Here is a 72,089-nt window from a genome sequence, read left to right on the forward strand (position 1 = left end):
TCATAACTTGTAAAAGCATGACATATTTGTGTCATTGTTCTAAGGATAATGCCCATGAAATTTGTCATTCAGTCCCAATGCCAGATCATAAAGCAAATAATTTGAGTGAAAATTATTTTTTTGCTGAAACAGTGACTATGCTACAGCAAGCTTTGAAAGATAATTTATAAGAAAGCAGCAGGAAAAAAAATGGAGTACAACAATGCAAAAAAGTGATCTCTGTCAAATGCAGATGATGTGAATTAATAACAAGATTGTTTTTCTTTAACAACATATATTGTTGCAGTGCAAGATCTAGTTTTGCTGCATTACTTCTCAAGACAGAACTTCCCTTAAAATGTCTAAGCACGTTGTTGTAAAATTACTTATTAACAGTTTGTTAATTTTCTCTGAATATGCAATCATCCTTGTCTTCATGAGCAATGTGGCCTGTTGTACTTTTTTTGGTTCTGGAGGCCAGACATGGTGGTTTTGAACAGCATGCTCTAGCTTAGTCACTGCTGACAAAACAAAAAAAAAAGTTTCACAAATTCTTTATTCATGATATTTTCAAATCTTGAAATAATATTTACATATCAAAATATTTTCAATCTAGACTTTTAAAACTTAAAGTGGTAGACTTAAATATTAAAATTTATATTATTATTTAAAATTTATATATTATATATTTAAATTTATTTTATTATAATAATTTGAATTTAAGATCTTATTTCTTTTTCAGGATATGTTGTGGTAAATTGGATTTAACTCCATTTACCCAGAGGTGATGTCAGCATATTAAACTGATTTCACAGGTTCCTTTAACTTGCACTTGCCAGTTAAAGAGCAGGAAGCGTCCCGTTTCACTGTTTTTGCACACCTCCCTTCAAGCAGGGAGTTTGAGACTTATTGAAAGCTTCTGACAAACAGGCGTGAAGGAGGGCAGCTGGAAGGGCAGCCCTCTCAGGACCCCAGGCCCACTGGAAACACAGGTGGTATTAAACAGGAGCCTGCCAGCAAACAACCCAAATAACACCCACTACCCCCACCCCAACACCACAAAAACATTCCCCCAACACAGTCCACACCCTCTAACACCCACCCCCAGGCCCCTGGGGAAACTTGATCCTGACTGTTGAGACATGGAGATTGTATGCTGCCTCCGACAGCATAGAGGTTTTTTAATCTTTAACTAATACAAAAAACATTTGTAACACACTTTAAAATGTCCTCATGGGTTTCTTTGCATGGAAAGAAATCTTAATGTAAAAATCAAACCTTCTCCTCTCTTTGTGCATTCTGTTCACAAGAATTTCTTCTTCTTCTTCTGTTCAGTATTTAAAAATTCTTGTCATTTTTGGGTAGCTCTCTATCTTGCTGTCTTCATAGCATGATCTTCACTGTTTTTTTTTACTCCCAAAAGCTTTATGTTTTTCGATTAAGCATATGTAGAACAGGGTCTTCTGTCTGGCAAACTTGAGAAGTTATTCTGTGTAGTAAGTGCTATAAAAGCATATGCATATTTGGTCATGTAGGAAGTATGAGCATAGTATCTTAAAAGCTTTGTTGTTGCAATCTAATTTTTCATTTGATGTTGGACTGATAATCACAGCAATACTTATATAAATATACTTTACAGTAAAAAGACACAAGTTTAAATGTGTGTGTGTGTGTGTGTGTGTGTGTGTGTGTGTGTGTGTGTGTGTGTGTGTGTGTGTTTAAATTTACATTCTAGATAAGAGCTGATTTCAAAACAGGTGTTGACAATAAGAATACACATGCAGAAAAAATAGAGGCCAGACATACAGTAGGTTGAGATCAGAATCAAAACAAGCACATGTGGAAACATATACAAACAATACAGTACCAAGTGTGTAGCAAAGTGCACCAATTTTCTTGAATTAGAAAATTAGCTTGCATTAACTTGGATTAGCTTTCATATAAAATTGTAAAGAATATTATCAGCTATAAAAAGGTTTATAAATATAATTGGGAATTTCTAAGTTACCCCAAACTTGGTACTGTATATTAAGAACAAAAAAATTATGTCTCATCTCCCCCCTCACTTCTTAGTTCTCACCTTTACATCGCCACAAATATCTGTGATCAACAACTTGGATGTAATGTAGCTCGTATAAAAAGACCAATTTAGAAATAAAATATACACATATTAAAGAAAAGGGGAGATAAAAAGAAGGCTAACACAATGAAGGAAAAAGTACAAAAGAAAAGCAATGGCATGGGGGTGAAAACTTTAAAAAAAGATTTAAAAAAAAAGAGCATGGTTTTGGGGGTGTACAAGTGAGGGTAAAGACAAAGAAGAGGAAGTCAATTATGCGTTCTGAACCCTGGTCGATGTCATCCCCAGAGACTTGGCTACACACCTCAGGATCAGTAAATAATTGACAGATAATATTAATTGGCTGTGGATTAGTGAGCAAGCAGAGTATCAGCACATTAATATTTGATCAGAAGATGATAGGAACTCCTGGCAGGCACTGAGAGGGGCAGCTGGGCCTGATTTGTTTATTAGGGCCGTGCAAAAAAGGACAGTAGAAACAGACACTATGCCATATAGACTAATTACCCATGAAGACACGCACATGGAAACTCACACATGCATGGAGAGAGAGAGAGAGAGAGAGAGAGAGAGAGAGATATTTTGGTGTTAGGACTGTTAAGACATTTGTTACAGCAACTAACCTCCCACTGACAGCAAGGTGTAGACTGGATTATTCAGTATGCACCCTTGCAACCATTACGCCCCGCCCCCAATACTCACAACCTCCCCCTCACTTTTCCACCCACCAACCCCTGACCCATAATGGCAGTCACTGATTTTATTAAGCAGAAATCTCCAGCTAACACACACACACACACACACACACACACACACACACACACACACACACACACACACACACACACACACACACACACACACACACACACAAGCCACAGCAACATGCACACCCAGCTGCTGAACTACTGAAGGCTAATTAAAGTGTTGGATAGAGTGAACATGGTATGTGTGTGACAACACAATGAAAGACTGGAGATAGCAGGGAGGAGGAAAAAAGAGAATGGAAACATAAGCCCCAACCACAATAATGCCCAGCACACACACTAGTTCCATCTACCATATGCTGTCGGTTGTTTTCTTAAATCCCTTGGAAGAGCCTGTGATTCTAGACTGAACAGCCAAGGGTGCCTCCTCTATGTCTGATCCAATGCTCCCATGGGCTTTTCATGCCTGTTGTGTTACTCCGAAGTTGTCTCTTAAAATTATATCATCTTTTAAGTATGATGTCTGTATAATCACTCAGTTTGTGTTTTATGTGCTTTTTTAGACAGCAAAAATGTAAGTGCACACAATACATAATATACTCTGCATAACAGCTGAGTTCTATAATCAACCCATTATCCATTTAACATTCAGTAACTCCAGTAACTTTATACTTTACCCTATAGTTCTGCTGTGTATAGTGTGTACTAAAGATTCAGAAGAATATCCGAAGCAGATTATAAAATAATATTATTTAAATGCATATTTTACTGTATCTTATTTAAACCATATAAACAATTCACTATAATTAATTTGGTAGACTGCAGGCCACAGGTGGTTCTTGCTAATTGTGAACATGTGCAGTAGACCAAAACCCAATAACTCAGTGTTTACCTTTGAGTAATCAACCATGCTGATACCCTCAGGAAAGGTGTAGCTCTGCTTTTACAGTTTGTAGCAGTTAATACTTCAAGTATTACCAGAAGCAGAAGTCTTGCATTTATCAGGTATATGGATTTATGCATTTATGGATTATGGCTTGCAACCAATATATTTAGTCTGGATTTACCTTCTTGTAATGTAATCAGAAGATATTACTAATAGAGTTTCATCCTTGAACTAATGTAAGAGCTGGAATGCTAATTAAAGTTTATTGATACTTTCATTTTTTTTTTTTTTTTTTTTTTTTTTTTTACAAATATTATGCTTAATATGCAACACTTATTCAGTTCTCAGGAATGGCTTTTTGCTAAAATAAATATACTCACATACATTTTTGCTATTTATTTATTGTTTAGTCACTTGGTTGTTTACTCAATCAGAAGTTTATTTATCCCAAATTCTAAGATTGAAGCATAATCCAGTGACATGTGACATTTAGTTTTTCTTCTTCTTCTACTACTACTACTACTACTACTACTACTACTACTACTACTACTGCTACTACTGCTACTATTTTTTTTATTATTATCTAAGTTTAGTTTGATACAGATCATTCTAATTCTATGTATACCGGTGTGCTGGCCGACCAGCCTGGGATGTGCTTCTGGTGTGCTGGCCGACCAGCTTGGGATGGTGGTTTGCTGGTCCAGCATTAGGTGCTGGTTGCTGGTGTGCTGGCCGACCAGCCTGGGATGCTGGTGTGAGGGCCGAACACCCTGGGATGCTAGTGTGCTGCCCGTCCAGCCTGGGATGCTGGTGTGCTGGCCGACTAGCCTGGGATGCTGGTGTGCTGGTTTATTTTTGGAAAGTGCAGGAACTGCACATTTACCTTCGTGAACATAGTTGCTTTAAAGGTTGCATAGCAATATCTCTTCACATTACCGCATATACATATATATATATATATATATATATATATATATATATATATATATATATATATATATATATATATATATATATATATCTTTCAAAAACCATCATTCTGTATGATTTATATGCTGCTTCCCTCATGGAGCCCAGGAAGTCAACATTGGTTGGTATTACTATATTTAATTTGTGGAGACACTTTAAACCCTAACGAACAATTTTTCATTCATCAATTCATTTTCTACCGCTTATCCGAATTTCTCCGGTCACGGGTAGCCTGTGCCTATCTCAGGCGTCATCGGGCATCGAGGCAGGATGCACCCTGGACGGAGTGCCAACCCATCACAGGGCACACACACTCTCATTCACTCACACACTCAGGACAATTTTCCAGAGATGCCAATCAACCTACCATGCATGTCTTTGGACCGGGGGAGGAAACCGGAGTACGAGGAGGAAACCCCCGAGGCACGGGGAGAACATGCAAACTCCACACACAAAAGGTGGAGGCGGGAATCAAACCCCCAACCCTGGGGGTGTGAGGCGAACGGCCACCGTGCCTCCCACGAACAATTTTTAAATGTTTTTATTCTTTGTTATTCAAAGCTTTTTGAGCTTTGTTATTTCAGTTCTTTATTCAAAAGAGGGAGCAAAAGAAATAACACACATAATTAAATATATTCCAATATATTGTGTTTTAATCTTATATTAATGTGTTACATAGAAACATACACAAGCAAAAATAAAGGTTGTTCCCATAAAGCTCATTCCAGAAAGATCATACTGGTTAACCGGCTACACCAGTTATGCTTGATAACACCATGACTATGCTAGCCACCCATCTATACCAGCACTATACCAGCACTGACCAGCATTATACCAGCACTATACCAACATGAACCAGTAAAAACCAGCCTGGACCAGCATGAAATTTTTCAGGAGGGTAGAAGGTGCATGTGCAAAGGTCAAGTAGTTCAAGTACTGTGAGATATTTTTGTTAATCAAGTAAATCAATAAAATGTTCCAAAAACTGGTCATTTTTAGATTTACACAACTAGCCATTAAACAGATTTTTAGCCTTAATAATGTGACTGTCTTGATTCACCCCACTAACAACCATAGCAATAAGCACTTCCAGGTTGGTGGCAATCTTGGATTGAGCACTTCTGGGTGTACCACAATTTTATATGCCCCAGCACTATTTAGGGATAGTCTTTTCTGTTTGTCTTTGTACTGTTGTCATCCTGCCTTGTTTCTGTTTTTTTTCATTGCCCATTTTGACCACTGCCTGTTCCTGTTTCTCTGCCTCTGTCTCATCTTTGATGCCCCATTTGTCGATTGCTTGGACTACTGGAGTTACCATTAATGATCGTGAATTTGACTGCCTCAGATGGTTTGCCCACTCCGCTGGAGCCTGAATATTTGCCAGTAGTTCAGCTGAGAGACTGTTCCATTACCACTGTTGTTTGCCTCCTCAAAGCCTATTTTCACTGTATTATTTACCTGCCTGAACCCCTGTTAAACTTGCATTGTGTGTTGATTGGTTTACTACACAAGTGTTCATTAAAGACTGTTTAATTGTACCTCTGCCTTCCACCTCACATTTGGGTCCAAACCAGTTTAACTGTCAGAACCATCTGGACAGACATGGACCCAGAGGGCACCCAAAGTTTGCAGGCTCAACTAAACTCGTTGACCCAAACCAGCCTGCAAAATTGATCAGAGACCACACAAGACCTGATTCATCAGCTCAGCTAGATCTCTCTCTGTATGAGATGGTGCAGGGGAATCGTCTAGTTATTGAGTACATGGTTTAGATCATGCTTATCTGTTATGTTGATGACACAAAGTGTTGGCCCCCTTCCTGATTTTTTTTTTTGCACGTTTGTCACACTTTAATGTTTCAGATCATCAAACAAATTAAATATTAGTCAGAGATGACACAAATTAACACAACATGCAGTTCTTAAATGAAGGTTTTTATTAAGGGAAAGTTTTTTTGCGATAACATGAGTCGGTTTCAGCGACGTGGAGGAATTTCAGCGCTGTGGAGGAATTTTGGTCCACTCATACTTGCAGAATTGTAATTCAGCCACATTGGAGGGTTCTCAAGCATGAACTGCCTTTTAAGGTCATGCTATAGCATCTAAATAGGATTCAGTTCAGGACTTTGACTAGGCCACTTCAAAATCTTCATTTTGTTTTTCTTCAGTCATTCAGAGGTGGACTTGTTGGTGTGTTTTGGATCATTGTTCTGCTGCAGAACCCGTTTGCTTCAGCTTGAGGTTATAAATAGATGGCTGCACATTGACCTTCTGGATTTTTTTGGTAGACAGCAGAATTCATGGTTCCATTTATCACAGCAAGTCTTCCAGGTCCTGAAGCAGCAAAACAGTACTAGACCATCACACTACCACCACCATATTTTACTGTTGGTATGATGTTCTTTTTCTGACATGTGGTGTTACTTTTATGCCAGATGTAAGGGAACCCACACTTCAATCAAAAGGTGCAGGCTATTTGGTAGTACCTCTAGTACAAAAGGCTACAGCAGGGGGGCAGAGCTTTTAATTACAGAGCCCCACAGTTATGGAACAGCCTTCCAATTAGTGTTTGAGACTCAGACACAGTCAGAGTGTTTAAGTCCAGGCTAAAAACAAATTTGATTAGTTTAGCTTTTTATGAACAGCTTTTCTTAAAGGAACTGGTCGGGAGGGTTTGTGGAATAGAGTGTAGAGTGTTTGGTCAACTGGGATGTCTGGATGCTGTCGGCTTACCACCCTTGCAAGTTGCTTAGGTTTGCAGAATGTTGAGTGGTGGGACGCTTTACATACCAACAAACCCTCATGTCTGTGTCACCTCTGGCTCTAACCTTACAGTTATGCTGTTATTGCTAATCTTGCTGGAGTTTGTGTCTGCATTTTTGCACATAATTTACATTGTCCATCTCCTGATTACAACCATACCTATCAATTGTCTTACTCTCTCTCTCTCTCTCTCTCTCTCTCTCTCTCTCTCTCTCTCTCTCTCTCTCTCTCTCTCTCTCTCGGGCTCTCTCTCTGTCGAGCAAAAACTATGAACCAGAGTTCATAGTGTTCCGAGTTCCTAGATTGATCATCTCTTCTTACGGAGCTACTTCGTCAATCCTGACATTCGGTTGGAGTCTCGTCGCCCGGTGGTCACCCTGCCAGGGATTGATTTGCATGGTCAGCCCGTGACTCATGGGACTGTTGTGGATGGAACCACCTGGAGACTGTCATGCCTTGAGCCAATGTTGTGTCAGTCAACTGTATGGTCTGGTCTTTATCAGCAAACATTTGAAGTCTTGGGTCCATGGTGAATGCAGAATTTGCACTGACCTATTAGTTCCTCAGGATGTCTCGGTTGCACTATTATAAACCATTGTAGAAATGACATTATTTACATTTACACAATTTCCTTTCCAATGAGGAAATTGTGTAAATGTAAATTTATTTATTTTATTTTTTTTCTTCTTATTATTACAATAATATTTCTTTTGTTTCTATACTTCTGTAAAGCTGCTTTGAGACAATATAAATTGTTAAATGCACTATACAATTAAATTGAATTTGAAATTTTCATTTCAATCTTCCCAGCTAAAGGAAGTGCTCATCACTGAAAGGGAAGCTAGAAGGTTTGCCTCTTGCACAGTATCATCTTGGAAAGAGGTCCACATTTCACTTCAAATTTTAAAAAAGGTGTTCTGCCAGCTCATGGGTGTAGCTATCAGCCTTCCAGCTTCCAAATACAGAAAAATGGTCAAAAAAGTGGCTGAACCAGGAACTTTAGATGGGACTACATCCTTTGTGCCAAATAGCCTATGAACCCACTGAAACCTAACAGAGCATGCTCCACTCCCAGTCAAACAAGGCAAAGGTTATGTAAATCTTTCATTAAAAAATCTTCTAATTTTTTTGCTAGCTATTATAGCTAAAAATTATACCGAATAGACTGACAGACAATAAATAAACAGACAATCCACACATACAGATAGAAGACAAAGAAGCTGGGGATTCTGTGATGACCAGCCCTTTTTTTCATTTTGCTGAGGTGTGCCACTATGTCAATAGAATGCACATGCCAGTCAGTAAATTATTACGTGTATTTGTTTGCTGAAACATAACTAATCTGAATTCTGAATTTATATACCAAATACACATGATAAAATTCAAAGTCACCAAAATGCCCATAACACAATTTTCCACTCTAAGCAGACATTGGCTGGATAAAGCACAACACCCGTTTCAGGTTTTGACAGATCACAAAAATCATGAATACACAAAAAGGACCAAAAGATTGACGAGCACTATTTATCACTCACTTTTACTTTACTGTGACCTACTGACCTAGATCTAAAAAGAAGCTGATGTGCTGTCCCGCAACCACAACCCAGAACAATTCTCAGCCAACCCAGAACCCATTCTGTCCCCCCAATCATGCCAGGCCCAACAGGGGGAAGAATTGTCTCCTGGGTGCCCCCCGCCATTTCAGTCTGTACCTACTTCCCTCCGCCAGCGAGTCATTAAAGTGCATATATCACTGAGCTCTGGACACCCCAGCATTCAGAGAACCACAACTCCTCAGGATTCCCTGTTGGTGGCCCTCCCACCAGAGGGCAGTACACAGACAGTGCCTAGAGGCCAGCCACAGGCAATGCCCACACCCACCATAACAACCAGTTTACAGAGTGATATTCAAATTCTTTCAGTACAGGGGCACAGCAGTGACACAGCAGTGGCAGCTTGGTGGACCTGGGATTTGAACTCATGACCTTCTGGTCAGTAGTCCAACACATTAACCACTAAGCTACCACATCCCTCAAAACAAGAAGTTCAAATGGTTTGGCTGTTAACTAGGAATCTATGCCTGAAACCACCGTGTTGCGAGTTAAATCCCCGTTATAACGACACTATATAGGCAATTGCGACATACTGCCACCACACATAGAAATAGAGGATACAGCAACCTACAACCATCCTGGACTCGCGGAGGAGGGGGTAAAATTACACTATTTGATTGGAAGTATGCCGACCTAAAGAAAGATTATGGGTAAACACACAGGACAACCATAACCCGAGGCTCATTACCAAGCACATACTGACCAACCAGGCCCTGGTGGGGGTTCTGTTACAGCCTTGTCAACCAACACTCCTTCAATCAGAGGGAGTACTGACACCCGCAAGCCAGCACTTACTTCCAGTTAGTTGGAGATTTAAGCTATGTTTTTACAACGTAGCCTCATAAAGTATCATCAACCTTCTCTGCAATTACCAAGCCAATTGTTTGTATGACATGTGCGTGTTTATTTTGCTCTTTCATTGCCCTTTTTGGATTTGTTTGCTCAACTGACTGTTTTTCCTGTTTACAAACTGTGTGGCTGTATTCTGACCATGCCTTTGCCTGCCGTAGTGGATTACTGTTGTTTCGCTCTTTGTTTCAATAAACTGCAACTCTGCATATGGATTCTACTGACGCATCCTTACATTATTATTAGTAGTAATAATATTACTACTACTACTAATAATAATAATAAAAACATTCCTAATCTAACATTATTATTATTATTATTATTATTATTATTATTATTATTATTATTATTATTATTATTAGTAGTAGTAGTAGTAGTAGTAGTAGTAGTATATATATATAAAGATTTAAGACTCAAAGATTTAAGACTGTTTCTATGTACACGAAAGACCTATTTCTCTTAAATATTGTTCACAAATCAGTATGAATTTGTGTTAGTGAGCACTTCTTCTTTACCGAGATAATCCATCCACCTCACAGGTGTGGCATATCAAGATGCTGATTAGACAGCATGTTTATTACACAGGTATGCCATAGGCTGGCCAAAATAAAAGGCCACTTTAAAATGTGCAGTTTTTATCACACAGCACAATGCGAGTTATGAGGGAGCGTACAATTGCCAGCTGTTGCAATTATCGGTTTGCATAACCAAAGAAATTCTGCACAAACTTTGTCATCACTCACATTTGATGGCGTCTCGCACTTTGGAGAGGTGTTCTCTTCATGGATGAATTCCGGTTTTCACTGTACAGGGCAGATGGCAGACAGTGTCTGAGTGGTTTGCTGATGTCAACGTTGTGTGGCCCATGGTGGCGGTGGCATTATGATATGGGCAGGCTTATGTTATGGACAATGAACACAGGTGCGTTTTATTGATGGCATTTTGAATGCACAGAGACACCGTGATGAGATCCTGAGGCGCTGTGCCATTCAGCCACAACCATCACCTCATGTTGCAGCATGATAATACATGGCCCACGTTGCAAGGATCTGTACACAATTCCTGGAAGCTGGAAAACATCCCAGTTCTTGCATGGCCAGCACACTCACCGGACATGTCACACATTGAGCATGTTTGGGATGCTCTGGATCAGCGTATACCAGCGTATTCCAGTTTCTGCCAAAATCCAGCAACTTCGCACAGCCATTGAAGAGGAGTGGACCAACATTCCACAGGCCACAATCAACAACCTGATCAACTCTATGCGAAGGAGATGTGTTGCACTGCATGAGGCAAATGGTGGTCACACCTCCGGACCCTCCAAAAGTAACACTGCACATTTTAGAGTGGCCTTTTATTGTGACCAGCCTAAGGCACACTTGTACAATAATCACGCTGTCTAATCAGCATCTTGATATGCCACACCAGTGAGGTGGATGGATTATCTCGGCAAAAGAGAAGTGCTCACTAATACAGATTTTTGTGAACAATATTTGAGAGAAATAGGCCTTTTGTGTACATAAAAGTCTTTTCATAGCTCATGAAAAAAGGGGGTAAAAACAAAAGTGTTGCGTTTAGAATTTTGTTCAGTTTACATATATGTATGGAAATCTATATGGTTATTTAACATCTGCCCTGTGTAAACCACCTCACAGTGAAATTCTGGATGAAAATGTCCAATTATGCTTGAGGGGGAACAGACACCTTGGGTGTTTATTCACTCATTCATTCATTCATTCATTCATTTATTCATTCATTTCCATGCACATGGAATCCACAAGCATGCAAATATTTTATTTATCATGCCCTGTGTTATGAATAATTCCTATTGCAATAAAAATGATGTAAGAATTAAAAAGGCCTAATGAATATTATCAAATTATTTATATTATCCTATAAATATGCACACAACTAAAATAATACTTATTAACATTAATAAAATATAATTTATAAAGCAAAGGAAGTCCAGCAGAAGGTTCCCGCACTCTCATTGGCATTTGATTCATAGGCAGGGAGTTAACCCAGCCACTGAAGGGGTCATTCTTAGTGCTGTTTCCATTCCCAAATAAATTAGGAAGATTGCATCATGAAGAGCATCCAGTGTAAAAACTGTGCCAAATAAAATACATGCAGACCAGATGTTATGCTGTGGTGACCCTGAACAGGGAGCAGCCAAAAGAACAGCAACATTTATTAAGCACCGTATAGCGGAACTAATGTTCATTCTAGAAAAAATGGTTCCTTGGTAATGGTAATCTTTTTATTATTGTAGGTTCTTATTTCCCATTTAATATTTTCCTAAAAGTGTAATATGTCCCAATTAAGGGCCATTAAATATAAATTACCAGACCTAAGCTTGTCAATTGCTATCTGATAATGAACCTTATAAGCATCCTTTGAAAAATAATATCAGATCACTATAATAAAATGAAAAAAGCATCTGGTCCTCCAGACAGGTTTGGAGACAAAACAATAATTAGCCCACATTCTCACTGACTAAGTATATTTGTCAACAGGATGCAGGTCCTACTACAGCTCTTTTTAACAGTGTGAGAAATCTGCAATCACAAAGAAAAATATATAGCTTTGTATAAAATTCCTGGAAGAAGCTGATCTCTTTAAATTCGCTGCTCAATTTCATGCAATTCTCATAAGAGGCTTCCAAGCTAAATCTAAATCTGCATACCAAGGCTCAAGATCTACAATAGGCAGTTTGGGATTCATAGCATATTCAAGGATTTACAGTCTCAAGCATTGTAATGCAAAAGCAATAAAGAAATAAATTGCAATAACATTTATTTATATTTAAATGCAGTGCTTCACACATGCAGTTCACACTAAATCCTGTGACAGTTCCTGTTTAAATAAATTTTTCCTAATAAGTTTCAATAATTATTTTATTTATTTGTTTATTTATTTATTTGTTTGTTTGTTTTTATATGAATGAATGAATGAATGAATGAATGAATGAATGAATGAATGAATGAATGAATGAATTTATTTTTTTTATTTTTTTACTAGAAACCTTCTTTCCATTTATGTAACTATAATAAGTAGTATAAAAAAGCCACTGAATTTTGACTGCACCTGAAAGGAAAATAAGTATGCAACTGAGCAAAGAATAAAGATGAGTTAAATAGTTAAGTGGTAGAGACATTCTTTGAGCACTTTCAAAATGCCACTATAAGTGGCCATTAATCTTCTAGCACTTTGCAGAAGTGAGGGGACAGATTGCACTGGGAGCTAAATTTTAACAATGATAGTGATTAGTACAGTAAACCCAAGCCTTGAAATTAATCTAAAAATACTAAAATTCCCCTATAATTTAAATTGAAATAAAAGCTGGTTATGAGACCATTTTGGGCAACATGTTATGTCTGAAGAAAATTATTAATGCAACATGTAATCTATATTAATGTTATTTCCTAAATTTAAAGAGAGGTTTGAAATCAAAATAGAGGGAGGGAAGGAGTAGGTGTATGTTGGAAAAGCAGAACTAAACATAAGGATGACTCAAGGATGACATACAAAATGAGTAAAAATCATGGACTTTTACATGTTCATTAAATTCAAGATGTAATAATGTAATAATGTTTTTTTCAATATAACACACACATTAAAATACATTCTGCAGTATGGAGGCAGTGTAAATAAATATTTTTACAGACTTTATAACTTTTTTAGTCTATTATAACTGATTCCCAGGCAATTAAATAGACACACATTTCCCTAAAAAATAAATAATAAAAAAAATTTTTCACTGTAAAAATATTCCATGTTTCTGCATGCTGGAATTGTTAGCATGTCTCACCAAAACCTTAAAAAATGAATGTAATAAAACTAACAGATTTTTATGAAGATTGCAAAAAGAAATATGTCGAGAGATTTTAGATATATTTTGGCAGTAACCAACATTAAATAATACTTAGTAAAACCAAAATATCCCCTCCTCACCACCAGAGGGAGAAATTTCTGAGAGATTTCTGGTTCAAGGGTTACTTCCTGGTTCTAGTCTATTTATACCATGCTAATGCTAACAGCTATGCCTAATGCCGCTGCTCACCATGGATTGGGCTGCCGCTGTCTGGGATAGTGATAACTAGGAACACGCATCTTACTCCTACTTCTATTTCTCCCAACTGATATGAGAAATCCTCGAGGGGGGAATGAACGTGTCTGATCAGTTGTGACTCTGTCATGCTCAGACTCTGTGGCTAAGTATGCTGTCATGTTTCGTATGCTAGTGGCACAAAGCGTGTAAAATGTTACAGCACTGAGGGCAGGCTTTCGGGAGGGGCTCAACTCGGCATTACAGTCTAGATTCCTTCGACATGTGCCAGTGCATCAAGGCCTATGCAGTTAAGAAAGAACCAGTTTTCGCCCGAGGAATGCCAGCAATGCTTAAGACTATAGCTATGTTTTTACTGCACTTAAGCCAGTCACCTTTGGGCCATCTGTTTTGAGAAACCTGGAGTAAGAAACTGCTAGGGTGAGCCTGAACCTCTGTACCTACAGCCTACTATTATCTGCACAGTTGCAAGGTCCTAATGGATTTACACTCTCTCAGCCCTCATGGACTTGGATTCTGCTGTCAACCTACCACAGCACCAGCTGGATGACCAAGCTGAAAAACGTGAATTTCATAAGCACTCTTTTTTATTTTTAGGATGCATCATCACCCAGCAAGGGGTGAAAATGTACAGAAGCAAGGTCCTAGCTGTAATGAAATGGCCCATACCTGCAAGCATCAAAGAACTGCAAAGATTCCTGGGTTTTGTGAATTTTTACAGATGCTTTATCTGTAAGTGTCTTCGAGGAGTTGAGGCAGAAGTTCACCACAGCCACCATTTTGCAACACCCTAGACCCCAACTTTCCTATTGTCATGGAAGTAGACGCTTTCAACTGTGGCATAGTCGGCATGCTCTCACAAAGGCATGGTGCTTCAGGCGTTTTTCACCTGTGCCTACTTCTTGAGAAAATTTTCACTGTAAATCTAGACCACAGGGGAAAGCAATTACAATGTGAGGAAATGTGAACTCTTATCTATGAAAGGCATTAGAATATTGGAGGCATTGTTGGTGGGGGCCAAACACCCATTCCAGTTCTACAAAAACATGGGATACATTCAAAACAGCAACAGACTCCACCCCTGTCAAGCCTGGCACACCCTTTTCTTTACCCAACTGTTTACCTTGACTTGCTGCCCTGGCACCAAGAACCGTAAAGCAGATACACTTTTCTGCCACCTGCCACCCTCTATCACCATTGTGCTCATCCAGTGGGATATAATAGAGGAAATCCAACATGGCCAGGCCAATGTACCCATGACCAGGGAGTGCCTGCCTACTAAACTGTATGTCCCCCAGGGTCATCCAGTCGGTGCAGACAGCACCAAACTCGGGGCATCCCGTGACTCACGGCACCACCAAGCTGGTCCAAAACTCGGACCCCATTCACTACACATATCAGAGACTATGTCAAAGCGTGTGCCATCATGTGACCAAGTCAGAGAGTCCCGCCAGCTACCCTATGTTCTGTTTGAACCCCTTAACATGCCTGCTGTACCTGGTCTCAAATTGCGAAAGGTAATGGTAGACAAATGGTTCACCCAATGCTGAGAAACGTGAGAAAGTGCCCACGTACACCTCCAGTCAGCATTCCAACGGAGGGAACTGCAATGAGGACCCTGAACCACACCCCATGCCACCACTGGAGGTCAACGAGGCTCTAGCATAGGAGCTCTCACATTATTCTGGATTCCAGAGTTGACATGCTGGGTGAAGCCTGATGACATCTTAGACTATCTCACAGAGGAATTTCACAGAACCCACCCTGATTGATATGCACCCAGACCCTGGGGAGACCGTAAAGTTTAGGAACACCGGGAGGTGTTCCTAGGAAGGGTAGGTTCTGTAACAATTTCAGCCACAATTCCCCCTCCTCACAACCAGAGGGAGCCATCACTAGAATATTGAGTTTTCCTGCTGTGAGGATGGTCTTTTTGAATGTGTTTGCCACTGGAATTTTGTAATTGGTTTGTAATTGTCTTCTATTTATTGCATTCCCAAAATGTTTTCCTAACTTCACCCTACCAAACTCACTATCTTACTCTTTACTTATCTCCACTCCTTTAGCCTGTGACCTGGGCAAGAAGCCACTCCAGCCTCAGCCATCCCAGCCTCAGCAATCATATGTGATCTTGTGAGCTGGAGGATGAGGTATGTCATGGTATGAAGACTACAAATTGAGACGCCAGTTTCACACCTTTGATCTGACAGGAACCAGGTACAGTCCAAGTAGTTATGTATAACTGGGCATGCAAGGCCTGCATGGACTTTCCACAAAACACAAGAACTCACATTAATTTCACAAAATACAACAAAACAAAAAAAAAATACAGATTTTATAAATAGTAAAACCTGTAGGTCATTTACCATTTACAATACAAATGTTATTATAGTAGAAACATGTGTGTGTGTGTGTGTGTGTGTGTGTGTGTGTGTGTGTGTGTGTGTGTGTGTGTGTGTGTGTGTACTTCATCCACTTCAGTGTGTGGTGTCTTCCTGTCCCAGAGTGCCAGTCACTAGGCAACTTCTGTACACTGGGAACTGCTGCTATTGGTGTTCCTGAACTGTGTGAACAGCAATGACAAAGAAAGAGAGAGAGAAAGAGATCCTTGAAGTTTTGGGCCTTTCATATATAGAATGGATTAATGAGTGGATTGTCGAATTGTGCTCCTAAAGAATGTCTCTTGCTTTTTAGTTAACTGGTAAATTTATTGTTACCTACCACATACAAACATAATACAAATTATTATAGAAGTAAAGCAAGTCCATAGCACTATTTCACAACCACTGCTAATACCTTATCCATTTGTATATTATATTATAAACTAATATGACCTCCACTTCATGGCTGTATAGCTTAGCCCTAATTTGTAAAAGAGCACCTGTCCTGATTGAGCCACTGATTGTCAGTCACTATTCTGTGCTCTGGTTGCTTGTCTCTTCTTATTTCCTTCGTATTCCACTATGATCCTTAAGTATCTTAGATTAAATTGCCTGGCACTGAGCTTGGTTTCAGGGGTGACTGGTTTGGATTGCTGAATTTTTTATTTATTTATTTTGCCATGGAGTTTATGAAAATCATACTAAACATTAACAGATTGCAAGTTGCTGTGCCTGGTGTAGTCAGTTTTAAATGCCAATTTCTAGTAAACAAATGGGATATCTGTCCTTATCATTCAATTTGCAAATTGTCCTTTTATGGAAGATTTATTTTGATAGCATAGTAATTTAAATGTATGTGAATGAAAATAAGATATGCCAAACCATATGACTGGAATCCTATGTATAATCTCAAGACATTTTAAAACTGTAAGCAAAATTAGCCTGATGCATGGTTTCCAACATGCAATTTGGTATTTCTATTAGAGCTTTACAGCAAAGAAGTACTTTGAAAGGGAACCACTTACCATTCAGAGTGATGCAGAATATCCAAAGATGCTGCTTACTTTCAGTGTACTGTACTCTACTCTCTAAAACAGGAAGGCTCCTCCTGCAATGGACTCCAACAACCACTGGGATCCTACATCTTTTATCTTTTGGATAAACAAAATGAATCACACTGATGTCTGAGTTCTAAAGCATGACTAAGTTGATTGAGTGATTCAGAGTTTCAAATGGAGGTGTTTGAGGCTTTTACTCATAACCACAAATTGGCTTAATGTAGACAAACTCAGGCCAACACCCCCACTTATGCTTATTAGATTTATAAATTAATTTGAGCTAATATATGTCTGTCACTAGTGCCAGAACTGATAATGAAAAAGGTCTACAAGAACTGGTCATGAAGAAAAGTTTAGATAAAATGAACTCATTACTGTATCACAGTTCAACAGAATTCACACTAGGCACAGTTTATGAAATGTTATGAATGGTGAATAATGGATGGGTGAGATCCATCTTATAAATTCAGTAGTACAAAGTCAAAATCTTTTATCCTCTAATCATTCGTGTTTTCCATGAATTTTTTTTGTAAAAGTAGTTAAGTGCCGTCTCCATTAGTCCGAATTCTCTGAAAGCAAAAACCAAAAGATTTGCCAAGATGAGCTCCTGCTTAGATTATCCCAGCAATTCTTGCCATAGGCCTCCTTGGGTTTTTATTTTAAAGTGGCCAAGATGGGAGTGGCTTCTGCATGGTGGTTGTAAATGTATGTTTCTGTAGCCTGTCTGTGTGTCTCTCTAGACTTTCTCCTGCAACTTTCAAAATCCTGTCTGTCGTCTTATTTTGGTCTTTAGTTCTTTGCTTTTTTGCAATTTAACATGAACGTCTATGCTTCAAACCAGTGGTGTAGTCTAGTTTTTTGTAGTGAGTATACTGTGATTTTTTTCCCCCTCCCAGCCTCATACGCACCCATCCTAGAGCGACACCCCATAGGCACCACCACACTCACTAATGCATAAAATATGCATCTACATGTAATTTAGAGCATTATTAAAGACTGCTTATGTGTTATTAACATTCCAATTTATTATAAGCAACAAAAGACAGTCAGCTGATAAAACCTGTGCTCCAGGTCCCATATTCATATAACATTTAAGGCTAAATGTAGCTCTTAAATGTATAGTTCACCCAAAAATGAAAATTGTGTTATTTCCTCACCCTCAATTTGTTCCAAAACTGTACGAGTTTCTTTCTTCTGTTTAACGCAAAAGATGATATTTTGAAAAATAACACAATTTTCATTTTTGGGTGAACTATACCTTTAAGAGCTACATTTAGCCTTAAATGTTATGAAGCTACATTTAGCCTTAAATAAATATGGGACCTGGAGCACAGGTTTTATCAGCTGTCAATTTTCAATGTACATTTAAGAGTGAACAATAAACATTTGTTCAGTTCTGTCACCAACACTCTTTCATTGCAGAATATTATGAACTGAATGAACTGGTAGTTTACAAAGCTTTCCAAATACATTTGTACTCGGGCTGTGGGTGAAATGTCACCCGAAGCTGCTGTAGCTTTATGCGCAGGCTTCCGAAAACACTCAAAGAGTGTAGTTTGAGTCTGCTTTCGTTTCATATCTTCTTTTACATTAGTTAGTTAATTTCAAATTTGCGCCAAAAAACACCGCCAAGCAACTCATTTTCCTCCTTGGTAGGTGATATCAGATCAGGTCACAGGCCACAGAAGCCACAATGGTCCAAAAACGTTAGTGATTCGCAATCGCAACCACAGTCTGTGTTCGCAACACAGACGGGGTGAATTTATGAATGAAAGTTCTGTCACAAAACGATATTGTTACATATCCTCACACTTTTTAAGTGGGTATACGGAAATCCTTGGCCTTTCCTAGTGGGTATACGGCGTATACCTGCGTATCACATAGACTACACCACTGCTTCAAACCTACTGTTTGGAATGCTGATTGTATATTACTTATATTAACTTGTTCATGTCATTATTTTTACAGGCTGTATTTACAATATTCTTTGAGCCATCTTTGTGGTTATAGCACAAAGAAACAAATTGTGTACTCCATATATGATATTCAAATTGCTAAACCCTCCACTGTGCCAACAAAAATGCTCTGAGGATGTGTTCAATGGTTTCAACAGATAAATTATGTGCTCTCTCCCTCCCATACAAACAAAAACATACCCCATTTTGTGCATCTAGTCAGAGATCATCTCATTTATACTGAGTCATTTGACTGAGGCCGATACGATTCTACCCCAATTTTCCCAATGACCACAATACACACACGCACAAACATACACAGTCCTACTGAGGCCTACACCCAGGTTGTTAACCACTTCCTTTGAATGATTACTGCTCACAAAGTTCAGTGTCCTTAAAGTCTAGTCAGTCTGGGAAAAGTCACACTAATTAATCGGTGAGTTTAATTCAAATGAGTAGGTAATGAAAACAGGACTAGAAAGAATAGAAAAACCTGTGTTGAAAAAAATCAATCAGGCCACCAGACCACTTTGAAATGCATGACTCTTTTCATCAGCTTCTTTTCCACATACGAAAAAAATAAAATATTTCAAGTACAAAGCCTCGTACACATTTGTAAATTGTTTCTTCTTTTCTGAATAAGTACATCAGGCAAACCCCATATAAAGTGAAAAACAATGAAAGGGCTTTGAATAAAAGTACACACAAAAGGTACAGTATGAGGCAGGAGAGCCAAAGTGGGAACAGAAACTCTCTCCTGATTTTTCACACAAGTCTAACCTGATTTCAAATCAGGCCTGTTAATATGGATATGGTCTTTTTCACTCTCTCTCTTTTAAAAAATTATTGATATTTTTCTAAATGTATACGATGCATATTATTCTTTAATATTATTTATTTATTTATTTATTTATTTATTTATAATCTTACTGTTTTAATTATGCCCAAGTATAAAAAAAGTATAGACAGACAGCATTTGCTGCACAGTTTAATGGGCTTCTGAAGGAGAGTTGAGGATTAGGGGGTGTGTGTGTGTGTGTGTGCGCGTGTGCGCGTGCGTGCGTGTGTGTGCGTGAGTGCGTGCATGTGTGTTTGTGCACATGTGTGTGCGTGTCTGTGTGTGCTCGTCTGTGTGTGTGTGTGCACTGCACAACAGCCAGAGCTCTCTGAGGGGAACACTGGCATAATTATAAAAAGGAACAAAGCACTGTAGATTAAAAAAAAACACATGAAAGGAAAAGAAAACATTTATAGCAATCAAGAAGCCCACAAACATTCTGCTGGACACACACACACGCCACATCTCAAGGTCAGGACATAATTATATGACTACAATCTCTATGTAACAAAAGCTTAAAGCAGAAGGTAAATCTTTAGACAATCAGTTAAAATTACAGCCATATTTTATTAAAACACTCATTGGTCATAAAGTAGTGACTAATCTTGAGCAGTAATGATACAGTAAGGCTTGTAAGTATGGAAACTCAAGGAGGACATGATAAAGTATCAGGGCAAGAATTGAGATGTGAAAAACAGGGTCTGGGCATGAGATTGTTACTAAGACACAGTCCTGCAATATGGTTCAAGTAACAAATACAGGAACTATTTAACTAGGTACTTTTCACACAAGTAGATATTGTGCTTTTGACTGTCTTTCTGAAAATCAAAATGTTAAAAAATGATAAATGTATCCCCCTTTAAATTATTCTTCTGCAGCCCTTGCAGACACTCACTCACTCACTCACTCACTCACTCACTTATATGGATCTTTCTCTATACAATACATACTGTATAAGGATGTTGAATGGATTTAGATAGATAGACAGACAGACAGGCAGACAGAATTATTTTTGAGTTTTTATTAGGATACAAATAATATGAATAATAAAGTGCAATATTTATTTTTACAATATTTATATTTACAATATTTTATTAATAATGAAATACTGATTATTATTTGTTATTCACTATTACTTGTTTTCTCATTCTGTGTCTTTCCCTATTTCTGTCTCATACATGAATGCAGCTGTCTACATTTTTAATCACAACATGGCATCTGTCAGTCAGCCTCATGTAACCACATAGCATAAAGAAAACTCAATCAGCCATGGGAGCCTCTCTTTGTCTACCAATTCTCCAACTTTCATGCTCCTTATTTGTTAGGTCAGAGGTTAAATTGCCGCCCCTCCCTCAACTTCTCCCTCTCTATCCCATCCCCCTTTCTGCAGTGAAAAGTTTTATCTGTAGAGATCCCATATTTACATGGATTAAACTTCTTTCATGCTAAAGAATGGAATCTGGTACATAGTCAAAGCCTGAGGACCAGCCTACACTGGTAGCATGGCCATGTTATTCACTGCCAGACAATGACCATATTGTGAGGATTTGAAGGTGTTAGTGGTGGTTGGGCTGTGTTCTCCTTTTCGCCCCAGTCCCAGCTCAGAAAGACCCCCATTCCACAGCCTTTTCGTCTGTGGCAAAGGCTTGTGCTTGTGCCACTCGGTTTAGAGAGCTAAGCCCCAATCACTCCAGTGACAAGAGCCAACAAAAGCCTGCCCACTGTGAATTAGATGAAGATGTCAAAAGCCTTTGGGCTTTTTTAAGGGTTGGGGACATAGATGGTGGTAAAAGTATAAACCAACAAAAGCAAAGAAGTGTTTTTTTTTCCCTATGGAGGAATTGCACTAAATTTACATACCCCATCAAGTTTACTTTTACCAAACAAGAAGTCTTAGAATAATGAATAATGTCACCTTAGAATACAGATCACTGGCTTTGCAAATAAAATATTTACAGTGAGTCTGTTGATCTTAATTGGGCTTTCTGTTAAAAGGACCACAACAACAACAACAACAACAACAACAATAATTATATTATTATAGACAGCATCTTTGTCTATAAATCAATATTTTTCATTATAGGAATTATTTCTAATGTGGCCCCACTCTACTCCAAATCCATTTATTACAATGACAATATGAATAACATTAACAATTTTGCACAAAACAACAAACCACATTTTTAAAATACTGTGCACATTGAATAAATTTTTATTAATTTAAAAATTAATTAACATGGATCACATGATTTCATAAACATCCATTTAGTAAACCCTAAACCAAGATTTTCAGTTATCATCATGCTTTTAGTCATATATTTGTGGCCAAGTGCAGCTAGGATATTATCTGAGATGTAAATATGTTAATTTGCATTACTACCCAACCTCCAAGCCAAGGACCTATAAGAAGAGGTCATACCGTCTATGTAGTTCAGAGTAAGATCTGGAGAGAACTCATTGGTTTATTTTTTTCTGGACTTTTTTTTAATAGAAAATGGTGCTGTGTGTGTGTGTGTGTGTGTGTGTGTGTGTGTGTGTGTGTGTGTGTGTGTGTGTGTGTCTGTGTGTGTGTACATCAATGATCATAAATAGAATCACTCTACATTGATTATCCCATAAATTCTATAACAGGAATTACTTCATAATTGTGTATATTAGGCTATGAATTAGGCTCCATTAACTAGGTATAAATTAGATGCTATAAATTCATTAACATGAGAGAGTATAACAAAAACATGCTAACCTATAAGAACATGATACAGTAGTTTTTGTATTGGATACTGGCCAAAAAAACAGCATATTGGACAGGAAGCGGTTTTGGTTAGTGTTTACTTTCCACTGCTGCTTTCCCTCGCAGGCTGGACCAATAGTGGAAAATAGGAAGTATTTAAATCCCAAAGCCTTGCTGTCCACTGAAAGGCCACTATATAAAGGATACCAGAGAAGAGATTGTGGCCCATTCAAATGTTAATATGCATGCCAATGCAATGACTCTGATTAACTCCATGTGAGTTAATAGTTGCCCTGCTAACAAAGATTTATCCTCTCATTCAAGCTGTCTGCACATTTAGGAGGAGAAAAGCAAGGATGGAGAAGTTGTCCTGAGCCTATACAGTACAGATCCTTCAAGATTTAATACAATCTCTGTCTCAGTGGACTAATCCAACCTGCAGATGTAGCAAAGGGGACTATTGCTCTTACAAAGACAAATAGAGAGGATAGAACAAAATAAATAAACACAGCTTACAAAATCTTCATCTTTTTTCCTGTGTGTGTGTGTGTGTGTGTGTGTGTGTGTGTGTGTGTGTGTGTGTGTGTGTGTGTGTGTGTGTGTGTGTGTACGAATCACGAAAGCAAGTGTTCTTATCAGGTGTCACTAAAGGAATATGTTCAATTTATAAATAAAATTAAATAAAATGTAAGGATAATAATCTATGGTCCTAGCAGCCATATTGTCATTTATACCACTGTCTATAATTAACCATATTTTAGAGATTCTACCAGTGAAAAAATGTATAATAAAAAAGTTGCTTTGAGGCAACAATGAAGTGACTATGTTGGGTTGGTTTTCCTATAAAGATGAATCATAATGAATTAACACCTTAAAGAAGGAAATAATTTACGCATGAGTTGGTTTTTCTATAATGTTTGACAATAGTAACAATCGCTAAACAGCCCTGAAGAAATTGAAGAAAATGAATCATAGATTTAAACAGTAGAAATAGAGGGAGATTTTACATTTAAGGTAGACACTACAAAACAGCACAGAGAACAATTTTCATTGTGTTTTGAAAAAGTATAATTATAGAGATGACAGCCACCTTACTTTATGCACATAAAACGTCTCTGAACAGTTTGACGTTAGGGTGATAGATCACACGTTTGCAATACAATTGTTTAGAAAAAGCGGCCTCTGTCTTTGTGAGGTAGAACTGCACACAAGCTCGTGTTTTGATAATAAATAAGAGCTCAGATAACTTGTTCATTTACGAACGAGTTTAGGAACTTGCTTACTTAAAATGGTTTCCACTTGTTGGAATCACTTTTTAATTAAAGAACTTTCTTACGGACCAGATAACAAAGTACTTAATGTTTTCTCTCGGATTGTTTACTGTTGAAGGATTCATCTTTCAGTTGATTTTGGCTTATATTTCATGTATAAAAATGAGCCAAAATCAACTGAAAGATGAATTCTTCAACAGTAAAAAAACGAACAAAAACGAATTTTGCGCTACATAGAAAAGGTACAGTGGTGATGATGTACTCTGACAAATATTGTTCAGACTGCAATTGTTCAAACCCTTGGTGTAGGCTTACTTGCTTTAACCGACTTCGCTCATAGTATCATAAGGCAAGTCGTCATTAACAGTTCTCTTTGCTTTGCCTAGCTCTGTATTGCTTCGTCATTTATAGACCAGCTCTTAGAACATGAAGTACTGTAGCCCTAACTCGCTGGGCGCATTCCCGAGCCCACTTCCGCTTCCGAGAGCGTGCAAGGTTAACTCCAACCTCTCAGAATCGAACAGATCAGATACTTTTTTTAATCTGAATGTCAAGTGCATTCAGTTGATCCCTTAATCAGTTGTGTATGATGTAGAATAAACCGTAATAATTATTAAAAAAAATATTATACTTTTTTATTAATATTACTACTACGACTACTACTACTAATAATAATAATAATCATTATAATAATGAAAAAAATGATAATATTCACGTCAACTTAGCAATTTCAGTAAAATAACGTTTCTCAAAATTGCATAGGGTGGACAACTGAAAAAGCTGCCACCTTTATCATGTGAACACATTGATTCGGCTCTCTGCCTGTTGCTGAAGCAGTTATGCGTTTCCTTATAATTGTAAACGATCTTCTGCAAATACTGTTCGGAACTTAAAACGACAAACAGGTCAAAAGCTCGCAAAAGTACCACCCCATTAATTTTGTGTCCAACCTTTGCATATATGCTTATTCGGCTATAAAACTGGTACAGGCTTTATTTCTGATGCAATTAGATAACTATTGATTTGACCAGACTTGACTTGACTTGAGATATTTCAGATGCTGTAAGATATTTCGGGAAAGATCAGTGTTATAGACAATACTCTGTGTTATGGACATTTTATTTATTTATTTATTTATTTATTTATTTATTTATTTATTTATTTATTTTCTTGTATTATTGTGTTAGGATTTGTTTTCGAATTAGCTGCGCGGTTTTATGCCTCAGTTCCGGTTCTGGAGCCCGCGAAACGCCACTGCGGCGTGGTGCATTTTTAGAGTCGGTGAAAGAAATAGTGTGTAGCAGTTCGGCTTTTGATCAGAGCTTGATAGGAGTGTCACGAGGAAAAGAAGGCATGTTATACAAAAGCACCAGACAACAAAGCTCTTGCTCTCTCCGGTATTCCTTTACAAGCCACAAGTCGCCGTTATCAGCTCATTAACATAGCCGAGAGATGAAAACCAAAGATTTATAAAACCAGACATCACGATTGACAAAATCCGATCCTCTCCTATCCAAAACCTCCATAAAATATGCGATTGAACTTACTCATGTAAGATCAGCTAAAAACCGTTTCATTAATCAATCTCCTTATTTATATTTTTTTTAACATTTACTTTATTATTACATTCACGTTAACATATCTCTACCGTACTGAAATGTTTTATGTATAAGCCAAAATTACTCACGACAGTGACGGCAGATAATAAATATGCATGTATTCAATTAAGGGTATTACATGGTATTTTATTTGCATAAGGATTTTAGAGCACGGGTCTTCAAATTTGTGCACTAAAACTTTCATGTAAGCCAGGGTACGTAAGGTACAACCATTAATTGGCCAAATGATACGAAGTCGGTCTATCAGGATATTCTACAATGTATTAGAATTGCCTCTCGTGTGGCATTTGTTACGCTAAGCTCGGTCATTTAATGTTCCAATATGACACCCGGTTTTACCGGTTAATTTCAATTTTACAAATATGACAACATGGTAAAATATTAAAATAAAGTAAAAGGTTAAAAACAATAAAATAGCCTAACCGGAAAATAGCAAATGTCATGCAAACTCAGTTAGACCTACAAAAACAGTACATTTTGTCTTGCACTGATTTTCAGCCTACGCTTTGACGACTTGCTTGTCCACGTGCTCAATTGTATAATTATGGCAAGATTAGTATGTTAAGAATAAATTCAAATATGAAACAAATAGTCCGTTATACATTAACCTTGCTTATTTACACAAGTCATTTGTAAGAATTTGCTTTAGCCAAATGAAACCTGGATAATTCACACAGTACCCATCATTGGCGAGTTTCCTAAAAGCATTGCAGCATAAATATGATCGGTAAATAGTCGAGCGAGGATCACATTAATAATCTCTCGCCCATGAAGACGATGTTGACTATATGATGCTTTTAAGAAACTCAGTCCTGTACAAGTTTCTGGGTTCCTGTTTCTGCAATTTATTTAATTATTTTTATTTATTTTTTACTGTTATTGCTTGTTATTATAAGGATTGACAATAGTGGCAACCACAATGTCAAGTAACTTATTTCCGCTACTAAATTGTGATTTGGTTAAAATAATTTAGTTCATATTTAGACAAGGCTATGTACGTGTTTGCATGTCATGTACAATCCAAAAGGCGAAATATGCATTTGCGGATTTTATATCCCGATACATCAATTTTCATTTTTAAAAAGTATTAAATGGTAAATTGTGATGCCAATTTTAACGGAAAAAAATATCCAAATATCAAACGTAACAGTTGAACTAGGCTTATAACAACAAAAACTACTTCTACTACTACTACTACCACTACTTAGTACCAGTAGTAATAGTACTGGTACAGTAGTGGTAGTAGTAGTAGTAGTAGTAGTAGTAGTAGTAGTAGTAATAATAATAATAATAATAATAATAATAATAATAATAATAATAATAATAATAATTCATCTTATTATTATTGTTGTTGTTGTTGTTGTTGTTGTTGTTGTGGTGGTGGTGGTGGTGGTGTTTCCTTAATATTTTAATTGTATTTGCTGTTGCAAGTTGTGAATATTATGTAACAATACACATCTTTAAGGGATGGGCTTTAGAAACCGTTCATTTGGATTGCATCCAAAATGTAAGACGATGACGGATGGGTTTTGATAAAGCACAGGTCACGTATTTGTCGCTTATTGCCATTTTGATGACCCGAAATTAATGCTTTCTCTCCAATTAAGCACTGAGTGCCAATTAGTGTTACAATAAAACTATATCTTTGATTAAAAAATAATAATAGGTCTGCAGAACATACACAGTAAAACAGTGTTTTAGCGGAAAACGAGACAATAATTGGTTTAAAGAAATAATTGGTTTAAAGAAATTAAATCCATGTTAATATATACTCTAAGATTTTTTTTTTTTTTACATATTTATAATGCAGCGCAAAGTTTTTCTTAATGCTTGGTTAGTGGCTAAGACAAACAAAATAAATTATATTAACAACCATTAATAATAATAATAATAATAATAATAATAATAATAATAATAATAATAATAATAATAATAATATAATTTTACAAAGCAGTGCTGCATTGCGAGGTGTTTATAAAAACGCTTTCGTTTTTAAAAATAAAGTATGTCAAGTCTTAACCCTCAATGAAAAAGGCTCTGACGTTAATTGGATTGTAAGGAGCGGCTCCTGTAGCGTTAAGATGTGTGTCAGTTGGATACCATGCTGTCAGTACGGCATTCGCTTCTTTTGACACTAAACGCGCTCTGTTTCCTTTTGTTGGAACTCACGGGGGTGAGTCATAGGGGTCTGTGACCGGGACTGGTTTTATTGTGCGGCATGTCCTTGTCCGGTGGGAAATATTTAAGAGCTATTGGATTAAATGATTAAGTCCCATTGCATAAAATGGTAAAAATCACTGTACTTTTTTTTTTTTTTTTTGAAAAAACAAAATGTAATTATCTGAGAATTGCGCTAAAATGTTCTCATCAAATAATCATTACAAAATAACATATTGAGCGTTTTGGACTCCAACCTAACAATCAAACATTGTAGCGCTTCGCTGATTGTCACAATCATGCTCATATGTTTTAGTTAGGTCTATTGTTTTAGTTAAATATATACACTCAACTATATAAAACAAATATTAAAGTATTATTTGCGCTTGGGTTACCATTACATTTGTGTCCCAACGAGCTCAAATCCTGTCATACTTATACACGTCGCTCTGATCACGAGTTTGACTGCACCGCTCAGCCAATGATAGTCCGCGGTGTAATGTGACGTCAAGGTCTCGTAGAAAAGGCGCGGAGGGTCGCGCGGAACAGGAGAAGGGGGCTGGCAAAACACACATGTACTCATACCCCAAAAGTGCACTCAACTCCTCCTCCTCAATTACTTACATTTGGCTGCGTCTACACGAGGGACACATCGCTTGTGAATAACAACAGCTCCTTTTCAAAGATTGTGGCTTTAAACAAGAACTAAAGCAGCCGTCGTTAAAGGTGTTGGTATGTTAGCATTTATCATTCATTGGAGCCTACTGCCGAAGTTGGATGTCTTCTGAAATGACAAAGTGCTGCAAATGAAGCCAAAACACGTCGAAGATGCAAACCCTTCTAAATTACGAAAGGTAGAAATTGTACTAGATATTTCCACACAATTTCGGGATTAATTTTAATCGGCGATGAGAGAAAAATGGATTTTCGGTGAAGTGCGCCTGCAACCTCCTCCATCCTCAGGCCGAAAAGAAAAACGTCGTGTTCTGTTTAACAGTGTGATGACAGGCGTCTGACCAGTTGAAAATTGAACACGAAACACTTTAGACGAGCGTTACAGAAGTGGCCTCCGTTGTTCATACGTGCTCAAAACTCTGGAATGCACCGACACCCGAGAATGTGCGTTCTTTGTGGCCTTTTTTTGCTTTAGGTCCGTTTATGTACACTGGAGGAAAGGCTCTAGCAATAAAAGAACAGCAAAGTATTAACTTTTTAATAGGATTCCTATAACGGAACATCCATGAGCGAAGTCATATGAACCGTAAAAGGAGAGGACTGTATCTTACGGAAGCAAACACGTTCTTTTCGCTCCCGTCAGCGATGCTATTCCACGGCCTGCCCGGAGGCGACATTCACGGTATGATGGAAGAAATGGAGCGGAGAGGGAAGAGCGATTCGGCTGCTATCAGCTCGGCCATAGATATGGGCGACAGAGAAACGGTAGGTGATAATACAATGCAGAATGGCAAAGTGCTACAATGTCCATTTCCATACACCAGAAACAATCACGAGTCTAAGAAATTGTATACAGAATAAACAAATTTAAAATTAAGATACTTTGGTAATTAAAACATATTACAACATGTATCATATAAGTAATGTAATACATTTGTTAATATCACAAACCCAGTACATTTTACTTCCATTAGTATTAATTTGTAATTTGAAATAGTGTATTCTGTTGCATAATTATTTTCACGTGTAAACAAGCAGTCGATACAATACTGAAATTCTGTCCGTCATAGATGTAAGAATGAAACTATTAAATTACAGGGACATTTTATCAAACAGTGATTTTGATGTTTGCAGGTCTTTTATTAATCTCTACCAAACACAACTGCGTTGTTTAAAGCGCCGTCCAGTTTAAGGCAAACGTGAACTAGCTAAAACCTCTATACAAATAAAACAAAATAAAAATAAAATAATTGTAATAGATTTAATACTTTTATGTTTTTTTGTTCGTTTGTTTTTTAATTTATATGAGAGTGTGTTTTGGCTAAACACTGGTAATTCATTTTAACATTACATCCAATATATATAGAGTTAAAAAGCACAATGTGTGAATATCTGTCGATGGTATGTGTTGAGCAAGTTTTTAGTTTTTAGGTCCCAATATATTAATAATATTATTATTGTTAATAATAATAATAATAATAATAATAATAATAATAATAATAATAATAATAATAACAATAATAATAATAATAATAATAATAATAATAATAATAATAATAATAATAATAATAATAATAATAATATGCACGGTGACAATAATTGAATAAGCATAAGTTTTGGAAGGAAGTATTATTTGTTTAATTAAGTATTATTATTATTTGAAACAACTATTTGTTTAATACGCATCATATTTGTTTATAAAGAATATAAATTAAAAAAATCACATATTTAATGTATAATTAATGTTATCCATGTATCATTTAAACTTTCACGTGCTTCGTGTACCCTTATTTTTTAGGACACGCGGTCAGCTCTTAGCCCCTCCCGTTCGGACACTAAGCACCTCTAATCAGCCAAAGTTCAGTATACAAGTTTTCAGCACTAACATGGCGGCAGGGTTGCAAATTCAAACGTCGTTCGTTTTTATTAGAGACCATGAGATTTTGCACAAGAAACAATGGCAACCTTAGATTTTAGGACCATAAACACTGATTAGTAGCCCTTTGTGACTGTCATTTTATTTCTGAAAATGTTATAAAATATGCTTTTTCGACAGGTTGGACACAGTCTTTGCTTAATCTGTATATGGTGTTTCTACTTAGAGCCAACCGTCGATGACCGGTGAACGAGTGGCTCTGTGTGCGGGCTGCGGGGGGAAAATTTCCGACCGCTATTACTTGCTTGCCGTAGACAAACAGTGGCACATGCGCTGCCTGAAATGCTGTGAGTGCAAACTCAATTTGGAGTCCGAGCTCACCTGCTTCAGCAAGGATGGAAGCATCTACTGCAAGGAAGACTATTACAGGTGAATGGCTCGCGGTCACAAGGTGCCAACTTGTCACGATAGCAATGTCTTCATGCAATGTGGCTTTTGATTTCTTTAAGAATGTTTTCCCAGACACCTTCTCTGCACTCTCCGCAGGGCTCCACACTTAACTAAATAAAATAAGCAGCTATAAAGCAAATATGTTTGCTGCTTAGAGTGAAATTTAATGATGTTTTAACAGTGGTTATATTATAATGCGTGAAAATGGAGTAAGGCTACCTACCAACTGAACAGAACTCGTGGCACATATTTTGTCTCAAATGCTGGTAATAATATTTAATATTAATATTTAGGTTTATTATGCGAATATTGCTTTCCATTACAGCATTAATACCCACATGTTATTCAGGAGAGAGAGAAAAAACAGTACAGGAGTATTAGCATTTATTGGTAATTGTTGCATTTATTGGGTGTTTATTGTCGTTTACAGAAGTAAATATCACACTCAACACTGCAGCGGTTTGTAACAAGTAAAAAACGAGTCCTTAATTTTCGGTAGCCTAGCAGACTAAGACTTTTGGAGCTAAAAATGTAAATACACTTCATGGCTTTAACTTATTCAATTTATGCTTATGGCTGTCTCTTTCTTGTGCAGAAGGTTTTCGGTGCAAAGGTGCGCGCGCTGCCATCTCGGGATTTCAGCCTCGGAAATGGTGATGCGAGCTCGGGACTTGGTTTACCACTTAAACTGTTTCACGTGCACGACGTGTAACAAAATGCTGACAACAGGCGACCATTTCGGCATGAAGGACAGCCTCGTGTATTGTCGTTTACACTTCGAGACGCTCGTGCAGGGGGACTACGGACACTTCAATCACACAGAAGTGGCTCCAAATAAAGCGCTGGGTACAGCGGGGGCGCTCGCGCTCTCCTATTACAACGGAGTTGGCAGCGTACAGAAAGGACGCCCAAGGAAACGGAAAAACCCCGGTTCCGGAGCAGATCTGGCCGCTTATAACGCAAGTGAGAGCTGTTTTGTTATGTTAATCTTCTGAGATTCAAGCAGTGCGTCGGAAAAGTTATTTTTCAGCCTTCTAATTTTCGGGCTATACAAAGCCTAGGTTAACGAAACAAAGAAGTCACACAACATATATTTAAATATTCGATAATTAAAACACTAATTTGTTTTAATTTTCTAGATTGCAATTTACAATATTTCATGGATTAAGCAATACAGCAGGCTAGAGGAGCAAACATGACCTCCTACAGTGCAGGTGGGCGCTATTTTGAACATAGTGCATCAAAAAATCAATTGTTTTCAATGTCTCTGACTGTTCGCAACTTTAAACCAAAGCTACACAAGCTAATGCAACATGATATATATGATGATATATATGCTTCTATAAACAGTTCTGTAAAGGCACTTGCTTATCGTTATGCTTATCGTGTTCAGGCAATCCTTTAAATGTGTCTGAAAACACTTATTTCTTCATCCTGACCATGTGTAGATAAAATACCCAACATTTTCACAGCAACATGTCTGATATTAATCTAATTAAGAGAGCTTACAAACTCCGTTAAGGTAAGAGAGAAAATGTTAGAAAGGCTTCGTTTAGCGAAGATTAATTTGTAATTTATGATATTATATATTAGATAAATTAGGTACACACATGTATTTACCTAATTTATATATAAATATGTACAGCGGTTACACATAGGTTAACATTTCGGATTTGTTATTTGATGATCCCCAGTTTGAGGTCTAATTTGCTAATTAAAATGAAGATCTTTCAGAGTTTCACAAAAAAATGGCATTACATGCTTCCCCCAAAGGTACAAGTGAAAAACGTTGTAAGCGTTCTAACTTGTTTTTATTTTCGTCCGTTTACGTTTACGTATGCATGCTAAATGCACGTTTTGATTCGATTACAACTGCTTGAGAAACCTATTTAAGGGTTATGATCGCTGCAGTCGTATTCAAAACTAGTATGCATGAACGATGCAGCAATATAATTATTTAGTTTTCAGAATGTTATTGTCCTCAAACTTACGGCAATTAGTGACTCGTTAACTCCGACCTAAATAATCTGGGTAAACTGTTTCGTTTTCCTCTGCGTAGGCCAAATGAAGCCATAAGTACTTGCTTAGTCACGTGCTCAAATCCAGGCGCAGCCTATTACAACTCAATATTATTAGGTGACTACCAGATTGCCATGTTATTTATGTTTCATTTCAAAAACAGGTTGCATTCGTTATGAGTAACAAATTTTAGAAGAAAGAAATGTCCTGTCCAAACAAATTTTGTGTTGCAGTTCAAAGATATTTTCACAGGTTTGTCAAATTATCAATGTCAAATTGCGCATAAAGCTTTGTGTTATTATAATTTTTATCCATTATATTTTTCTTCAAGTCGCTTTATCATGATATTAAATTAGAAAATTCCAATATACCACTGGCATATTTTTCTGTACCATTACACAAATTAAAAAGGAATTTAGGTATTAGTCTAGACTAATAATGACGGTACAACGAATTGTTAGACATCAAGGATCTCTTTTGCCTGTTCAATGTGCCAACAACAACACTCAGTGCCGCACGCAATGCACAGACCGGACAAGTATGTGTTTTCGATCAATGCTGCCTCCTTCGGGTTACAGACAGAACAACAACCACGACCAAAGGGGCAGAAAAGAGAACACATTATCTGTAACATATATTCTCTACAAAGAACATTTTCATACAAAGCCATAGAAATAAATTATTTTGAAGATATAGTTGCTTAAGAAACTTCAGCTGTGGAACTGTGTTAAACACCAGTCAGTATCATATCAGCTTAATTAAACAGTGGAGACTATGTTTTAATTTACTCCTGTAAAGCACATAGTAATATTTAGGTACTCTTATATGTAAATAGCTTCACTAACAGAAATATGTATTAATTGCCTGATTTATGTCAATCCAGTGCATCCATTTGCATCACTTCACACATTAAAGGATAATTATCTGATATGCTGATCAGACATTTTTTAATATTTACAGTTGTCAGAGAAAACAGAATTCCTGAACTGTCTTGTGTATAGCAACACTTCAACCTCTGCCAAGTATCTCCCACAACTCTCTGCAATTTTTTTTTAAAAACACTTCATTGCAAGAGGCATCTTATATTGCTGAGCCACATGCAATGAATATCACTATATTAAAATTATAAACTGGCATAACTAACTTTTAAAAACAACTAAAGGTTTTGGGCATATATTTATAACTCATCTAAATGTTTGATATTGATCCAAGTATTATTCATTTGTTTCTTTTTAAGGAGAATAATAGCAAATATCTAAATGGCACCTTGTTAATTTATAGCCTTGCATAGAACCTAAAAAAACAAAAAAAAAACAATTCACTATCAACCCAACTGAATCTGTTAATATTAAGATTCTTTAGAAGGGAACTAGCTGGCTGCCTTTATATCCTACTGTTCTAGCTCAACATACCTATGGAAGTGAATATACCCAGACTCCCTTATGTATGTACATTTCCTATGTTCTCTTTAAAACAGCACTAAGCTGCAATGAAAATGATGGGGATCCCATAGACAGAGAATCTCACTACAGTTCTGGTCAGAAGACTAAGCGAATGAGGACTTCCTTCAAGCACCATCAGCTGAGAACCATGAAGTCCTACTTTGCTATCAACCACAATCCAGATGCCAAGGATTTGAAACAGCTGGCACAGAAAACAGGTCTTACGAAGCGTGTACTTCAGGCAAGAAAGCTTTTTTTCTGTACTAAAGTGTAGCCAATTGTAAATTGTTTGTATTTTATTAGTATAGAAAATTTCTGAATTCTTTTTGCTTAATATACATATTTTAATTCAGTTTAATATTAAACCTTATACAGACATGAAATTAAAGAATATATTCTCAGTTGAATAATTACACTGAGAATATATTCTTTAATTTCATTGTTAATTAAAAAAAGCATTATAATTGTGTTCAATCAGTTTTCAATTCTCTAAAAGTAACTATACAAATGAAATATTGAAATAAAAAAATCAGAGAACTAAAAAGCAATAGCGTAGACAAAGGAATTGTTATGTGCCAAAACAAATATAGAAATGAACCTTGCCTCAAGAACCACCAGATATCATTGAAAGGACATAGGTTGTAGTTTTCTAATAAATGTGCCTAGAGAACAAACGAAAAAGAGAAATTAAATAAAAAATGCTAACCCTTTAACCAGTGTGTCTTTTTTTTTATTTTTATTTATATGCCATTCCATTTTAGATGCAATTTCCCCTCATTAACTAATAGATGGATCAACATGTTTCTTAGGTTTGGTTCCAGAATGCCAGGGCCAAATTCCGACGAAATCTTCTGCGTCAGGAGAATAGTGGAGTGGACAAAGTTTCAGATGGATCAACTTTAGCTGGTGGAACCCCATCTGGTCCGGCATCAGAAATTTCAAATACTTCTATAAGCCCTTCAAGCACTCCCACAACACTGACAGACCTCACTAACCCCACAATACCCACTGTCAACTCTGTACTGACTTCTGTGCCAGGCACCCTGGATGTCCATGAGTGTCGAAGCCCTTCACAGACCACACTTACCAGCCTCTTCTGATGCTTGTCACTAATGATAATCACCACAAACTCTTTTGGCTTTGCAATTACAGAGAGCATCCTTTCTGTCCTGGTGTGAAAGTTTTACCACATACACCATACCTAGCCCTGATGCGCACAGGTGCTGTTTGTAAAATGGTGGTGTATAATTCAGATGTGATTAATGGCACAAAACCCTGACCTGGGCAAAGGTTTAAATAGACAGAACAAAATGCAAACAAGCTAATGCCAACTAGAGACCATTAAAAAGACTGTTAAAGTACACAAAACAAGTGGAAAGTCAAAACAAACTTGAAATTGGTTAAAAGAAAAAAGCTATTGTTTGAGTTTGAGCCTCTTTCATAGTATTGCATAGAGACAGGCATGCCTCAGTGAAAGGATGTTGATGTTTTGTTGTTGTTCTTGTCTTTGGTGGAATTGAAGAGAATATATTTGAATTTTTATTTCATTGTTACCCAACTATGTTTACAACATAAGACTGAGGACAGACATGCTCTCATATGAGAAAAACTTCAGTCTTTTATTTATGTAACTGCACACAGGGGTCAAAGTGAGGAAAATGGATTATAACGTTAATAATCTTGAGATGAAAATGGTAAACAGTAAAATCATAATTGTCACGTGCCTTAAGCTGCATTTTAGTAACTCTATACAAAGTCCACTTCTGAGAGCTAAAATTAGTTGTATTTAAAAATGTATAGTTTATCTGTTGAAGCAACAAGGTTTGGTAACTTCATAAAACACAAGAATTAAATACAGGTACATGCTGTTTCTTCTGTCCTTCTCTTACTCTGTTTTGCTCTCTCTCTTACCTTTTCTTGTTTTCTCTCCCAAGAGAAACTTAAAATAAGTAAAATTAAATTAACTTAACATCTTACCTCACAAAAGAACACTGGATATGATAGCACAGCAGCTAAAACTTTAATACACACTTCATCTTAGCAAAGGTAAGAGTAAAAAGTGCCCTAAAAATGCTACAGCTGGGTAATTATTTGTATTAGTTCTGACAGACATTGCTCAGAACAGGATAATGTAAAGCAGTAAATATGATCAAATTGTTTTGTAAACTTAAGTGAAAGAATCACTACATGTTTTTTTGTAGATTTATGAATTATTTTACAATTATTAAGATGTGACAGTGTTGAGAAAAGGGGGAAAGATTTTCATGGTGACCACAGGCTTTTATTGAAAATGCTGTATGTTTTGGACTGACTACTGAGGTGTTTCTTTGAATATCCTTCACAATATCCCATTTGATGTACTTGTCAGTTCTGTACAAAATATATGTAACAATTTTTTGGGTAAATTGTCCATAGTGTGTGATTGCGTGAGTGAATGAGAGTGTGTGAGTGCCCTGCGATGGGTTGGCACTCCGTCCAGGGTGTATCCTGCCTTGATGCCCGATGATGCCTGAGATAGGCACAGGCTCCCTGTGACCCGAGAAGTGCGGATAAGTGGTAGAAAATGAATGAATGAATGAATGAATGAATCCTTGTTATTGCCATAAACTGAGAGAGAAGACATTTTGTAGTGAAAAAAAATATCTCATATCTCATTATTATTACTCTACTTATAATAGCATTATTTATTCCATTATTATCTTAGTTTTTAGATTAACAGTGAATTTGATTAAAGAAAAAATAATTTATACACTATATGGATATAAGTCTGTGGACACCTGACCATCACACCCATATGTGTTCCTTTCCCAAACTCTTTTCACAAATTTGTAATCACACAATTGTTTAGGATTGTAACAAAATCTTGAATGGGATGTTTGGCAAAGGCCCACATATGTGTGGTATGGTCAGGGGTCCACAATCTTTTGGCTATATAATTTATGTCAATCAAAACCATACAGTGGATATGGTTACTAGTTTTAATATATATTTAATTATAACATAATGTAACATAAACAGAATTCTAACTTTTATGTTACTATATCTATTTGATAAAAAAGAAATTCAGTAAATTTATTCTATGTAATTATGTTCTAAAATTACAACAGTAACAGTAGTCTTTAAATAAATGCTTTAAAATCATACTATAATGATTTGTAAACTTAAAGTTTAATTGAACTTTAATTGTTGCAATGTACTGTGTGTGGTAACATATTAGAGAACTCAATTTATTACTTATACAAATTAACTGACACATTGTGCTACTTTACATAACTATTATCGTAATTTCTTAATTACAAATTTTTAAGTTTTAAGTTAACAATGAGCAAACAATGAAGAGCACATCATGTATATAGCAACAGGTTTACATCCCTGATAGAAAATAAGTAATAACATACACAACCACTAATGCTTACAACTTTGTTTGGCCAACTTGTTCACATAAAATGACTGCGATTAACCTGTCCACGGGGTCATATGCTTACAACAACTTTCATCTCACAACATTTTTCCATTTTGCTATACCTGACAGTTGGGGGCGTGGTGGCTTGGTGGTTAGCATGTTTGTCTCACACCTTCAGGGTTGGGGGTTTTTGATTACCACAACTGCCATTTGTGAGAAGTTTGTTCCTGATCCAGACCTACTTATAGTTGCAGTCTCATCACTTGGAGGCTGTTCACTGTTTTGGAGAAAATTTTGATAAAATGTTTAAAATGTCTTATTTCTGTGTTGAGTGATTCTCCCTCACCATGGCCTATCCCCATGCTTCCCCACCTATGTACCCTTTATTATCTTTGTGTCATGACACGGGGTAAGGAAGCGGACCCAAACGCAGGATAGCCAAATCAACAGGGTTTAATAACAAAGGACATGAAACAACACACGGACTAGAGACAGGACAAAGACAACAGTAGATTCCGCGATGCACAAGGCAACGCGGCACAATTAAATAGACACGGTGATCAAAATAGGAAACAGGTGTGTAGACAGGGAGGAACAGACGAAGGCGGAGCAGACACATGACGAGGAACAAACAAACAACTGCACGTGGCCAAAGTCCGGGCTGAGTCATGACAGCATGCTTCCTGGACTCTGATCTCTGACACTATATAATTTACTACTCCTGTCTCACCGTAACATTATTCAGAAACCCAATGTAGGAACTCCAACCACTCTCCACCCATGCTTAAGTAAAAAGTAAATTGTAAGAGTCTGATTTTAAGAAAATGGTAGCTAAGATTACTACTACTACTATTAATAAATAGATTCTATCAAATTTGAATAATAAAAATAATAACCATTTTATAAAAATAGTTGTATTGTCTGTGTGGAAAGGGCTGTAAAGACAGGTTAGGAACCTGAATAGGCACCTAGTGCATGGCCAAGAGAAAAGAAAAAAATAAAAGCACAGCACTAATCTGGGATTAGGTGCTTTAGGTGTCTTGTTTGTGAGGTTTAGTGAAAACCTGCTGCTAAAGGCTGACAAGCTCGGCGTAGAGGCTCTCTGGAGAGCAAAGCAGGTCAGGGGAAAAAAGAAAAAGAGAAGGCCAACAAGTAAAAAGTAAAAGTACAGTTTTTCTGACACAGAGACTGCCCATTTTACACTGAAATAGTCACGGGCAACAGTTATCCAACCCATCTAAAATCCAACCCAAAATGAATTTTGTGATAACTAATTATGTGTAATGATGAGTCGTAAGACTGAGGATCCATTTGCAGCTTTAATATATAATCTCGGAAACAACAGGCAGAGTTCAGTACCGGTAAACACGACAGTGTAGGTAAGGCAAAAACGTAGTCAGAACAACAGGCAAAAGGTCGGGGCAGGCAGAAATCAGTCGTGAGGCAAAATACAGAAACATATCAAAAACCAGAAACAGGAACAATCAGACAACACTCAGAATGATAGCCGTAGCAAATCAAGACTTCGCAATGGGATCAAGTTCGTTTGCTTATTTAAGTGCGCCAGCTGATAGAGAACAGCTGGTGCACTGATTAGGCTGAGCGGGGTGTAGTGGGAAGTGTAGTCCGGGAGCGCTTAATACTCCGGAGACGATTCTCTCCGTTGTGGATGCGGAGGTGAGGCAGGTGTGCTGATCATGACAGAGCCCCCCCCCTGCGAGCGGCTCCTGACGCGAGGACGTGTGCGACGTCGAGGTCTACCACGAGACCGGGGAGCGGGCCTGTCTGGGTGGCGTAGGTGGAAGTCAGTGGTGAGTGAAGGGTCCAGGATGTCCCCTGCCTTGACCCAGGAGCGTTCTTCCGGGCCGTACCCCACCCAGTCGGCTAGGTATTCCAGGCGGCCCCGTCGGCGCCTGGAGTCCAGCAATTCGTGGACCTGGTATGCCTCTCCCTCGTCGACCAAGAGGGGTGCTGGTGGTTCGGCGGAGGTTTCTGGGTCTCTCGATGGTCTCTCCGCGGGTTTCAGAAGTGAGGCGTGAAAGGTGGGGGATACGCGGTATGACGGGGGTAGTGCCAGGCGGTAGGAGACTGGATTAATCCGTCTGATGATTCGGAATGGGCCCACAAACCGTGGGCTGAGCTTACGACAGGGCAGACGGAGGCGGAGGTCACGGGTGGACAGCCAGACCCACTGTCCGGGTTGGTAGTCGGGGTGCTCACGGCGGCGTCTGTCGGCCTGTGTCTTTTGCCTGCGAATGGCTCGCCGTAGCTGCCGGTGCGCCGCGCTCCATGTGTCCCCGCTGCGACGAAACCACTCGTCAACGGCCGGTAGGTCCGAGGGTGTGTCGGACCGGGGGAACAAAGGAGGTTGAAATCCCAGGACGCACTGGAATGGGGTTAGACCCGTGGCAGGTTTGAGGAGAGAATTCTGAGCATACTCAGCCCACATCAAGTATGTGCTCCAGTCGGTCTGGTTATCGTGGCAGTAGGAGCGTAGGAACCGGATGAGATCTTGGTTCAGCCTTTCCGTCTGTCCGTTGGCTTGCGGGTGGTACCCCGAGGTGAGGCAGATGTTCACGTTGAGTTGTTTGAAGAATGCCGCCCAGACTCGTGAGGTAAACTGGGGACCGCGGTCGGACACGATATCCTCAGGCAGGCCATAGTACCGGAAGACAAAGTTGCACAATGCCTCCGCGGTCTCGAAGGCTGTGGGAAGTTTCGGCATGGGGATCAGACGGCAGGCCTTGGAGAATCGGTCGATCACGGTGAGGATAACCGTGTGGTTGTTGGAACGGGGAAGGTCGGTGACAAAGTCAATTGCAATGTGGGACCAGGGGCGTTGAGGCGTGGGCAGGGGAAGCAGTAAGCCCGCGGGGAGCTGATGAGAGGGCTTAGAGGTATTGCAGATTGTACAGGCTCGGATGAATTCGCGCACGTCTGTGGCTAGAGTCGGCCACCAAAACTGGTGTAGGGTGCCTGTGACGCCGGCGCTGGGGTTGGAGTGTAGGAGCTCCAGGAGGTTCGTGCGCCAGTTCTCGGGCACATAGGTCCGGGATGGAGGGCAATTGGCAGGTGGTGGTGTGTGGGCGTTGGCCTGGGTTATTTCCGTCATGATGTCCCACTGGATGGGCGCGAGGATGTGGGCTTCGGAGATGATGGGTTCAGGGCTTGTGTCCGGGCCGGGTTCACGGAACATGCGGGACAGGGCATCGGCCTTGATATTCTTGGTCCCCGGCCTGTAGGTCACTGTGAATCTGAACCTCGTGAAGAACATGGCCCACCTCGATTGACGGGGATTCAGGCGTTTGGCGGTGCGAAGGTATTCCAAGTTCCGGTGGTCGGTGAGCACGGTGAACGGGTGTACCGCGCCCTCTAGCCAGTGCCGCCACTCCTCGAATGCTACCTTCATGGCTAGCAGCTCTCGGTCCCCCACGTCGTAATTGCGTTCCGTCGGAGATAGCTTGCGAGAGAAGTATGCACACGGAAACATCTTGTTGGCCGGGCCCTGGCGTTGAGACAGTATGGCTCCCACCCCCGTATTAGAGGCGTCCACCTCTACTATGAACGGCCGGTCTGGATCCGGGTGGTGGAGAATGGGAGCTGAGGTGAAGCTCGCTTTCAAGCGCCGGAATGCCGTTATAGCTTCAAGGGACCAGGTAAGCCGAGTGGATGCTTTTTTGGTCATAGAGGTGAGCGGGGCCGCAATCGTGCTGAAACCACGGATGAAGCGGCGATAGAAATTAGCGAACCCCAGGAAGCGCTGTAACTCCTTCAGGCTCTGTGGTCGGGGCCACTGTAGTACTGCGCGCACCTTGGAGTCGTCCATGGCGACCCCCTCGGCTGAGATGACGTAGCCTAGGAAGGTCGTGGAGGTCTGGTGGAATTCGCATTTTTCGGCCTTGGCGTACAGACGGTGTTGGATGAGACGTTTAAGGACTGCCCGCACGTGCTGGGTGTGTTCCTCCATGGTCTCTGAATATATAAGGATGTCATCGATGTATACGACCACCCAGCGGTCCAGCATGTCGCGGAACACGTCATTAATGAATGACTGGAACACCGCGGGACTGTTCGAAAGGCCGAACGGCATGACTAAGTATTCATAATGGCCTGATTGGGTCGAAAAGGCGGTCTTCCATTCATCCCCCTCTCTGATCCGGATGAGGTTGTAAGCGCTGCGTAAGTCCAATTTCGTGAAGTATCGGGCCTGGCGGAGCTGTTCGAGAGCCGACGGCACGAGGGGAAGAGGATACCGGAACTTGACTGTCATGTCGTTCAGCGCCCGGTAGTCAATGCATGGGCGGAGGCCTCCATCTTTTTTCTTCACGAAGAAGAACCCGGAGGATGCCGGGGAGACAGAGGGTCGGATGAAGCCCTTCTGGAGCTCCTCCTCGATGTAGGTTTTCATGGCTGCCGTCTCTGGTTGCGACAGCGGGAAGATTCTCCCTCTGGGTGGAGTGGATCCAGGCAGAAGTTCTATGGCGCAGTCACTGGGCCGGTGCGGTGGTAGTTCGGTGGCCCGAGTCTTGCTGAAGGCCGCCGAAAGGTCTTGGTATTCCGCTGGGAGTTTAGAGGTGGTGGAAGTGGAGCATACAGAGAGCGTGGTGCTGGGTCGTGGGGTTTTCGGAGGCAGTGGCTGGTGTCGGTGGCATGCTTCGCCCCAGCTTGAGATGTGCAGGTCTCTCCAGGAGATGACGGGGTTGTGAAGTTGGAGCCAGGGGAAGCCTAGGATGAGGGTGTGACGCGGGGAGCGGATGATGTGGAAAGGCAGGTATTCTTGATGGTGAGGGCCCACCTGCAGCCGGAGACGCCTGGAGATGTGCGTGATGGGGCCCTCACTGAGCGGCCTGCCGTCTACCGCCTCCACTGCCAAAGGAAAAGCACATGGGGTCACTGGCACGTTATAGGCTTGCGCAAACTCCCTTGACATGAAATTGCCCGCGGCGCCGGAGTCGATTAGAGCAGACTGGTTAATCATTTTCCCCCGTATTTCAACTTGTACTTGTACTACCGCGCAGTTCGAAGATTGAGGAATGAGCGGGTCAGGACTCACCGATGTGTTCCGTCTGCCGGGCGGCTTGTTGGGGCAGGCGGCCAGTCTGTGACCGGCTTCTCCGCAGTAGAGGCAGAGTTGGAAGCGGAAGCGTCTTGCTCTCTCCTCAGGCGTGAGGTGCGTGGCGTCGAGCTGCATGGGCTCGGGGTCCGCCGGTCGGGCTGTGCGAAGTGTCTCGCGCGCGTGTCGGGCGGTGTGCGTAGGAGGTCGACGTGTCCGCATCAAATTGTCAATGCGAATGGACAGGTCAATGAACTCCGTCAAATCTCTCCCTTCATCACGGCAGGCGAGCTCGGCTTGTAGACCCGGATGCAGCCCTTTGCGGTAGATCACCTTTAGGGGTCGCTCCTCCCAACCTGTCTCGGCGGCGAGCGTACGGAATGTCAGCGCGTACTCAGCGGCGGGACGGTCGCCCTGAGATACGGCCAACAAACGCTCCTCTGCGCTCTCACCCGTGGCGGAGTGCTCGAAGACAGCGCGGAATTGGGAGAGGAAGTGTTCAAACGTGGGGAAGGCGGAGCCATCCTCTTGCCAAACCGCCGTGGCCCACTCCAGCGCTTTCCCGGTGAGGAGCGTGCACACAAACGCTACGCGGCTAGCGGCGGTCGGATACAGGGACGGTTGTTGCGCCACAAAGAGCTGACATTGCATTAAGAAACCTCCGCATTTTCCAGGATCTCCGTTAAACTTTTCCGGAAACGCGAGCCGCGGGCTGGTGACAGCTGGGGTCGCGATTGGATCGGCCGGCGGGCGGGGCGCCGGTGCCGGAGGGTTCGGAGCCGCAGCGGAGCCTCGCAGACCTTGTAACGCCGCAGCGAGCTCTCCGATGAGCGAGGTAAGTCGCGTTAGTTGTTGGTGGTGTCCGGCGAGCTGCTGGGCTTGAGCGGAGAGCTGGGTGGCACGCTGAGAGACGGCTGCTGGATCGCTTGGGGCGAAGTCTTCTGTAATGATGAGTCGTAAGACTGAGGATCCATTTGCAGCTTTAATATATAATCTCGGAAACAACAGGCAGAGTTCAGTACCGGTAAACACGACAGTGTAGGTAAGGCAAAAACGTAGTCAGAACAACAGGCAAAAGGTCGGGGCAGGCAGAAATCAGTCGTGAGGCAAAATACAGAAACAGATCAAAAACCAGAAACAGGAACAATCAGACAACGCTCAGAATGATAGCCGTAGCAAATCAAGACTTCGCAATGGGATCAAGTTCGTTTGCTTATTTAAGTGCGCCAGCTGATAGAGAACAGCTGGTGCACTGATTAGGCTGAGCGGGGTGTAGTGGGAAGTGTAGTCCGGGAGCGCTTAATACTCCGGAGACGATTCTCTCCGTTGTGGATGCGGAGGTGAGGCAGGTGTGCTGATCATGACATTATGTTTCTGAGTCTCATTAGTTATGACAGCCTTTAATATGTAGAAATCAGATACAGTGAAAAAAGGTAGAGAAAACCACAGTATAATCCAAAGTGATTATCTCCACAAAACATACAGAGTATAGCTCAGACATGGGCAAACTACGGCCCACGGGCCATATACGGCCCGTTGGGCTTTTTAATCCGGCCCGGCAAATACGTCCACGTTATATTAAGAAATTAAATTTTATTATAAAGACACCACAATCATTTTACCTAACTGTAATTCCCATCTTTCCCCAGCAGATGGCACACCCCGAAGACATTGACCCTTGAGTGTGATGCATTACGGTTACTCTCTACTTCATTTTGTCGCTTTGCACTTTCAGCCCTTCAGTAAAAATGAGCGGACCGAAGAAAAGAAAAGTAGACAGGGAGTGCCGAGTGTTCAATAAAGAGTGGACAACAAAATATTATTTCACTGAAGTCTGATCAATAGCTGTATGTCTGATATGCCAAGAAACTGTAGCAGTTTTTAAAGAATACAACATCAGCCGTCATTTTCCCACAAAACATGCTAACTACGCTAGTAAACAGTCTCCACAAGAACGGGCGGCTACAGCTCAGTGATTGACGACTAATTTACAGACTCAGCAAAACCTTTTTCATAGACAAACTGCGATTCAAGAGTCAAGTACTAAGGCAAGTTTTTTGCTGGCATTCAAATTAGCAAAGGCCAGTAAGCCTTTCTCTGAAGGCGAATTTTTAAAAGAATGCAAGGTTGAGACAGCAGGTCTCTTGTGTCCTGAGAGCAAAGGCAAACTTTTAAGCTTCACTTAACAAAGCCACGTTTCCAAACCTCCGGAGGATGGCACAGAAGATGCTGACATTGTTTGGTTCAACCTGTGTGTGAACAGACATTCAGAGTCATGAACATCATGAACAAAGCCCGTCACAGATCCATGTTAACTGACCAACACTTCGGATCTATCTTGAGAATTGTCACAACAAATATAACACCAGACATTGATGCAGTTGCAAAAAAAGGAGACCAACAACACTGTTCCCACTGAAACTGAATGGGAGTTTATTACAACGTTATTAAATTAATAAATTTGTAAAACAATTTTTACAATAAACTAAGCACACTGGGGTTTTGCTGCCTGTTAAAGGCCAAATGTTTTCATGTAATGGTTTATACATTTACTTTATATTAGTTCACACAAACACACCAATCCCCTATTCTGGCCCGGCCCCTCTGTCATTTTTCCTCCGAGGCAGTTTGAGTGCTGGTTCGGAACCAGAGCCTAATTTAGAACCAGTTCTTTCTGTTTTGACAGCCAAAGCACCGGCTTTGAACCAGGATAAGTGGTTCTTAAGTAGCACCAAAACGTTGCTGGTCTAGACTTAAGAACCGCTTGCGTTAGGGGCTGTGGGCGGGGCTACTGTTAGCACATTTGAAAATGTACCTAAAGTTTACTAATGTTTAATACACTTTTACTTTACCGCAATATAATCTCTTATCAGCACACATGATAGTAGGTAGCTACATGCTAAGGCTAAATTTTTTCTGTGTTAATGATAACAATGTTATGTACTTTCTCGATTACAACCTCCGTTTATACAAATTACACTGAGCTGCACGTACACATTGGATTCGGCGCGTTTGGATGCTAATGTAGGTTCACAAAGCCATGAGCATTAACAGTAAAGCAACATCCGCCATTGTTGTTGTGTTTGTGTTTGCTGCTGCTGCGCTAACGTTGCTTGCTGGGTAACGTGAGACATATACAGTGACATCAGACTTGGCTCTGTGATGGCTCTCTAGCCGGTGGAAAGGCAAACAAGTTCTTAGAAGGTTCGCCAGTGGAACCAACTTTGAACCAGAACCAGCACCCGGTTCATTTTGGTGGAAAAGAGGCATTGGAACCACATTTGAAGGAGGCTGCACCACAGCCACAACCAACTAATACCGGCGTATGACCCACTAGCAACAGCTCCTGACTCAAAAGCCAGACCTCTGCTCTAACCAGACCTGCCTATCCAGGAACATCTGTGCACACCACCAGTCAACCATTCATGGCACCCTTAAGGTGTGTGGGAAAAAATTCAAAGATTATTCAAGTTTACCTTTCAGCTGTCTGAATGTTGTCTGATTAATCTGATGTGCAGAGTTTTAATATGCAAATTCTGAATAAACCTAACTAACACTCCAAATGGATTGAAAGTGTGTACAAATCAACCAGTTGAATTTCAGGGCATTAAGTAGGACCCCAGACCTCTTCTGTATGTGTATGAGTGGAAACCCAGCACTTCTGATGTGAATTCATTAAATCATAATACATGTTTGTCGAATACATGCAAAGCCAGGTAAGACACATCCAGAATTCATTCATGGGAAGTGGGAAGACGTATGAGAGTGGACATTTAAATGTGTGAAAACTGGTGATTGGAAAACCATTTCAGATACCACTGTGTTTTATAATGATATAAAAGCATACTGTAATGTCTTTGGAACATTTGAGATAACACCACAGGCAAACACAGATGTGCTGCAAGCAATGTGGCAGTTACCACATATTCCTGTAGGTTGATCCCAGTTTAAACGCAGTTCTTAAGGAACTCCAAGCAAACATGATGTGGGTCTATTAAGAATTGTGCACTGGCCCAAGCTGCTGTTTGACCTGGAAGTTCTCAGACAGGAAAGAGCTCAATTTATTTCCTACGGGCTCTTATCCCATCCTGTAATCTTATTATTGTGGGCCGATGATGCTTATTGTCACATCTGGCATTCATACTGATGTTGATGAACCCGTGGTCGAATTGAAGTGCTCACCACTAGCTGATGGAGTTGACATAGCCTGCTCAATGGTAATTTTAACTCCCGTGGCAGAATTGAAGTGCTCACCAGGAGCTGATGGGGTTGACACAGTCTGCTCAATGGTAATTCTAGTTTCTGCCAAATGTGAGACAGACAGTGGTGGCATGTTGGATAGTACAATAATGCAAGAGGACCTGGGATAGAGCAGCCCTAAAAGGGAAACCTTGCGCAAGGTATACACATAAGCAATTTTTCATTTTTCATCTTTCCACACCTCCATTAGCTTGAGGATGGTAGAAGCAGTGTGTGTATGTGCCGCTGTTGTCAAGCAGAGTAAAATCAAGGCTAAGGAACAGGTCAAGACTCAGGATATTTGTGCCATGCTGACTTTTGTAGAATGGAAACTCTGGTAGATGTTTTTGCCCATAATGTACAGGGAATTTAACTACTCCAGTCACTGGAATACTGGCTTGGCCATAGCCACAGAGCTTCAGAGGTGATGGTTGCAACTTAACAACAGAGAAAAATTTCTTGTAGGTGGCCATATTAAGCAATGACACTTTAGCTCCTGTGTCAAGAAGCAGCAGAATACAACAGTCCTTCAGCTGCCCACCACATTTACATTTATGGCATTTAGCAGACACCCTTATCCAGAGTGACTTACAACTAGCAACTGAGAGTTAAGGGCCTTGCTCAGGGGCCCAGCAGTGGCAGCTTGGTGGACCTGGTGGTTCAAACCCATGACCTTCCGATCAGTAGCCCAACACCTTAGCCACTGAGCTACCACATCCCACAGTACCACATGTACAGACAGAGGCTGTGTTTACTGGATGATTGCACCTGCAGCCTGGTAGTCCTCATCCATGACTGTATTTGCAGGTGCAGAATTGACATTTTAGCTGCATTAATCTCTGCTACTTTAACTGCATACTGTGTAGCTTCCTCAATTTGGAATGCCAAAGTGAGAGCCTTATCCAAAGTAAGAGTTTATCATCTTCCATAAGCAGCCTCTCTCTGTCCCATGCACTGTTTGTTTTTTCACTAAGTTTGTCTCTAATTAATTTGTCAAGGAGAGCACTAAATTTGCATGACTCAGCAAGGCTTTTTAAATCAGCAACAAACTGACTTGCTTCTTTGTCTGGAATTTAAGCATTTCAACAGTGTTCTATGAGTCTTTGAAAATGTCCCTTTAGTCATGCCACAGTGTCAAGGTATGTATTTGCAGCACACCGCATCTGGAAGATCTGTAATCTTAAGGTTGACAGATAACAATGACAGATAACAATGAAAATTTGGTTAGCAACCACAACATAGTGTTCTTATTGCAGAACCTTTATACCTAATTATACAATGCTCGAGGCTCCCTTGAGTTCAATGGCTCATTCGAAGGGTCTACAGTCCCACAGTGCACTTAGTTGGAAACTGAAGTAGAAAATGCTTTTATTGCTTTTTCAGCAATAAATGCTTCATGTGACATTGTAGAAAACCTTGAAATTACCTTATAGTATTACCCTATGCAGTACCATTTCTTCTCCTTAAACAGAAAATATCACATATGTCAGCAGCCAACATGGTGGTTGAGAGAAAATGTCTTCTTGAAATGTCAAATGTCAAAAATGAATGCTGTACTGTACTTCTTTCACAGAAGTTGATGAAGAACAGCACGATTGTGTAATGGGTGTAATTTGCAGGTCCGACTTGTCTCCTACCCCAATGCAGAATACAGAGCTTGAAATGTTTGTAAATGTATCAGCCTTCAGAAAGATGCATTAGTTCCGTGAAGTAGTCACATCAGTTCTACTAGTAACAGCGAAAGGTGAATCCCTAGCATTAGTTAATAGCTTAAACAGAAGCATGTAAATTAGCACAAGGAAAAAGTGTTACCATTTATAGTAATAGCAGATATTCTTTTGGCACATTGTGGCAACAAAGAGATTTCCTTACTTCTTAGGTAAATTAATCACACACAATGGGATGAGTCCCGTAGCCGTATGGGTGAGGGAGTTTTGAGCATACTCTGCACAAGGCAGATACATGCTCCAGTTTTGTTGCTGTTGGCTACAATATGTTCATAAATAGCTTTCCAGCTCCTGGCTAAGACATTCAGCCTGTTCGTTAGACTGGGGGTGATAGCTGGACATTGATTCATAACATCTTGCAGAAGACCCTCCATACATGAGATGTGAACTGTGTGCTTCTGTCAGACACAATGTCTTCTGGGATACTGTAATTTCTGGACACTTGCTTAAAGATTGCTTTGGCAGTTGCTATGCTGGTGGGAAGGCCTTTCAGGAGGATCAGCTTTAGAAAACCAATCTACCACCACGAGAATGGTTGTGAATCCCTGTGAGTTGGGGAGATCGGTGACAAAGTCTACTGCAATGTGGGACCAGGGGCGACACGGTATTGGAAGTGGTTCCAGGAGTCCCGCAGGTAGTTGACGCTTTGAGCATGTCTGAGCACAGATTGAGCATGCCTCTATGAACCTCTTGATGTCTGTAGCCAGTGAAGGCCACCAGAAGGCTTTGCGAGTGAGCCATGTCATTTGTTGGATGCCTGGGTGTCCTGAGTTCTGGAAGGTATAGACCCTTTCCAAGGTGTGTTGCCTGAGATTTACATTTACATTTACAGCATTTGGCATTTCTATCATTGGATACATTAATGCTGGTTCACTAGGTAAGATACTTTAGATGTGTGGGTATTATTGCAACATAGTAGGGCATTCTGGTAGGGGCTGTTCTCTCTGATGCACCTGTCTTATTTCCTCCATAAGGTCCCATCGTACAGGACACAATGATTAGGGGCCAGGTAGGATCGATTCGTGTTCCGGCCCTTGACGTGGTGAGTCATGTCTGTGGAACAGTGCATCGGCTTTGTTATTCTTGGATCCAGGCCGGTAAGTGTAATCTAAAAGCAAATAAAAAATAATGCCCATCTGGCTTGGCAAGTATTCGGATGCTTGTCACTCTTGAAGTATTCCAAGATCCTCTGGTCTTTTTAGGACTTGAAATGGACATTGAGCCCCCTTCAATTAGTTTCTCCATTCCTTCAATGTATCCTTGATGGAGAGCAGTTCCCGGTTTCCCATGTCATAATTGGCTTTGGCTGAAGTGAGCTTTCTAGTATAGAATGCACATGGGTGTAGTTTGGCTGGGGATCAATGACTTTAGGAGAGTGCAGCACCTATTCCAGTACATTCATTCATTCATTTTCTACCGCTTATCCGAACTTCTTGGGTCACGGGGAGCCTGTGCCTATATCAGGCGTCATTGGGCATCATGGCAGGATACACCCTGGACAGAGTGCCCAATTTTCCAGAGATGCCAGTCAACCTACCATGCATGTCTTTGGACTGGGGGAGGAAACTGGAGTACCCAGAGGAAACCCCCGAGGCACGGGGAGAACATGCATACTACACACACACAAGGCGGAGGCGGGAATCGAACCCCCAAACCTGGAGGTGTGAGGTAAACGTGCTAACCACTAAGCCACTGTGCCCGCTATTCCAGTGCATGAGGCATCTAATTCCACAAAGAATGGTAGGTGGGGGTCTAGGTGTTCCAGGACAGGGGTTGTGGTGAATCTATTCTTGAGGCATTTTGTGCAGAGTCTGGCCACTGGAGCATACATGGTTTACCTCATAGCAGTACTGTCAAGAGGGTTGCCATAAAGTTACAATTTCTATTAAAACTTCTATAAAAGCTTGTGAATCAGAGAAATCTCTGCAAATTCGTTGAGACTGGGCCATACTGCGCAGGGCCGTAGCTAGAGGATTTGGGGCCCCCTGAAAAATATCCCCTCCTTGAACCTTATTGTGGTGGAGGGGTTTGCGTGCCTGAATGATCCTAGGAGCTATGTTGTCTGGGGCTTTTTGCCCCTGGTAGGGTCTCCCATGGCAAACAGGTCCTTGGTTCAAAAAGCCCCTTATGAAGAATTCAATATCAAGGTCGGTGACGTCGCCTGGTATGGCTCAACCGGGGCCCCACCCTGGAGCCAGGCCCGGGGTTGGGGCTTGCATGCGAGCGCCTGGTGGCTGGGTCTTTCCCCACGGGGCTGGCCGGGCTCAGCCCGAAGGAGCGATGTGGGGCCGATCTCCCGTGGGCCCACCACCTGCAGGAGGAACCTTAAGGGGTCGGTGCATTGTGTATTGGGTGGCAGTCGAAGGCAGGGGCCTCGGCAACCCAATCCCCGGACACGTAATCTGGCTCTAGGGACATGAAATGCCACCTTGCTGGGGGGAAGGAGCCTGAGCTGGTGCAGGAGGCTGAGAGATACCGACTAGAGATAGTTTGGCTCACCTCCACGCACAGCTTGTGCTCTGGAACCCAACTTCTCGAGAGAGGCTGGACTCTCTACTACTCTGGAGTTGCCCGTGGTGAGAGGAGGCGGGCTGGTGTGGGCTTGCTCATAGCCCCCCAGCTCAGTCACCATGTGTTGGAGTTCACCCTGGTGATCGAGAGGGTCGTTTCCCTGCGCCTCTGGGTCGGGAATAGGTCTCTCACAGTTATTTGTGCTTATGGGCCAAATGGCAGTGTAGAATAGCCGACCTTCTTCGCATCTCTGGGAGGGGTGCTGGAAAGTGCTCCGACCGGGGACTCCGTCGTTCTACTGGGGGACTTCAATGCTCACGTGGGCAGCGACAGTGATGCCTGGAGGGGCGTGATTGGGAGTAACGGCCCCCCCAACCTGAACCCGAGTGGTGTTCTGTTTCTTGACTTCTGTGCTAGTCACATTTTGTCCATAACGAACACCATGTTCTAGCATAAGGGTGTCCATCAGTACACGTGGCACCAGGACACCGTAGGTCGGAGGTCGATGATCGACTTTTTGGTTGTTTCATCTGACCTCCGGCCGTATGTCTTGGACATGATCACCACCTGGTGGTGAGTTGGATCCGATGGCAGGGGAGGAAGTTGGACAGACTTGGCAGACCCAAACGTACTGTGAGGGTCTGCTGGGAACGTTTGGCAGAGTCTCCGGTCAGAAAGATCTTCAACTCCCACCTCCGGCAGAGCTTCAACCAGATCCCGAGGGAGGTTGGAGACATTGAGTCCGAGTGGACCATGTTCTCCACCTCCATTGTCGATGCGGCTGCTCGGAGCTGTGGCCGTAAGGTCTCCGGTGCCTGTCGTGGCGGCAATCAAGCTGAAGAAGGAGTCCTATCGAGCCTGGTTGGCTCAGGGGACTCCGGAGGCAGCTGATAGATACCCGGAGGGCCAAGCGAGCTTCAGCCTGAGTGGTTGCAGAGGTGAAAACTCGGGTCTGGGAGGAGTTCGGTGAGGCCATGGAAAAGGACTATCGGTTGGCCTCGAAGAAATTCTGGCAAACCGTCCGCTGCCTCAGGAAGGGAAAGCAGTGCCCTGCACACACTGTTTACAGTGGTAGTGGGAATCTGCTGACTTCGACTGGGGACATTCTCGGATGGTGGAAGGAGTACTTTGAGGATCTCCTCAACCCCACCGACATGTCTTCCACTGAGGAAGCAGAGGCCGAGGGCTCGATTGTGGACTCATCGATTCCCCAAGCTGAGGTCACTGAGGTAGTTGATAAGCTCCTCAGTGGCAAGGCACCGGGGGTGGATGAGATCTGCCCAGAGTACCTCAAGTCTCTGGATGATGTGGGGCTGTCTTGGTTGACACGCCTCTGCAACATCGCGTGGTGGCTGGGGACAGTGCCTCTGGACTGGCAGACTGGGGTGGTGGTCCCTCTGTTTAAGAAGGGGGACCGGAGGGTGTGTTCCAACTACAGGGGAATCACACTCCTCAGCCTCCCCGGAAAAGTTTATGCCAGGGTACTGGAGAGGAGAATTCGGGCCGAGAGTTGGATACAGGCGGCCGAAATGAGTTTCCTCCGTAGGGTGGCTGGGCGCTCCCTTAGAGATAGGGTGAGGAGCTCGGTCACTCGGGAGAAGCTCAGAATAGAGCCGCTGCTCCTCCACATCGAGAAGAGTCAGTCAAGGTCAAGTCAAGAAGCTTTTATTGTCATTTCAACCATATATAGCTGTTGCAGTACATAGTGAAATGAGACAACGTTTCTCCAGGAACAAAGACAGGGTTGGACTTGGTAAGTAGTCCTAGCCACATAAAGTGCAACTGTGCAACCTGGTGCAAACAGTGCAGGAAAAGACAGACAAGACAGTGCAGGACAAAAGAAAGTGCAGGACAAAAGAAAGTGCAGACAAAAAGTTAGAAGACAATACAAAAAATAGAAAAAAGACAATACACAAAAGACAGTAAACTGAAACAGCATCGACCGACCAGTGTAAATACTGTATGTAAATACAGTACTGGATGATCAGACAATATTGCTTGCAGTAATACTAGAATGAACACAGTTTCTTATGGATTCTCATTACCCATTTAAATGGGTCCCAGAGCTGATTGGCCTATTCAGACCAACTTAGAACTAGACAGAGGTAAATACAGACTGTAGGGACCGCATGTGACTTGTAAAGAAGTAGTAATCAAATTAACACTTTGCTTTTATTTGCATTTTATGTGTTTGGGTCCCAAACAGCATATTAGCCAACTGAATATCATGTATTTTAGTATCATGTTTTAGTATCAACCCTGCAAGGAAGAAGGATATGCTGATATGATATTGAACGTGATCAAGCTTAGCTTTATGAATGTACTTATATTCTTTATTAATTATGTGTACTGGTAATGATTAATAATTTTGTGTATTGTCCTAAGGACAAAAGATAGGAATTGTGATGAAAATATATACTAAGAAGCAGGACTAGAAGTTGGCTGTGACTAGAAATTGTTATTACCAGAGATTGTCTGTATAAAATGTAAATGGGTCAGATTGAGCTGGAGACAGGTTGGCTAATAAACAACTCTAGGCACACTTGGTAAGGGTAAGATTATCCTGATGAGGAGACGATCATGTCTCGTGCACCAATGATTGAGGATGTTTTCTTTCCTTCAATTTGCTGTGTTTGAAACATGTTTATGTAGTGTGTAATGAATGTTTGAAGCCCTTCCTCTTTCATGCTACACGAGGAGCGTTGAACCTATGCCTATCAGTGTGCTTTTTTTTAAAACTTCCACAACAGTGGTCACACTGGGAACTCAGCACACTGGTTGTATATATGCATATACATATTTATATGTATGTGTATATATATATATATATATATATATATATATATATATATATATATATATATATATATATATATATACGTATATATACACGTGTATATATATATATATATATATATATATATATATATATATATATATATATATATATATATATATACGTATATATATATATATATACGTATATATACACGTGTATATATATATGTATATATAATACACACATATGCTCTCTCTATCTGCTCAGGACGCCTGTCCGCTTTCCCTATCCACTATTGGATAACAAGCTGGACCCAGTGCCCCTCCTCTTAAAGTCACTGGGTTCCCCCATGACAGTACCAAGAAATGGTGATATTTAAAAGATTGTTGATTAGATCAGATTAGTTGACTGGTCACGCGTGTTTGCTCGGCTGAGTATTTGGATTTGTTTAGAGTTTGTTTATATATATATAGCCTGTAATGAATATTTTGGACCATTCCTCCTTACAAAACATTTCCAGTTCAGTTAGGTTTGATGGTTGCCGAGCATGGACAGCCCGCTTCAAATTACCCCACAGATGTTCAATGATATTCAAATGCCCGAGTAGATTTTGAACAGTGTTTTGGGTCATTGTCTTGTTGAAATATCCAGCCCCAGAGTAACTTTGTGACTGATTCCGCAACATTTTTCTCAAGAATCTGCTGATATTGAGTGGAATCCATGTGACCTTCAACTTTAACCAGATTCCCAGTACCAGCACTGGCCACACAGCATGATGGAACCTCCATCAAATTTTACTGTGGGTAGTAAGTGTTTTTCTTGGAATGCTGTGTTCTTTTGCCACCATGCATAACGCCCATTGTTATGACCAAATAACTCAATCTTTGTTTCATCACTTCACAGCACTTTATTCCAAAATGAAGCTGGCTTGTCCAAATGTGCGCTTGCATACCACAAGTGACTCCATTTGTGGCGTGTGTGCAGAAGGTATGTTTTGCATGCTAGGACCAGCTTGGGATGGTGATATGCTGGTCCAGCATTAGGTCCTTATTGCTGGTGTGCTGGCCGACCAGCTTGGGATTCTGGTGTGCCGGCAGACCAGTCTGGGATGGTGGTATGCTGGTCCAGCATTAGGTGCTGGTTGCAGGCCGACCAGCCTGGGATGCTGTTGTCACGGTGTGCACGTGCCCTCAGCCTGTTCCTGACGCCGGCTCGTTTCCCTCACTGACGCCGGTGTGGGTTGCGTCCTTTGTTCCCCCTCAGCATCTCCCTCGGCCAGCATGGGTCCGAGTTTAAAAGTGTCGAAGGGTGAGTTTGTTGTACACCAATAGATATAAGAGTGTCTGTGTCAAATCTAATGATGTCCATCTTCTATAAATAAACTGTATCTATATAAAGAAATATATAAAAATTTATAAAATAAACAAAAAAAGGCAAAGAGTAACCGGAGAAGTCGCGACGGCAGCCGACCTCACCGGCACCATCTTATCTTTATTAGTTCTACTTGATCTTAATGCTACACTATAGATCACAACATTCTCATAGATCACTTAAAAAATCTGATCAATACCATTTTGTAGATTTAAATGGCGGGGTCCATCAAGGATCAGTTCTAGGGCCTCTGGCCTCTTTCTATCATCAAAACCAGATTAGATATCTAAATTCTCTAAACTAACTGAATGCATTAAAGAGATAAAAGATTGGATGACCTGTATTTTTTTGTTGTTAAATTCAGACAGAAATACTACTTATCGGTCCAAAAATCAGTACACAGAAGCTCTCACAATTCAACTTCCATTTAGGGTGATGTACTATAACTACTAGCTTAACAGTGAAAGACCTGGGTGTTATAGTAGACAGCAAATTGTCTTTTGAAAAACATATCACCCATATTACAAAAACAGCCTTCTTCCACCTTAGAAATATAGCCAAGCTAAGAAACATCCTATTTGAATCTGATGCTGAGAAGCTAGTTCATGCATGAATTATATAATGTATTACTAGGTGGTTGTCCGGCATCTTAAATAAATAGGCTACAGTTAGTCCAAAATACAGCTGCCAGAGTTCTTCAAAGGTCAAGAAAATATGATCATATATCCCTAATTTTATAATCTCTACATGGCTACCTCTTAAGTTTAGATTTGATTAGAAACTGCTGCTACTTATATACAAGTCTTTAAAGGGTTAAACTCCCATGTATCTAACCAGTCTTCTAACACACTACAATCCTTTATGCTATCTGATATCTGACCTCTGGTAGTTTCCAGAATTTCAAAATCTACTATGGGGTAGAGCACTTTTGAATTTAGCTCCCAAACTTTGGAATAACCAGACATTCTTTCTAATTTTAAATGTAGATTACAGATGTATTCAGGCATACACATAATAATTCCCATAATCTTGTTCTCTAGTACATGCATATTATCTAGTTCCGGGTAATATTATGGACAGCAGCTACGTTAATTTCTCTCCACTGCTTCTCTTTTTCTACCTATCCCGAGGCATCCAGAGCTTATACCAGCTTCACTTGTGTTCCATATCATGACAATTCTGGAAGATTCTGGAAGCATCAAAAGATGTTATATGACCATATAACCCCAATTTTATCATCTCTACACTGGCTACCTGTTAAGTTTAGAATTGATTACAAACTGCTGCTACTTACGTACAAGGCTCTCAATGGTTTATCTCCCATGTATCTAACTAGTCTTCTAACACGTTACAATCCTTCACACTCTCTGAGATCACAAAACTCAGGACTTTTGGTAGTTCCCAGAATATCTAAGTCTACTAAAGGTGGTAGAGCATTTTCATATTTAGCTCCCAAACTTTGGAATAGTCTTCCTGTTAGTGTTCGGGGCTCAGACACACTTTCCCAGTTTAAATGTAGATTAAAAACTCATCTCTTTAGTCAGGCGTACACATAATACATCCCATAATATTGTGCACTATTATATCAGAATTGCAAATTTTATGAACAGCAGATATGTTAATCCCTCTCCATTGCTTCTCTCTTCTACCCATCCCGAGGCATCCAGAAATTATACCAGCCCTGATCGTCTTCCGTGCGATGAAGTTTTTGGACCACTGAGATGAGGCCGACCCAGCGAACCCTGAGGCATCCAGAGATCTACCAGCTACACTTAGATTCTGCTATACTAAAAAGATGTGTCCATGTGATCTTTTGCATCTATCCAACATTTGTTAGACTGTATATTTATAATCACACCCTCCAGTGTCACCCATATTAGGATGGGTTCCCCTTGAGTCTGGTTCCTCTCAAGGTTTCTTCCTTACCAACTAAGGGAGTTTTTTCTTGCCACTGCTGCCTGCCTGCCCCTCAGACTTGCTCATTGGAGATATATACTGTAATGAGCCTGTCTGTGTTTGCCCTGCTTCTGTCTGCTGTCTTGCCCTGCTGTTGATTGTTTTGCCCCGCCCATTTGTTTGTTACCATGGACACTAATTCTACTCAATCTTTCCCTCAGGTGTGTCGTCTCTGTCTCTCATTGTCTCTACTTGGTGATTGGTTCATGCCACATATATACACTGTTTGTTCACTTCCCTTTCGTGAGTCGTTATATGTGTATGTATGTTTTTCTGTTTGCGATCAGCCTGGTGTTTTGCCTAGTCCTGCCTACCTGTCTGTGTTCCTGTGTCATGTTTTCATTAAACGGATTTACTGCAATTGGGTCCTCACTCGCCTTTGTCTAACCATGACAGAACGACTCGCCACAAATGGATCCAGCAGAAATCCTATTTTGCCTGAGTCAGGAAGATTCTCCCATCGAGGAATATGCTGAGGTGTTTGTCCACCTGTGTAACCAGGTAAACTTTGGAGAGAAAGCTCTTAAAGACATCTTCAGGCATGGACTGGAGAACAATCTACGCTAGAAATGGGGTCGTTGTCAGATTTCGTCAACTTCGTGTTGCTCCTTGGCGGGTCCTCGGTAACCATGGGCAGTGGAGAGACGGAAGCCGGCCTTAAATATTTGTTTGAAGCTTACCGTATTTGTTGGAACAATAAACAGCACACATAACTGCAACGAGGTGACTGGGCTACAACACTGTATTACTGGAACTGCCTAACATTACTTTGAAACATTTTACTGTCCTTAATCCAAAAGAGCTGGAAGGTCAAAAGGTGATCCTGCTGACAACACAGTCTGACATGAAAGTTACAGAGAGCGATACGTAGATCCATGCCAGTCACAGCAAACAAGCACTGGAGCCAGAGAAGAATGACTTATTGAAGGGCTGTGTTACCCACACTTACTTGCTGGCCTAGGCTCATAGTGTTCCTAAGCCCCAGTGAGGTTTGAAGAGTGGCCTGCACTCCAAGCACCAATAAACATATAGAAGGGTGAGAGCTCTCTTATAGTCTAATGATTATTTACATAAACCAGCAGTGACCAGTCTTTTCCTGAACGGGCCAGTGTGGGTGTAGGTTTATTCCAACCAAGCAGAAGCCACACCAGAACCTACTAAAAGCCAAGAACAACTGATTAAACAGGTGGAATCAGGTGTGGCTTCTGCTTGGTTGGAATGAAAACCTGCACCTACGGCCCTTTGTGGATAAGATTGGACACCGCTGACATAAACCACTCAAGAGACATTCTAAACTTCTAAAAGTAAGAAAGTTGTGTTCGATAGGAAGACTGCATTTTGTATACTGTTTGGACATGCCAAAAACAGTAAAGAAAAAATTCCTTGCTCATGAAGACAATTCTAGTTTTCATGATCCTGAGAGTGTTGTTTGAGAACACTCAAAAAACAGAGACAAACCTGTGTACTATAGACATTGAGCAAAATACGGAAGTACATAAGTACAGTTCAATGCATGCTCAACTGTGGCACAGAATTTTACACTAAGTTTGGTGGGACACTGCACCAGGAAGATATACCTTCAGTTGTGTCAGCTCCCCAAAATAAGTACATGCCAAACATCCCTGTGGGCTGACAACCTGCAATCCACTCATCATCAAAATAAAAAAAACAGCTGCTTGGAATTGCAGATAGAACTACCAATACTTTGTGTCAGTGATTTAATTGTCTGTGACTGGGAGAGATGCAGTATATGGGATGGGTAGTAGCTAGAGGCAGTATGACACTAAGTTAATTTGATGTATAATACAAAATGGTCCTATGAACCTGGGGTTCAGTTTTTGCATGGCAGTTTCAGACCAAGGTTCATTGTGGATAGCCAAACAATAAGGCCACATTGGTACTGTGGGTGGAGGTGATGATGGCAGTTTGCCTTGCTGTCATATTGCTATCTGGAGTCCCAAACTTCTTGGTTGTGCCATCATGATGGCTGGTACGTCTGAGGGCCGTCCTGACCATGGGATCAGCAGTTGGTAGCCCAGGACCATTGGAATGGATTGTGGCCCAAGAATGTCTCGTTCAAGGAATTCTGTGCATACTTAGTCCCTCTCTGCTGCTCCTGATTGCAATGGACCTGCAGGTAGCTGCTCGTTCTGTGTGGCCATTCGACTGTGGATGATAGCTAGATGTTAGGCTTTTGTTAATATTTATGCTGTAAAAAAAAAAACACCTTCCAAACACTGAACATGAACTGTACTCCTTTCTAGTATCCCATATACATGGAATACATGGTTAAAAAATTTCTTGGCCATTTTTTATGCATGCGGGAGGCCTTTGGGAGGATATCAGTTTGCATGCTTTAGAGAACGATCCACTGTCTTTCTTTATGATGGTGGTATAACCTTTGTAGAACTGCAATGTGTCACCAAGGTCAGTGTGGAATTGTTAGTGGCTCTAGTAGGCCTGCCTGTAGTTCATGGGAGTCACGGACTGTGCACAAATAGTGTATGATTGTACAAACTCCTTGACATAGGTCAGTTTCTTCAATCCTTAAGTCTTAGCCAACATTATAGGTTGCCTCAGCTGGTGTGAGCTTCCTAGCCCTCCTGTTGTGTTTGTTTCGTAGTGATAATTTTATTCCATTATAAAGTGACAATAATATTTCAAATATTAGGGGAGCATGTTGGCTTAGTGGTTAGCATGTTCGCCTCACACCTCCAGGGTTGGGGTTCGATTCCCGCCTCCGCCTTGTGTGTGCGGAGTTTGCATGTTCTCCCCTTGCCTTGAGGGTTTCCTCTGGGTACTCCGGTTTCCTCCCATGGTCCAAAGACATGCATGGTAGGTTGATTGGCATCTCTGAAAAATTGTCCGTAGTGTGTGAATGAGAGTGTGTGTGTGCTCTGCGATGGGTTGGCACTCCATCCAGGCTGTATCCTGCCTTGATGCCAGATGAAGCCTGAGATAGGCACAGGCTCCCCGTTACCTGAGGTAGTTCGGATAAGCAGTAGAAAATGAGTGAGTGAGAATTCAAATATTATCACCTAATGCTGTATTAGATCTTGGAGACTTCAGCTCTTGGAGAACATTACAAGATTTGCACTTGTATTTGCTGTGTATGTGCTGGAGGCCTCATTTACCTGAGCTCATACCACTCGTTTTTTAGGGAAAAATCAGATAGATATTATTTTGAGTATAACAAATGCATTAACCCCGTTGTTCTATTTGTCACACTACATCTTTTCCGAGTACTGATTCCATATGTTGCCAGGACATTTCTGGGTCATGGGTGTGCAGCCAAGGTATCCCAGAATTACAAGGTTGGTGGTTGATGAAGTGACACACAGGGTAAGTTCCTCTTTGTGGAACAGGCCATTTTGCAAAGTGATAGGAGTGGTGGGTTATGATGTCTTCCCCTATGGGTTGGGTTTCCACTGTTGAAATCTTGAATAAAACAACAAGGCATGGTGGAGTTGACTGGAGTAGAAGCATAGTCAAAGCAAAGTCAATGCTGATGCTCCTTGCTGGAAACATGGTCCCTCCATGACACTAGTGATAGGACTGTTCTTTTTTGGCTTTCACCAAAAAAAAAAATTCAAGTCAAAAGACCCAAAAATGGCTTTAATAAAAATATTTTTCTACGGACATGGTCGTCTGGTCCAGCGTTTTTGTGTACTTGTTTACTGTATAACTTTGAATTAAAAGGCTGCATGCTCAGTTTAAAAGGCCTAAAACAAGCAGAGACTCTCTGTCTACTACTCTGCTGTGAAAACAGGCCTGTAACTTGACACCCTGAGCTGTGAGAGTGACAAATGGTCAAGGATTACGCAAGAATTCTTCTGCGCAGCTTGTTCACGCAGATCCTGGCAGAGAAGACACGGCATGTCGCATATCGTTGGAATCGTCTGCTTATTGGCTAAAGAGCTGTATAGGTCCCGGCCCTGCTATTGGAAGGAGTAATTGTCAGTCAAAGGCGGGTTCCCAAAAATGATGTCATGACATCATTGGCTTTCCAGCCGTCTATCTCTGCAATACAAGCACCGATTGGCTCAAGTGAGGGCTTGTTTGATTCGTTAGGTCCTGGGCTATAAATATGACGTAAATTTAGAATTTTTGAATACCCCAATGAGAAGTTAGAGTGGCAAAACAAGATGATGGCACACTACTGTTTCCAGTTTTCGGAACACAAACGGAATATTTGCGGCGTGACCAAAGCGTTTTGGATTAAAAGGCTTACAGATTTCAGTTCCTTGGACCTGTGTGGATTTTTGTGGAATATTTGTTTTGGAATATATTACCCCAGTGAAGAAAGGGACGCATCTAAATTTTATATGTTTATATATATATATAACAAGTGCTAATTTAAGTATTTCATGAAGAGGTAGACCAGGCTGCAGAACAGTTGTTTGTCTTCCATCTAGGATTGGGGTACAGCCGCTGCATGGCAAGTGCTGTTCCTGCTCTGTCTACAACTCTGTATTCACATGATTAGTTTGCTGGAGAAAGGTTTGGAACACAAAATGTGCACTTTTATTCTTCACATTTTAGGGCTTTTATTTTAAAAAACACGTAAAGAGGCCGATCTACATACAAGGCTCTGCAATTTGTCACAGGTACGGAATACTTGACATTCACTTTCCTGCTCTGCCCTCCATTCACAAACTGCCACTAAGTCCTGCTCAATCTTCCATAGACATCAATGCTCAAAAGGTAATATTACAATCTTTCAAAGTACTTGCAGGTGGTAGTTTTAAGTAAAATTTTAAATAATGAGTACAATTTAAATATTTTTTAAACACAATGCCAAATATGAATACAGAGTTACACATTCAATAAAGAAACTGATTTTAAATAATTAATTTTAAATAAATTATATTATCTTTAAATAAAAAGTGAACTTTTCAAGTTCTCAAAAGACTTAACTTTAACTCTATTCAAGATAAAGTTGAAGTGTTTTAAAAACAAACATGATTTTTGATTAACCCATGCTCTGTACCAAACCCCTGCTAATTTAAGTAAGATGTTCAGTGAGATGTGTGTTGTTACTGTCATAAGAAGGGACATTAGGGTCGACAGAGTTGTAAAAAGAAAGCAGAATGAGAAATGTATGCTTCCCTCACAAGCCTCTTGGGGGTGGCAAGACAGTTGCAAATGCAAATTATATCAAATGCCTCCTACTCAGGTAGTTCACCCATGCCTCCTACCCCCTCTCCCTAATCCTGCTGTACTGACACAGCCTTTTATAAATATGTGAACAGTGAAAGTCTATTTACAGTGTATTATGCATGAACAGGATAACATATGTAATGATTACTGTATACAACCATGAAACCTTTTGCTTTACACTGGTACACAAGTATCAATAATTTGACTGGAGATGGCTAGAGATTTGGGTCTTCATTTAAGTTAGACTTTTTATTGTCTTTTTATTAACTAAGATTATCATCTGTGGTGTGCCTGGAAAAATGCTTAAAGAACTGAACCTGTTCATTTATGTTTTGGTCTGAAGTTGCGTAACATCTCTATAATAGCAGCACAGATTGACAGCTCCACTATTCTAGTCATTGATATGATTTCACAATTTCACAATCAGTTGAATTAAACCAGCTATGTCTAAACTCTGTGTTCTTGCAGCCCAGGTATCAGACCCCATGATCATGTTATTTTGTGTAAAAATATGAATAGCATTTACTTAGAACCAGTATGTCTAGAACCAGTCATGTCTAACAAGTTCACCCTCTCCTATAACAAAACAGAATCCAATTTCTAATTAAGCTATAGATGGAATTCAGCCTATAATTTTTATGTTTAACTGGCATTCTATTTAAGGCATGCAACTGTTAAACTGTGTGTTAAATTTGGTGTTATCACTCTCACTCTCTCATGCTAGTCACTGGAAGTTCAACATGGCACCTCATGGCAAACAACTCTCTGGGGATCTGAAAAAAAGTATTGTTGCTCTACATAAAGATGGCATAGGCTATAAGATTGCCAAGACTCTGAAACTGAACTGCAGCATGGTGGCCAAGACCATGCAGCAGTTTAACAGGACAGGTTAGAACAGGCCCCACCATGGTCGACTAAAGAAGTTGAGTGCACGTGGTCAGCGTCACATCCAGAGGTTGTGTTTGGGACATATGAACGCTGCCAGCAATGGTGCAGAGGTTGAAGGGGTTAGCCTGTCACTGCTCAGACCATATGCCACACATTGTATCAAATTGTTCTGCATGGCTGTCATCCCAGAAGGATGTCATCCCTAAAGATGATGCACAAGAAAGCCCACAAATGGTTTGCTGAAGACTCAGCAGACTAAGGACATGGATTACTGGAACCATGTCCTGTGGACTAATGAGACTAAGATAAACTTATTTGCTTCAGATGGTGTCAAGCATGTGGGGAGGAAACCAGTCAAGGTCTAAAGCTGCATGAGTGCTGCCGGCACAGGGGAGCTACAGTTAATTGAGGGAACCATAAATTCCAACATGTACTGTGACATACTGAAGCAGAGCATGATCCTGTCCCTTCAGAGACTGGGACTTGTCAGTATTCTAACATGATAATTACCCCAAACACACCTCCAAAATCACCACTGACTTGTTAAAGAAGCTGAGGGTAAAGGTGATGGACTGGCCAAGCATGTCTCCAGACCTAAACCCTAATGAGCATCTGTGGGGCATCCTTAAATGGAAGGTGGAGGAATGCAAGGTCTCTAACACCCTCTGTGATGTCATCATGCGTAAGAGGACTCCTGTGGCAACCTGTGATGCTCTAGTGAACTCCATGCCCAAGAGGGTTAAGGCAATGCTGGAAAATAATGGTGGCCACACAAAATATTGACACTTTTGTCCCAATTTGGACATTTTCACTAAGGGGTGTGCTCATTTTTGTGGCCAGTGGATTAGACATTAATGGCTGTGTGTTGAGTTATTTTGAGGGGACAGTAAATTTACAATGTTATACAAGCTGTACACTCACTAATTTACATTGTAGCAAAGTGTAATTTCTTCAGTGTTGTTGTCAGGACTCAGCCCGGACTTTTGGCCATGTGCGTCTGTTTATGTCACATGTCTGCCCCGCCTTTGTTTACTCCTCCCCATCTCTACAAACCTGTTCCCTATTGTTAATCGTTATGTCTATTTAACCATGCCGCATTGCCGATGGCAGCACGGAATCATCGTCTATGTACCGTCAATGTAACATTTGTGTATTCGTCTGTCTATTTCGTCTTTGTTCCTGTTCTTTGTTTATTATTTAGTAAACCCTATTTATTTGAAGCTATCCTGCATCTGGGTCTGTCTTTCTCCTCCCGGTGTGACAGTTGTCACATGAAAAGATATAGTAAAATATTTACAAAAATGTGTATGGTGTACTCACTTCTTTGAGATACTGTATATGATTTGCTGAACAGATCTCCTAGGAAGGCAGACAATATTAAATTTTATATACTGTAAATGCTAGTGGTTTAATTCATGTTTAAGTGCTGTTTAAGGCATGTTTTTAGCTGTCACTGCCTGTGCTCCAGTAGTGTTTTTACAACACCTCACAGTACATTGTCCTCATGCTGCTCTTTCTTTGTGGGCCTCAGCTTGTCTGAAGAAGTGATACTTTTTGTGATTTTTTAATGTTGTGATACTCTCATACTCACCGAAAATTGAGACAGAGTTATCTCCCTGATCATCTCTCTCTGATCAAATGCCTGTTTTCTAGCTACTGGTTATACTGGTTGCTAAAATATACGCAGATTTACAACACATAGTTTTAATTTTGTCATGCTATCAAATCCTCAATACTCTTAAATTCCAATAAGGGCAAATCTGTCACATAACTCCAATCTTCCTTGTAAAGAACTTTGCTTGGACATTCTTTGTCAGAACATTAGGCGGGGTTTTGGCAGCGGGTTGTGTCACGTGTGTTTTCATCACTACTCACCTGTTCGTCATTGACTTATTAACTTTCCTATTTATTTCCTCCACATTGCTTTGTGCAACAGCAGCAGATAATATAAGATTCTTATCTTATATTATCTGCTGCTCCTGCCTTTATTGTAATTGCATTGAATACAGTTACTGTAGATGTGACTGTGTGGCCACTTCCAACTCCACCACCTGTTACGGCCTAAGCCTTTATTATTACTTTAGTGGGGTGTTATCAATTTATATTGACTTGGTCTCGTCCCTTTTTTCTCCGAGGTTAGGCTCCGCCCCTGCACACCTGCGGCCATTCATAATCGGGTGGAGATAAAAGGGGAGAGTAACGTACGAAGAGGGGGGCTGAGTTTGCACTATTTCCATGCAGAACTCCAGTCAGCAGGCCACGGCCACTACCCCTGGCTTAGCTTCCAGTGAGCACGGCACACACTTGAGGGAAGCTCTTTCTTCCTCTCTTCCGTCATATTGGTGTTGACGTTTGGTATTGAACTGAGCTTCATGTGTGCGTCTTGTCCAGGTGTTGCTGATACGCTGTGTTCTTTTTGGTTTCCATTATATTCTCCTTTTTGTTCTGTGATGGTGTGTGTTCATGAATGGTTTGGGGTAATTGCTAGTTGCCTGTGATGCGTGAGTGCAGCTAATTAATTAATAAACCGATAAAACTGTCCTTTCTGACTCGCGTGTCCTTTTATGTTACTTGCCCCATCCTCTTGTCATTTCTAGACTGGATTACTGCAATGCACTGCTGGCAGGTCTACCTATGAACGCAATCCGTCCTCTGCAAATGATCCAAATTGCAGCTGCCCGGCTTGTGTTCAACCTTCCAAAGTTCTCGCATACCACCCCCCTGCTGCGATCCCTCCACTGGCTTCCTGTAGCTGCACGCATCCGATTCAAAACACTGATGCTGGCCTACAAAGCCAAAAATGGACCAGCTCCCTCTTACTTCAAAGCCCTCATCATTCCTCGCACTGCACCCCGCACCCTCCGATCTACCAGCACTACTCGACTGGTTCCACCATCTCTCAGAGTAAGAGGCAAGTATACTACAAGACTCTTCTCTGTTCTGGCACCAAGGTGGTGGAATGAACTTCCCCTAGAGGTCCGGACAGCTGAGTCACTGGCTATTTTCAAGCGGTGGTTGAAGACCTACTTATTCAGGAAACACTTCAACTAGCACTTCTTTCCTTAACTTTTGCATTTACTACAGACCTGTGGCTCTAACATCTGTGGTCATGAAGTCATTTGAAAGACTGGTTCTGGCTTATCTGAAGGACAATACTGGACCCTTACTGGACCCTCTGCAGTTTGCCTACAGAGCAAACAGGTCTGTGAATGATGAAATCAACATGGGACTGCATTATGTTCCGCAGCATCTGGACAGACCAGAGACTTATGTGATGATCCAGTTTGTGGACTTCAGCTCTGCTTTCAACACCATCATCCCATCACTCCTTCAGCCCAAATTAACCCAGCTCTCCGTGCCCTCCTCTGTCTGTCAGTGGATCACCAACTTTATTGTTGGTATAAGGGTGTCCATCAGTGCATGTGGCACCAGGACACCCTAGGTCGGAGGTTGATGATCGACTTTGTGGTTTTTTCATCTGACCTCCGGCCGTATGTCTTGGACACTCAGGTAAAGAGAGGGGCGGAGCTGTCAACTGATCACCACCTGGTGGTGAGTTGGATCCGATGGCGGGGGTGGGGTGGGGGGGGAGTTGGACAGACATGGCAGACCCAAACATACTGTGAGGGTCTGCTGTGAAAGTTTGGCAGAGTCTCCTGTCAGAGAGATCTTCAACTCCCACCTCCAGCAGAGATTCAACCAGATACAAAGGGAGGTTGTTCTCCACTTCCATTGTTGATGCGGCTGCTCGGAGCTGTGGCCATAAGGTCTCCGGTGCCTGTCTTGGTGGCAATCCCCGAACCCGGTGGTGGACCCCGGAAGTAAGGGATGCCATCAAGCTGAAGAAGGAGTCCTATCAAGCCTGGTTGGTTCGGGGGACTCCGGAGGCAGCTGATAGGTACTGAAGGACCAAGTGAGCTTCAGCCCCGGTTGTTGCAGAGGCAAAAACTCGGGTCTGGGAGGAGTTCGGTGAGGCCATGGAGAAGGACTATTGGTTGGCCTTGAAGAAATTCTGGCCAACCATCCAGCTCTTCAGGAAGGGGAAGGAGTGCCCTGCTCACACTGTTTACAGTGAGAGTGGGAATCTGCTGACTTCGACTGGGGACATTCTCGGATGGTGGAAGGAGTACTCCGAGGTTCTACTCAACCCCACCGACATGAATTCCACTGAGGCCTCATTCCTGAGGTGGTGTTCCGAGCATGCCCAACCAGGAGGAGGCCCTGGGGAAGACCTAGGAAACTCCGGAGGCACTATGTCTCTCGGCTGGCCTAGGAACGCCTTGGTATTCCCCGGAAGAGCTGGAGGAAGTGTCTGGGGAGAGGGAAGTCTGGGCATCCCTGCTTAGACTGCTGCCCCCGCGACTCACCCCAGATAAGCAGTAGAAAATGGATGGATGGAAGGGCCTGTACATGTGCTTTCTTCTGCCGTAAGCCCCAGACTAAGAGAGACTGACAGTTATTCTGTGTTTCTTCCATTTGTCCCCTTCTCACTAAGGTGATAGTCTTGTAGCCCATACCAGCTTTGTGTAGGTCTACAATCTTTTCCCTAACATCCTTGGACAGCTCTTTGGTGATTGATTGCTTGCTTCTGTGGACAGGTGTCTTTTATACAGGTAAAGAGCAGAGATACTAAAGTGAGTACTAACTTTAACACTATGTTTACTGGATTTTTTATTTTCTGGTGCGGGTCCCGAGGTGTGATTCCCCCCTGTTGAGATTTTCACAGTTCTTCAGCCCTGCTTTTATTGTGCAAATGCCCCCATCACCTGTGAGGCCTGGCTCATTTGCATTTGTTAATTCAGAGTAGCTCAGATCCAAGGCAGTCCAAACCTCTGTCTGTGACGGAAACCTTCATGGCCTATCTTTACAAAATAGTCTGTTTAATTTATATAAAAAAATTGTGTGCTATGGTTTGTCATTGCCATAGTACATATCATATTTATATAACCCTTGTGCAGACCTGGGGTCTATTTGACTCATCTGGAAAGTTTAATGTGTCATAACTTGGGTTTCCTTCCTCATATTTGCTTGAAATTTACCAGGATTGTTCCAAATTATGAACTTTGCAAGTAAAATTAATCTTGTCCTCCCGGGTCAATTTGACCCGGCCACATTTAGTTAGGCAATAGGTCACACTTTTGACCTTTTCAGCGCAATGAACATACATACAGACACAAAAATGCACACATAAAATGTCCACTAACACACACACTACCACAGACACACACACACACACACACACACACACACACATGCACACACACACAAACACACACACACACACACACACAAATCGGGCATTGCATTTCATTATGCCTTTTGATACACTTTTGATATGCCTTTGCCTAGCAGAGGAGTGTGTATGAGACATGAGGAGTGTGTTTGGAACAGTAAGAATGTGTATGAGACATGAAGAGGAGTGTGTATGAGACATAACTTACTTGGGAAAGAATGAAAAGTTGCTAATACATGAAAAAAATGAAAACTTGCTAACACTTCAGTCTCCAATGTATGTTTGTAGACAAATGCCATACGCTGAGTAAAGTTATGGTCCAAGGCTTTTGACATGTTCTTACACATACAGAATAAAATTATGTCATTTCATTTTAATTGGCCATCAATGAATTATAACACCAAAAGTGAATTTTGAGACAGAACAAGAACCCAACATGCCTCCATAGAAGATGAACCGTGGTACTGGGAAGCCCTGTCTGAGCCAGATGACGAAAGACGGCACTGTGTGGGTAGAGAAGGACATTGGAATGCCCAGTGCAGTAGCAAATCGCTTGTGCTTCACTGCGCAAGCTGGACCCTGGGCAACTGGGGTACTTTCCCAAGTAAAGAGATGCATTGCAGACATATTTTGATTTAGATTAGATTTTTGACATAGATTTGGTCTCCAAATCTGTGGCCATCCAGAACATGATCCCAAATTTGTCTGGGAACAAACCATAGTTGGGAACAAGAACAGCTGTTCATCTATGGTCATGTGTTTTCCTGGAATGAAACTCTCACCACAGTTCTTGTTGAAGCATGTTCAGATGTCAGAGACCGCAGCAAATTTGTCTGTTAGAAGGTGTTGCATAATTGAAATGAATCTATCTCTTGGCATTGTCTCTTTGAAAGCCAGGATTTGAAACCAATTTGACCATTTATAATGTCAGTAAATAATAAAACCTGTTTTTTTCCAGGTCAAATTGACTTGAATGCTTATGAATTAAAAATTCTACAATGATCACCATTTTGTGTAATCAGTTTACATTTGGTTACATTTTACACTTGTTATGTCTATTTTGCCTACCAGATGCCATCTGATCACCCAAAAACGGGCTACACACACACCACTCAAAAACTTGGCATAATTTATTGTGAATAAAACTTCCTTTACACCTCTTATGCTTTTTATTATATTTAATTTATAAACAATAAAACTCATGATATTATGCCATGATTTTAAGTAAAATAAGCAGAAATTATTAAATATTATTTTGGATAACCATCCAATGTCCTATGTCCTATGTCAAACATCCCCAGGTCAAAGCTGACTGAAGCAACTAAATTCATGAATAAAAGAGAGACAACAAATATGATTTGAATATGAAAACAAAACATCTGTGTGTGTGTGTGTGTGTGTGTGTGTGTGTGTGTGTGTGTGTGTGTTTCGGTAGATCATATTTTGCCCTCAGCTTGGCAAAGGCATTTCAAAAGTGTGAAATATTTACAAATGTGTAGCTTTTTTTTTTTTCTGGAGGCCTAATGAGATGCAATGCCCAATTTGTGTGTGTGTGTGTGTGTGTGTGTGTGTGTGTGGTGTGTTTTGGGTGCGTGGGTTAGTGGACATTTTATGTGTGTATTTTTGTGTCTGTATGTATGTTCATTGCGCTGAAAAGGGCAAAAGTGTGACCTATTGCCCCACTAAATGTGGCCGGGTCAAATTGACCCTGGAGGACTTGAGGAGGAATGTATTTATTTTACGAGCACATAGTTCAACGAAAATAGACAAAATTAATTTTACTTGCAAAGTTCATAATTTGCATCTGTTTCGGATGCCTCCTGGACGCCTCCCTGGGGAGGTGTTCTGGGCATGTCCAACCGGGAGGAGGCCCCGGGGAAGACCTAGGACACGCTGGAGGGACTATGTCTCTCGGCTGGCCTGGGAACGCCTCGGTATTCCCCCGGAAGAGCTGGAGGAAGTGTCTGGGGAAAGGGAAGTCTGGGCATCCCTACTTAGACTGCTGCCCCCGCGACCCGGCCCCGGATAAGCGGTAGAAGAAGAAGAAGAAGAAATTAAAAGGAAGGGGATAAACAACTCAGAGGAACAAAAAGATTGATGCTCTTCATTTATACACTGTAGGAAAACTACATATATAACCTTGTTCCCTGAGAAGGGATTACTTACATCATGGCTGATGTTATGAAAAACACATCATGGTGACAAAGCGGAGTGCACAAGCAAGACCATAAAAGGGCATCTATGTCATATTACTCCAGCTTCTACTTGTCTGAAGGAAGTGGACACCCAGAGTGTGGCCAAAAATCTTGTTCCCTTTTTAAGGGACCAGGTTACTGTGATGGTAGCGAATACACTGCACAATCAGAAAATCTATAAGAAGAAAATTTAGGACCACCTCACAGACAAAAATCCAAGAAGAGTGTGGCAGGGCATTCAGAGCATTACCAACTACAAAAACAACCACAGCATCATTATCGCTGATGCCTTACTGACCGAGGAACTCAACAATTTCTTTGAGGTTAAGCAACCCACAGCAAATTCAGCACATTCACCAACCTCTGGCACCTACCATCTCACCCTGCAGGAACATGAGGTAAAAGGGGTACTTAAAACTGTAAACACAAGGAAGGCCGCTGGTCCGGATGGAGTAACTGGCAAAGTACTCAAAGTATGTGGAAACCAGCTTGCTGGAATTTTTACAAAAATCTTCAACCTTTCATTGTCATCAGCCATCATTCCACCCTGCTTAAAATCAGCCACTATCATTCCTGTTCCTAAAACAGCAGTCATCAGTAGCTTATACGATTACAGACCAATTGCACTAACACCAGTAATCATGATGTGCTTTGAGAGATTGGTCTCCCAGCACATCAAAACAAGCCCTCCTCCCACACTTGACCCACACCAGTTTGCTTACAGAGCAAATAGGTCCACAGATGATGCCATCTCCATAGCCCTTTATACTGCACTCAACCACCTTGAATGGCAAGGAACCTATGCATGAATGCTCTTCATAGTTTATAGTTCAGCATTTAACACAATCATCCCAGATATTCTAATAAATAAATTATCTGTACTGGGCCCTCCATCTGCATATGGATAAAGGATTTCCTCACAAACCGCCCACAAACTGTTAAACTCGGTTCTCACCATCACGCTCAGCACCAGTTCACCACAAGGCTGTGTATTAAGCCCTCTACTCTACTCCCTGTATACATATGACTGTAGTCCCACCCATCCCACCAACACCATCATCAAATTTGCAGATGATACGACAGAGATTGGACTCATCTCAAGAGATGATGAATCAGCCTACAGAGATGAAGTCCAAAAATTAGAGGAGTGGTGCTCTGTAAATAACCTGTCCCTGAACACCTCTAAGA

At 40.9% G+C, this 72,089-nt stretch overlaps 1 protein-coding gene and 1 long non-coding RNA gene across 4 annotated transcripts; both read left to right on the forward strand.

Annotated features, from left to right (window-relative positions):
• The first annotated feature begins 13,904 nt into the window (after window positions 1-13,904).
• On the forward strand, window positions 13,905-17,181 carry LOC113655984. Its single transcript, XR_003443841.2, has 3 exons — window positions 13,905-15,749; window positions 15,981-16,131; window positions 16,396-17,181. It is a non-coding gene; the product is annotated as an uncharacterized LOC113655984 (long non-coding RNA).
• An 11,915-nt stretch (window positions 17,182-29,096) lies between these two features.
• Window positions 29,097-35,933, forward strand: lhx2b (LIM homeobox 2b). 3 transcript variants are annotated; one of them, XM_027166830.2, is made up of 5 exons: window positions 29,097-29,364; window positions 30,702-30,904; window positions 31,521-31,888; window positions 34,422-34,627; window positions 35,196-35,933. In XM_027166830.2, exons 1-5 carry the CDS (start codon window positions 29,179-29,181, stop codon window positions 35,484-35,486), a joined length of 1,254 nt encoding a protein of 417 aa, XP_027022631.1. In that variant the 5' UTR covers window positions 29,097-29,178; the 3' UTR covers window positions 35,487-35,933. The 3 variants fall into 3 exon arrangements, with proteins under 3 accessions (XP_027022631.1, XP_047678798.1, XP_047678799.1); XM_047822842.1 differs by having other exon boundaries at window positions 31,524-31,888; XM_047822843.1 differs by lacking the exon at window positions 29,097-29,364 and adding an exon at window positions 30,428-30,457.
• The last annotated feature ends 36,156 nt before the right edge of the window (window positions 35,934-72,089 follow it).

Source organism: Tachysurus fulvidraco, chromosome 14 (assembly GCF_022655615.1).
Source record: "Tachysurus fulvidraco isolate hzauxx_2018 chromosome 14, HZAU_PFXX_2.0, whole genome shotgun sequence".
Lineage (NCBI taxonomy): Eukaryota > Metazoa > Chordata > Actinopteri > Siluriformes > Bagridae > Tachysurus > Tachysurus fulvidraco.

What these genes read in the sequence shown, in the direction of transcription:
- lhx2b (XM_027166830.2), top strand. Translation starts at nt 29,179, where the DNA reads ATGAACCGTAAAAGGAGAGGACTGTATCTTACGGAAGCAAACACGTTC. An exon ending in ATATGGGCGACAGAGAAACG is followed by an intron (nt 29,365 to 30,701) that starts GTAGGTGATAAT and finishes GTTTCTACTTAG; the next exon opens with AGCCAACCGTCGATGACCGG. An exon ending in TGCAAGGAAGACTATTACAG is followed by an intron (nt 30,905 to 31,520) that starts GTGAATGGCTCG and finishes TTTCTTGTGCAG; the next exon opens with AAGGTTTTCGGTGCAAAGGT.